The sequence below is a fragment of the Haemaphysalis longicornis genome, unplaced genomic scaffold (genome assembly GCF_048455015.1).
Source record: "Haemaphysalis longicornis isolate Haplotype H1 unplaced genomic scaffold, Haemaphysalis longicornis Haplotype H1 scaffold_8, whole genome shotgun sequence".
Classification (NCBI taxonomy): Eukaryota; Metazoa; Arthropoda; class Arachnida; order Ixodida; family Ixodidae; genus Haemaphysalis; species Haemaphysalis longicornis.
Genome location: NW_027526445.1, coordinates 183,806,911 through 183,868,454, shown reverse-complemented (window position 1 = coordinate 183,868,454; position 61,544 = coordinate 183,806,911). Strand labels below are relative to the sequence as shown.

General features: G+C 49.6%; 1 protein-coding gene across 2 annotated transcripts; it reads right to left on the bottom strand.

The window, feature by feature from the left end:
- Nucleotides 1-1,323: 1,323 nt before the first annotated feature.
- Nucleotides 1,324-40,868, bottom strand: LOC144149192 (protein Skeletor, isoforms B/C-like). 2 transcript variants are annotated; one of them, XM_077680718.1, is made up of 9 exons: nt 40,745-40,868; nt 32,986-33,120; nt 27,362-27,437; nt 25,108-25,210; nt 18,125-18,275; nt 17,198-17,273; nt 11,165-11,365; nt 6,533-6,630; nt 1,324-1,625 (listed from the first exon to the last, which is right to left on the bottom strand). In XM_077680718.1, the coding sequence occupies exons 1-9, from the start codon at nt 40,791-40,793 to the stop codon at nt 1,597-1,599; spliced, it is 918 nt and encodes a 305-aa protein (XP_077536844.1). In that variant the 5' UTR covers nt 40,794-40,868; the 3' UTR covers nt 1,324-1,596. The 2 variants fall into 2 exon arrangements, with proteins under 2 accessions (XP_077536844.1, XP_077536845.1); XM_077680719.1 differs by lacking the exon at nt 11,165-11,365 and having other exon boundaries at nt 6,533-6,634.
- Between the last annotated feature and the right edge of the window lie 20,676 nt (nt 40,869-61,544).

Sequence of the window (61,544 nt, the reverse complement as noted above, 5' to 3'; positions counted from 1 at the left end):
GAGAGCTTTATGTGTACTGTGGCAATCTAAGGACCGCTGATCGCATTCAAAATACAGGCTTTTGATGGGGCTTTCCGAAAAGTACCGGAAGCGAGGCGGAGACGGTGGTGTAACAGCAAGTCCAGCATATTAAAGCGCAGTTGTATCTATCTAATCCCCCAGTTCTCGCGCCCGTGTGGAACGGAAACTCGGGGACTTTTGTTAAGCGTATGGAAAAATGCAAATACGAAAAGGTATTAGGGCCGCCATAATTTGATGTCTTGCATTGCGCCAGAAAAATGTCTTCCCAGCAATTCTGATGTGTTTGGAAGTGAAGCCAGGGAGATCGTTTTAAGCTCGGCCTTTGTAAGCTGGATTTTGCACATTTAGTGTAGCGACGTCAATTACGGTCATCTGAGGAATGAGTGTGGTTACAGTACCACTTTATATTACTCTCCACAACCGCCTCTTTCTCAAGTCGTGTACACTGCTCGCTACGCGAGGCGTATGAGCTCCCCCATCCCAGGTTTATGCGTGTATATGAGGGGATGAGGGGAGGGGAGGATTGCATGCGCCAGGGGGCTTAACGCGTCCAACGTTGACATACCCGTTCTTCTGGTGGAAGACTTCTTCGTGGGCCCCCATGCAATCGGACCACTGTCCTTCGTGGTCGGCTCGTTTAGGTTGGCTTGTTACACAGGCAGTCTACGGCGCTGGAGGTAAGCGGAGAGCCCTATGTTCGTCCACTAGAGTAAAACTGCAGCCCTTGCAAGCTTGATTCCGCTAATTAGCTAGGAAATTGATCTAACATCCTCTGGCTCCTGTTTTATTCACCCAAGTACCTTCCCGCGCTATTTTATGCAAATGTACGTGAACTCTATGTATAAATTTTGCTGTGTTCTGTGTTTGAGTTCAAGGCTCTGGCTCGTTCCTGGCACTGATGGCGGCAAAAGCCGCACATCGGACTGTCATGACTGGTTTGCGTTGAACGGCAGATTAAATGACTTGTGTTTGCTCACACGCTTCACGGTGACATATCCTCTTCAGGGGTTATCGGCAAAAATGACCATCTACTTTTTTTGGCAAACGCCCAGTTGCGGTGACAATTTGCAACAGATATGCGGCGAAGGTTTTGTCCTGTATATTAAACCCAGGTATTTCCACTTTATGCTGGCTTACTAAACTAATTTCAGTGTGCGTTGATAGGTGTGTTTTAGTTCAGAATTTGCCACTTTGTGTCCACAGATAAAGAAAGCACGCGGACGGGAAATGAAATATCGACAGCGCGAGAGCCAAATTCTTTGTAGAGACAGACTCCTAGCAGGATACACTTTGCATGCTTCACCGTATGTTTACATACATGTTGTTAATGTTACAGACGTATCGCGCACCTTATTCCAGGCGCTTTATTTTCACGGGGGAATGATGGCGTCATGGTAAGACACAACAACATATTATTACATAATGATCAAAATTCAGCAAAACAGAAGGTAAGGAGCGCTGCCTTCCTTAGTTACGAAAAAGAAAAAAGGAAACGAAATCCCCCGAAAAAGGTTTTTCAAAGTGCGGATGCGGCACTTCCACGGTTGAACGCATACGGCATCTACGCCGGACCCGTCAGCACTCCTTGGAATGTTGGCGAACGCCTGGAAAAGAAAAAAAGCGTTTGAGTATATACCGTGACCTCAGGGTGAACTATAAATGAATGCGTTGTAAAACTACTCTAAAGGAAAGAAATGACTCGGTATCACCACTTCTAAACTTATAGGTATCACGAGCGAAAGCTAGGACTCTTCACATAGTGTTTCATGAAAGTTTGTCTTTCTGTAGTTTTGTCTATAGCTATATCTAAAGCTAGCCTACAACTATAGCTTTGTTTATAGCTATATCTACAGTTTGTCTATAGCTATATCTACTGGATGATGGAATCCATCCTTTCGCTTGCCCTGAAGGGCATCCCAGACAGCGCGCCATCGACGGCAACACTAAGGGACCAAGCGCAGGCAAAGCAGCCGATGAATCTTCACCTATTCACGTGGTTCGCTTGCTCTAAAGTGCGCGAAAAGACAGAACAGACAGTGGTGAGCGATCAATCGCAGGCAAAGCAGCCTTTTCGATGTTGCCTAGTTACGTAAGCGAGGTAGGCGATAAGAAAGCTTCAGCGTGCGTGCCGGAGGCTGGAGCTCACTTGCAACGCCATGAATCACCTTTAAAGATCTGTTAAATAAAGAGGAAGAAGGGTACCACGAGCGCAGCCAGATGGAGCTCGCTCCACGAGCGGAGCTAACGCGGCAGTCGATTCGCTGGAATCTTTGATAGCTGGACGCCTGGTTTCATCGTTCCATTTCGCCACACAAATTTCTGGTCCCTAAACCTCAAGCCGTCCGGTCCCGCCGACTTGCGCCCCGCTTTGTCGCCGCCGGGGTGTTCTCCGCACCACAGTCACGAAGAGGATGACGGAACTCGACACTGTTCGGCAGAACCCGGTAGCACCGACCCTTGACTTGCAGACGCGTTTGGGCATTATCTTCGACAAGCAGCGAGCCTTGCATGAACTTGAAAATCAGATTCAGGCAAGTCTTACCAACAAGGAATTTGATGCTCACGTTTTGAACGCGATTGAGCACGACTAGCGCATCTGCGCCCTTCGCACGCGCCTGCGAGTACAATTCCAGCATCCACTTGAGCACAACCTTGCCACGCATCTACAAGTTTAAATACTTGCTATCCTACTTGACCGGTTCCGCCAAGGACGCGATCGATGGCATCAGACTGGCCGACAAGAACCATGACTTCGCTTTCAAAGTCATATTACAAACCGTTTCGGGTGTAGGGATCTTCTGGTGGATGAGAATTTAGACAAGTTGCTCGCCGTTCGGCTGACGCCGCCAAATTGCGGGTCCTCTACGACAGAGTCACGTTTCGCATAAACGCGTTGGAGGGCTTGTGGATCTTTCCGAACCAGTACTCAATCGTCCTCCACCGCGTTCTGCTACGCACGTTGCCGCACGATCTCGGCCTTCTGTGCCGGCAAAGGCTGAAGGAGGCGCAGAAGGACGCATCTGAGGTCTCCGAAACTCAGGACTTCCGCCGGGTACAAGGAAATCAAAGTAATCTTGGACCTCCTCCGTGTCCAGGTGGAAATTCGAGAGGAGAGCGCGTCCTATAGTTCTGTTCCGACCCACCGTGGTGGCTCAGTGGCTAAGGGATTGCGCTGCTGAGCACGAGGTCGCGGGTTCGATTCCTGGCCGCGGCGGCCGCTTTTCTGATGGAGGAGAAAAGCAAAAACGCCCGTGTGTACGAGATTTCGGTGCACGTTAAAGATCCCCAGGTGGTCAAAATTCATCAGGAGCCCTCCACTACGGTACGCCTCATCGCCTGCGTTGCGTCGGTGTGTTAAACCCCACAATCAATAGTTCTGTTCCGTCCACGCGCCGCGGCCAGGGCAGACGGCAGTCATCACCTCCAATTTTTTTAACCCCCTTGTCACCTCCACGCATCAATCCGCCATCCGCGATGACTATCGGCACGCAGCCTCCGTCTTCGGGGTTACCCGGGTGTCAACTTTGCAACGCTCGGGACCATGTCATCACCTACTGCACAGCAACAATATCGCCAGAAGAGAAGCGGAAGCTTCTGCAGGCAAGCAAGTGCTGCTTCAGATGTGGCAAGTGCAACCATCGTGCAAGGCAGTGAGGTCAGCGAACAGCCTGGTCTCCGGACTCTGTTCACGTCGGCGCCTCACGACGCTGTGCAACATCCAACGCCCTGCGGGAAGGTTCGAGCCTGTCAGCAGAAGGCCAGATCATAGTCGGTGCGACAGTGTGACACTCGAGACAGCCAACGCAGTGACGTCCACTTCGACCAGCGCTGCAGGACCAAAGCCAGTACTCCTCGGCACGAGGCCTCGGCACGAGCCGCCAGCTACTCCTTCGCTTTTTGGTGGACTTTGGAAGTCAGCGGACCTCCATTCGACGTGATGTATCCCGAACACTCGTTTGTGCCGTCACGGGCGTCGAAGGTCTAACGCTTGCTACGTTCGGAAACACTCGTCCGAGAGCGCTTGGTATACATGAAACAGTCCCCTTGACGCTTAATAGCCAGCATGATGACCAGCACACCACAGTCGAGCCCAACATCGGCACCGTCACAAGCCCGCCAGTCAGGGAATAAATCGTTCTTGCGATGGCTGATCAGGGTCTAGTTGCAGCTGATGCCCGACTTGCCCCTACGTTTCGAGAGAACCAGGTCAGCGCATTGATCGGGCCAGACGGGTATTAGAAAGTGGTAAAAGGGCAAGTTTCGACAATTTCTGCCACTCTCACAGACATGGAGATGGTTCTGGGATGGTCTGTACAAGGTTCTCAACTCGACAGCCCAACGCCTTCGACCTCTCCCTCGAGCGCACTCTTTCATGTCCTTAGGGAATCAGTGCGCTTCGGGAAACTTCGTGTTCAACGAACTCGCTGTATAACAGTTCGAACATGGGATTCGCAGACAAAACGACCGGAATGAAGTGATCCTAAATCAAGAGCCAGAACGCCTCGAACCTTTCTTCCTTGCGACATCATTTCAAGAAAGATACAGTTGCTGCCGAAACGAAAGAAGGTGACCCATGCACCATGAAAGTGCTCGGCACGAAGTGGAAATGCTCATACAGCGCCGTCCTGAGTGCGGAGAATGTCACCACGTTCGCATCTGAACAGCCTGTGATAAAGAGCGGAGCCCTGCCTGCTTGCCCAGCTCGCCTGGTTTCATCGTTCCCTTTCGCCACAAGATGTGGCATAGTAGAGTTCTCGCTTAAAAAAAAAAAACCTACCCAGCCGCTTACAGAATCCTTTCACAATATTAAAGCATGCCATCACAGAATGTTTAGTGTCGTTTTCAGGCACACATTTTTTTAACAGCAGAGCTTTTTAAGCTTTTAGTTCCGCCGTATAGCGCTAAGAAACAAAATACCAAGAAAAAAAGCGTTTATCGGAAGCGTTGCAGAAGTATTTTAAGCAACCCAAGAAAGACTACCTTCTTTAAAATTCCCCCGCATTTCCCCGAGGGGGAGAATGTGAAAGTGCGAATGCACGGTTGTCGGCCCGCTTGCGGCGCTTGCGCTCGGCCCCCGCAGCCCACCGCCTCGCCGCCTTCTCTTCCATCTCTTCCATCGGGTTTGTAGTATCACGTGTACACCACGCAGTTATCAAGCCGCTATAACGCCGCTGAGTCGCCAACGCACGCCGCTGACGACGTAGTTTGAATGCGTTAAAGATATAAGGCGCGTCACTAACACTGATATCAGCGTCGCGTCCGTGGCTTGGTCGGTAGAGCGTCGCGCTGCGGCCGCAAAGTCCTCGGATCGAAACCTGGCGCCGGATGCTGTTTTTTTTTATATATAGAGAGGAGGACTGCGGACGCCGCCGCCGCCGCCGCCGCCGCCGCCGGCGGTGGATGGTTTGGGGTCGCTTATAAAGTGCATTCGCACTTAAAAAAACCGCGCAGACGTGAACTCGCGCCTCGTGAGGAGATCCTGGTACCGGTCTTCTCGACCTTCGGGAACACAATGACCAGCGTTCCTGGCGTGATCTCTCTACAGACGCCGAGTTCGCGCTACAGACACCGAGTTCGCGAAGGCGGTTGCTGCGGGTTCTAGTGCACGCTAACAGGGTGCCCACAGGGAAAGATGTGAAAGCCTACGGACTAAACGATCCGTGCCGGCCAGTCTTGGATTACTTTCAGCGGAAAGTTCGGAAATCCATGAGAGGTGCGAAGCCGAGTTTCCGACTAAGAGAGATAGGCTGCCAGCTCTGCTGTTTCTCCAACCTCGCGCGACTATACCACGCTGCGCCTATCATCTCGAAAACAGGCGTCGAAAGACGTTTTATGTTTTATACTCATTTAATCGTTCTGCAATCAGTACACCAATCATGGACGCTAACATAATAAATTATTAGTACCAGAGTTTTCTTATAGGCTTAGCTTTTCTGGTTAGCTTTTTTGCTGCTGACCCCAAGGACGCGGAATCATTTCCGGCTTCGGTGGATGCTTTTCAGATGGAGGCGAAAAGCGAAAGCGACCGTGTGTTGAGGTTTAGGCGCACGTACAAGAATCCCAGATGGTCAAAATTAACTCCGGATCCCGCCTCTACTGTGTGCCTCATAGCGCAGCGCTAGTTCCGGCGCGTTTGACACCCAGTTTTTAAACAGCTTTTCGTTTAGAAATATACACTCTTATTTGCTACTTTAGTTGCATGTAAACTATCTTCAACGTACTACAAGTATTCAGGCACTGCGGTTGCTGACTTCGACACTATCATGCTCATGCTTTCACTTATTTTCTGACAGCTTACTCGTCCACAACCATGCTCACTCTATATTCCGGAGTCACGTAAATGCAGTCGTTCATCAATCGTATATGTCTTCAAATTGGTTACAATAAAAACTGGTCTACGTCTTGTTCGCTTAAGCACAGTAAAAACGACCCGTCGCCCTCCTTTTAGCGTATCACAATCAAGAGAATCACTTTTGAGAGAAAGGAGGCTGCATACATTTCAGCCGCCTACCTGAGCGCCGCCACACGAATGTAGAAGCTGCCAGGCACGCAATGGCCGCCAGGAGTACAAGCCAGGAGGGGGCGACTCCATGAGGTCCCTCGTTCTTGCTGTCTGCAGCGCCCAGGATATGAAGCTCATGATGACCATAACAATGACGAAGAAGGTCGTTTGCGTTTTAGAGTCAAAGTTTCAGCGTTTTGTGAACGCCAGAAACGGGCCATTGAAACAGCAGCGGCACTGTCCTCTGACCAGGCTACCCCGACTGCTATCAGTCGAGAGTCGAGACGCGGCAGTGCATCTCCACCATGATGAAGTGAGCGATCAACGCTAACCCTACTCTACCACTCTCCGATCAGCCACCCTTTCTTGCTGCCACCGCATACTCAAATATATTCTAATGTTCGTGCGGCACATGCGCGAAGACGCGCGAACTATGTGACGAGAGGCTTAGAACCATGAGCATAATTTCGTTTATGTAAAGTGGAAACTCCAAAGCGCGCTGTGTCCCACGTCGCATGCGTACTTGAGGAAAATAATAGGCCGCGTGTCAGCTCGCTTCGCGGCAAGCGTCGTCGAAAGACGATGTCTTCTGCCGATTTTCCCACGTGAGTGCGTCTCCTCTCACTCACTCACTCACTCACTCACTCACTCACTCACTCACTCACTCACTCACTCACTCACTCACTCACTCACTCACTCACTCACTCACTCACTCACTCACTCACTCACTCACTCACTCACTCACTCACTCACTCACGCACTCACTCACTCACTCACTCACTCACTCACTCACTCACTCACTCACTCACTCACTCACTCACTCACTCACTCACTCACTCACTCACTCACTCACTCACTCACTCACTCACTCACTCACTCACTCACTCTTCCAGCGATAAACACTGTGGACGTTCGCTCAAGCCAATTACATTTTTCAGCGTTTCACAGCTCGCGCGCCATCCATTACAAACCTCTATATTGGATTTGGAATGCCGCCACGAGGTGTATACGTTCCAGTGCTAGCTCCCTTTTGTATTTTGTGGCTAAAATATTGTTTTCGACGCGTGTTTATTTCTGATCGCAAAAACGAGCAGCCTTTTATTTTTATATAAACGAACATTCCAAATACCACTTATGTATTGATGTTTTGCTCAAACACTCCTAATGTTTTGTTTTGCTAAACAATGTCGACGAGTATGAAGCAGTGTACTATATTTAGCGGTTTGCGAATGTTCTGCGTATACAAATACGGACAGTCAGACAGTCAGACAGACGGACAGACGGACAGTCAGTCAGTCCAGAGTTGTTATTTTTCTACTGAAGTACCCTTAGAAAGAGCGTCGTCTTTGAAAATTACACCTGTAACGATGAAGACGGCATATCCACGTAGCCACCTTTCACGCGTAGTAATTGGTGCTGAGAACGATAGGTAGCTGCAAAATGAATAGCGTGCAGCAAAGCTTTTTACTCCAAATGAGTTATCCGCACCGACGAGGCCGTACGTAGAAGAAACGCTGGCTCCACCAACCATTACGAGCGCCACCACAGCCACTCGGAGCGATGCGTTCTTGAGAGGCCAGTGGAGGCTGACCTCTTGTAGGCTACTACTGCAACTTTCCACCGCCAAGCACTGCACGTAAGACGACTACTACAAGGCGCAGTCAACACGGAATGACCGTCAAAGCTGAACTTTAAGAAATTCTTCACGTCGCAAGACAAAGTACACTTTGTTGTTTCGCGGACGAAATGCAAAAAAATGAGCACTGAAAGTTTTGCAGGGCTGCTGAAAGGTATTTAAAAAAAAACAGGAAAGGAGGAACATGCCGGTGTCTATTCTTCGCGAGTTAATATATAGTTGGTGGAAAGTAGCTCGACTAACCAAGGACAAATAGAGAATGCACACAAAAAGACAGAGGAAACCAACCAGGGTTTCTTTTACGGCATGACTGATACTGCTGTGGTACAGAATAAAACGCACATTTTGGGTTTAAATTTCATTTTGGGTGCACTTTCTCCATACATACAAGAGCGAAGTTAGGCAGAATTTTTCTTCAAAGATACAACAAAAATGCCGATTCTGCGGATTACAAGCACACACACACACACACACACACACACACACACACACACACACACACACACATATATATATATATATATATATATATATATATATATATATATATATATACACGCAGGCACGCACACGCGCACATGCACGCACGCACACACGGGCACACCCTCACGTAGACACACACATGCACACGCGCACACGCGCGCGCGCACACACATACACACACGCACGCACACAGGCACGCAGAAAACACAGGGTGTCAGTATATAGCAAGAAAACGTTTTTCTAAAGGATATATTTTGGAAATGTTCTCCTGCTACTGCGCATGACTTGCTTCAATAAAACCTCAAAAATAATATTTTGCTGCACTACTTAGCACATGGGCTTTTTTCCGATCGGTTTCTCCTGGGCGGCGGGGATGAACTGGATAACACTACACTAAGTGTAGCCCAATACATTCGTTAAGATTTTATTAATCCATGGTATGGTTAGCTAAATGTCTGCGATGTTACCCGAACAGCGCGTCGGCTTTCAAAGCCTAATTTTGGTAAGCGGTAAACTTCGTATCAAACTCCTGCCCTCTTTGCCACTCCACCTAAACTCCCCCGGCCGCCCTGTCTATAATGCCACTTGCGCACCCGGAACTCCGCAAATGGTACACTCTTGCCTCCACATGAAACTGACCACAGTGCTGCTCTTGTACCGAAGCTGATTTGCGTAGAGGAGTGCATCTGCGTGTGGCTGCCGCTCGGAGAGATCTGTCCCCCTTTCCTCACAATCAAGGCGCGACGCTACCGGCGGCTCTCACAAATCTGGAAAAGAGCGTTCTGGTGTGTCTGTACTGTGTTCGGTGCGAGTTCAAAGCACTGTCCTGCTTTGGAAAGTGTTTAGTGCTCAGTATAGGGCTTAGGAAAGCTGTTTTACCGTTAGCACCTCGTGTTATAAATGCGCGATTCCTCCCAGCGCAAGATGTATTCGATTGGCCGAATCGAATCATGCTGTTGCCCTGTTCGAGTCATGCTGTAAGCTCCCCCAGAAGGGTGCTGTTCCTGTATCGTCGCTGTCCATTTCTCGCCATACAGTAAAACAGTTCCGCTTTGCCTTCGGCTTTTCTTCTTCAACACCAAGCCGGCTGCTTCTGCTTGCCGCTCGCCCACCGCGCGACCCCTACATGAAGGAGGCGATGGACCCCGGTTCGGGGATGCCTTTGCCAATGCAGCAGCATGTCGCATACCGTGCAGAGGTACGCGCCTTCACTATCATCACCGCCTCCACACAAGCGCGGCCACGAAGAAGCCGATTAAATGCCGTTAAGCCATGACCCCGAAATACGCTTCCTGCCTCCTCCCGACCCAAGATTTTGTGCCGAGAAAACCGGAACGAGACCAGGAACTAGCCGGGAGAGCAGCAAGGATGCCAGTGGCTGCGGCCATGCGGGACGCATCACAATTCGCGGCCCCTTCGCCCTGAGCCAACTGGCATCATGGTGATCGGGACCGAACTTTGATGACCTTCCTCCCAGAGGATCCCGACGCCAACACTAGCTTGCCTACCGTCTTCCTCCAGGGCCGCGTGGTTAACCAGGATGGACCGAAACCCAGCGCGGGCACCCCAGGCGCATCGAGCACAACTCCAACCCTGAAGCAGGCATGAGCCGCATCGTCCGGTGCACGACGCTTTTTGACAAATCTACCTCTCCCGTCTACCGTTTTAAACCGTAGCGACGCAATACTAACGTCACACCTCCCGATGTCGGCCTGAAACTTGTAAGCGTCAGCTCTGACGTTTACAAGCATTGTATGATTCGTTAGATTCTTCTGATTGTCGAAAACATGCCAACAGACGCGGGAGTGCGGCTTCGGCTATAATGTTCCCGTGCCGTCACTCTTGCGAAACAGAAGGCCCAAAGCTTCCGGTCACAAGAAAATTATATGGAGTCTAACAACGTTTCCGCGATCACTAAGTGATCAAACTTATGCATACGTTCTTGTCTTTCTGAACCAACCGTATTTAGGCGTCCCACTGTCCATGATAGTGTGCAGGCCGTTGTGATGGAAAGCGGTAAAAATGAGTAGACCTTGAAGCTTCTGAGGAGTTTCCGTAGCTGTTAGAGCATCGTACATCACAACGCGCTTATCTAGATGTCGTAGCACCGGAGATATCAAAGTGGAAACACAAACATCTCAAAGAAGCAAACTCCACAAAAACCAACGACAGGCTGCGCACTCCGTTGTTTCATTCTAATTAGTTATTAGTATGAAGCTATATGGCGCACTCCATTAATCCGGCCCGCTCTAGTAACGAAAGGATCGCCGAAGGGCGGCGCCACCCGTCCGGCTTCCCCTTTCCTCCGTGGGCTATGCCCTACATAGTGTTCGATGCTATTCTATAGGTATGGTCAACAAATGCTTTCTGCGTATTCGTTAGGTGTACTAGGATAGCAGGCGGCGTTCGCATTTACGCGTTTGCGGGAGCGTTCAGGAAATCTCGGCTGGCAATATTCCCCCATTGGAAGCCCTCTATCCCGTTCCGCAATGGCAGAGCTTCGCAGTACTGTTGGCGTTGACTTGCTTGGTTTTTTGACGTTGGACTTGGGGTTGTGCACGGGCAGCTTCTCGGCTGTGGCTAGGGGTATATCCACTTCTGCCACGGATCCACCGAAGCCGGAAAAGTTGTACAACACGAACCACTCGAACTCGTTCCAGTGGTGACCGTCTGGCAGATTTAGCTTGATATCCTTCTGGTTATAGGATCCGACCTTCGCGTCCCTGCACGCGCCAACAGTTATGGTGAGAATATTGCGTACTTATACGAAACACGTGAACGTCGGGCGGTTCCGCCGCCAGCGACCGAACCCCGCCGCGCGAAGTTCGCACTACGGGAGCTGACCAGTGGCCAGATGAGCTGCATCATGTCATCGGCGACAGCAAAATTCAGTGGACCGTTCGCCTTCCTCCACCTCACCGCAAAACCCACTCGCGAATAAATATTCGCCAATATTTACTAGGCGAATATCGAGTGGGCGGACATTAGCGAGTGGGCGAAATATTGACACACACTTCGAAACTGCGGGCCGGCCGTTTCCTTCATGCAGGATTTAACAATCACCTTACCAGTGCTCATTCCACCAGCCATTTGAACACAGGGGGTGGAGGGGGCCGATGTCACGGGCTCAGCCTAACGGAAATGATTCTTTTTATGCCGAAAGAAACGCGCATCTACTTCAAGCCGCTGCGCCCATGATGACCAGGCCATTTGATATACCCTTGTAGATTTTGTAGAAGGCACCCCCTTAATATAGGGCGTTCGTTCAAATTTTTTTCTTTGGTTTTCCCTTTATGTTATACCTCCCCCACTAAATTATATTCTGATTAGCCAACGTAGTTTCAATAGCGTGGACGGCAATAAAGTGGATAACTTGGTAAAACCATTGGAGGAAATGCCCAAAGGCACACTGGAGGCTGGCGAACTCAGTTTTAACTTTAAGATCATTCCTTTCGTACATCCCTCAGCTTTAGTTCGACGCCCAGCGAAGCCTCGTTTAACGAGATTCAAAAATAAAAGCTGGCATTTCGCTTTCCCGCTTCCCCTACATGTTTATTTGATGTTAGAAGCCCACGCTTCACGACGCCCAGATCAAACCAGAAACCTATTTCACTCGACTGCCGCCATCTTCCCGAGTGCCTGTTCTCATCCATGGAGTTTCATAGTAATATATACTAGAGGGAAATCTGTCGCTGGTGTCGCGGGCCGCCGTGGACGGTGCCATTGCCGCTATCGACGTTCCTCGCCTACCTGGCTTAGCTAGCCATATGGCTTCTTTTTTGTCTCGAAGCCAAAATCAACAAAAAAGGGTAACATTTTTTTTCTTGTTCATCGTACATAAAGCTTCTAAATGATCAAGGACACATTAACCTTATTCGTGGTTCAATTTTATAATAAAAAAGCAAATTTAATGAACCTTCTATAGTAATATTGTTGCTTTTTAGCGAGAGCCAACTTTTCAGCCTCTTTATGAGCCATGCCAAGGACAAGTGGAACGTGCCTGCCCGTACATGGCGGAACGTTCGCTGATTGATTGAAGACACGTTTATTCCATTTTATTGCGCTTGCGCGCTGCTATGGATCGATGGGTCGGTAGGGGATTGGTAGGGAAGGGGAAAGTGGGAAAGGATAATGCCGCCATTCACTGCGTCAGCGGCCTGGACGCAACACTATGGTCGCCTGGAGTCATAGCCACCGTACTGTCCTGCGCGTCACCACGAAGCCGGTCGCCAACGACTGGTGCTGCGGGGTCCAACAGAAAAAGCAGCAGGGCGCGCCACAAGCTAGTAGCGTACCCAGCAGGAGCTTTTGGTGGCGGACAGGACAGGACCAGGACTGGAGAGACGTGGGCCAGGGTCCAAGTCGCATGTTGGTGAGGGCACGGTACCGAGGAATACTGTAGCGGGGGCAGTCCCACACTAGATGTTGTAGGTCTTCTCTGGTATGGCAAGTGCTGCAGGTGCTGGGGACACTGGGAGCGGCCCCACGGCGATGAAAACGGTGGAGCAAAAACGGTCTGAGCAGTGTTCCCGTCTGAATCCGTCGGATGATCACAGTTTCCCGCCGGGAGAACTCACGGGCAGGAACTGCAGGGATCTGGAGGGGGTTGGCCATAGCTACGAGGTAAGCTGTCCGGCGCGTTTGACTAAGCTGCCGTTCAGCCGTGGGATGGGCTTCTTGAGGGATGGGCAAGGACCTCGTAGCCACGAGAGGGGAGGGGCTCCGAGCTGGCATGGAGAGTAAATGTGCGCGTGCTAGTCGGTGCACTTTCTCATTTCCAGGGATGCCGCAGTGTGCTGGAACCCAGTGGCGCGGCTTTCCTAGACAGTGGCGCCAGATTTCCCTCTAGTATATATTAGTATGAAACTATGTTATCATCTTCTTTCACTTTCGCCGGGGAGATTGGAAGACGACCATGAGGCGTATTAACAGCGTAGCTGTTTGAGTTAGAGTCCCATTCGTGCCTGGCGTCGCTCAAAACTCGGCGGCGCAAAGTGGAGAGGAGGAAAATACAAGGCCAAGAAGTGAGGGAAAGTGGCGGGGAGGAAAGAAGCAGACGAGCAGCTGTGGGGAGTGCGCGCCTCAAGAAAAAATTGGCCGCGTATCTAGTGGAAAAACGCCGGTTTATCCGCGCCAGGCTCCGTCGTATGAAAGGGACCGCGTGCACCGAGCGTCATTTTATCGGTGTTTTTAATGCATTGTTTCTATGGGGAGTTTATCGGGACCGCGGTGAGCCGTCGTAAGAAGCGGGTCGTCGGAAGTCCGGGGGACGTATCAGCGGGGTTCCACTGAACCTCCTCCAGCTTGGCTTGCGCAACACACTGACCGAACTAATTGAAGTCCACACCAACCGACAGGATCAAAGACTTCGACTAACTGCTACAGGGCAACATGTGCAAAGCACTCGTGGCTACTCCCTTCCGCCAACAATCGACACCCTGCAGCGCATGACAGCGATCCAACGAGCTGCCATACGGGGCTCCCAGTTCCAATGCACACGCAGCCGACTTACAATGTTGGCCGCAGGCGACACCGCGCACGGCTTTATGCCACAGACGCCGAAGCATGCCACACGGGCGCCGCGAGCCACCTGTGCGGCTGCAGTAGTTAGGGCGAATGGCAGCACACTGGCAACAGCAACATTTCTTACCAGCTCTACAAGTACAGCTGAAAAGCGGACATCGCCTTAGCTGTGGTGCACGCCCCGGCCACCAACGTTACCGCGCTCACCGACTCACAGACAACCTGTCGACGGTTCGCAACGGGGAACATCAGCGGCCTCGCAGCTACCATCCCCCATCAAGGGCCAGAACTGTCACAGACCCGCATTGCATGTATTCCAGCCCACACGTCACTAACTGGAAGTGAGGTGGCGCATGCCACTGAGCGCGATCTTACGAACTGTGCAGTCCCAGAAGGGGAAAAAGACGAACCACTTATGGGCCTCCGGTCCTGCGCTCACTCTCATAAAACTACTCCGACACTCTTAATTGAAGGGGCACGAAAGGGCGGAAACAAGCTGTCCTGTATCGACGGATTAAGGTACCGAGAATCCAAATGCACCATTTCTCGAACCTCGCCGTTGTTCACCGAGGCAGAAAACGCCAGAAGCGTGAAAACAGGTCCCGTAGCCGCGCACGCTTTCGGGTACTCGGTTTGTGACGTCACAACATTTGTGCAGGGCGAGAGCTCATTGGAGAAGCTTTTATAAATGATTTTGCACCAAAGTACACCATTCATAAGTGGCTGAGCACGTGAAAGAAATGTAAATCAAAGCTTTCTCGGAGCTGACGTTATTTACAAACGCAGACTGCAGGTTTAACAAACTCTGCTTCCCTCACGCCTGTCAGCTATCATGCTTTCAGTCTCGGTTTGGAAACGCGTTGGTGCGCTTTTAGCGAAGTCAATAACCAACCACGGTGAGCGCCGAGATTCTGCAAGCAACATCTCCGCCTAGAAGCGGCAAAAGAAACTAGATGCACTGCAAACGTTTAAGCGACCCGCCTGAGCTTCTAACGCGTTCCCCGCGCGTGGATTTTGCTATCGGTGAGGCGTGCCCCCGCCAGGTTCGAACCTTATCGCCCGTGAAAGGTTAGGGTTCTTACTACAGGAGTTATCCGACCGATCCGAACTTGTGCTCTTCGTTCGCTGCGAGCCGCTGTTATAATCCGTAAATCGTGAGCGCATAGATCTACCCTTGTTACGTGTGGGTCGGCCACGAGGACTCTCGAGACGGTGGCGGGAAGCGAGTGTGTATTTTACGCCAGGTTGGCGCATCGCGTGACAGAAGAGAATATGAGATGGAGATTATCGCCAGACGAGTTGAGATAAAACCTCCCGCTTGAGCGACGCCTAGCGGGGCAGCCGCTCTTGCACGATATTTGAAACGGCGCTTGACGCTTCTTCGTTCGCGACAGGCGCGGTGAATTCTGAGTGTCCGGTGTAGGTGGGCACATCTGCCGCGGGAGCTGAGAAAAGCATTTCTCTCTGAAAAATAAAAGTGCAAGCCAGCCTCCCCGGCCAGAGAAAAGTTGCCGTCGTCGGCCATGTCGGCTATGGCTCGGAGACGTAAAAGCTACCACTGCTAGCGTTTACGCTTTAGACCGCACCGGCGCTGCTGCCGGTGCTTCGCTCCTAGTTTTTGACGCAATGGCTGCGTTACGAAAAAAAAAAAATGGCAGGGAAGCGGGTGATAGAAATGGCAGCTTTGTTTGCTTATTTCTCAGCAAACAACGCATCGTTGCTCGTCGAACAAACGCCGAGAGAGCTACTAAACGTAAGATCGTTCGGTTAAAACAAAATGTCATTCAGCCTTTGGAGTCCCTCTAATCACTACCGAGCGTCCCTCAGTGCCCTACCGTTCCCACATCTATCCCTAGGTGCAGCCCATGCACACATTTGGCGAGGAACTCCGGACCGATACGTACCACAACCACACCGTCTTCCATTAAATTTACCCTACTGCATACCCCCCCCCCCCCCCCCCTCCGTGCTGCCTCGCGCGGGCACCCCAAATACAACTCATTTGGTTTGGATGTGCCTTGCCAACCCCAAACCCCGTAACCACACACCCTTGAGCAGTAGGAGAGCTTCCTGCGCCGTGGCCACCTCGCGGATGAGGAGTTTCTTGTGGCGCGCGCCGCCTACGGTAGCACTCAATCAGATAATAAAAACAGTTTTCAAACCCAATACGCCACTGCTACCAGTATTCCAGTCGAACCAGCTCCACATCTCCAGTGCTGTTGAATGCCTCACTGTCATGTTATTGTTTGGCCTACGAATAGTCCGTATGCGACATCTTGATTACACCTGGTAGAAACGATTGCCGTTACGCTGACCCCGTAATTGCCCGCCTTTTTTGCCCCTGTGAACAACGGAGCCACCACAGCCAGCGCTCGCGCGGAATGTTTGCTGAGCGCGGGTGACGGCGGGGTGGAAGCTACTACACCCTGTAACTACCGCAACTAATCAAGCAACCAAAGTGTGAATCCCACAACATTCAGATCCTACAAGCAATGTTGCTCTCATCTCAGCAGTGCGAGCAGCCAGTGACCTTTACCTGCCACTTTAGGGGGAATTACCGTGTGCTGGAACGCAGCAGAGCTAAGTTAACGAAGCTTCGAAGTAGTGTCACAGTTTTGAGCTACCTTCAGCAAACTATCCTGCATTTTTTTCCCTAAATGGGTCAGCTAACCTTGGCATGTCCAGGAGATTTGAGAATTTTGCCAACATTAGGCAACAGCCGTCTACCGTCTTCAATTTAGGAAGGCAGAGCCTAGCCCGAGGCGAAAACGGTGATTTTTCTCATTCCCTGCGAGGTCGACCGGCAGTATAGCCTCACAGTTACAGTTAATTGCTTCCTCATACGACGCACGTGGTAGACGTATATTGCAATAAGTAATAAGCAACGCATCGCGGCTTTTGGTTGGCGGAAATGTGAGATGATGTGACTGTATATAGAATTGTTTTTGTCCCAGTTGCGGCACGGAACTGAAAATGGCGCCGTTATCAAGCAGGTCGTGACGGTGTCACGTGTCGCGTGCGCGGTCACTTACTTGCCGCTTTCGTCCTTCAGCTTCATTAAAGTGTCCTTCGCGGCGTTCCTCTTTTTGCCCGCCGCGAAAAACAAATCTGAAAAAAAAAAACACGAAGGGGGAGCGCAGCCATTTTATCATTAATAAATTGAGGCCACAAATGAAAATTACAAAATTCTGGCAGTTGATTAAAGTACCCAACAGGTGGCTCGGCCTTCGCGTCTACCAAGGCATTTTCATTTCAAAGCACAGAAGCCTCAGAATCTATAAATAGCCATAGTTGAAATGAGAACGACAGAATGGAGTAACATTTGATATATTAAAGGTATTTCTGGCAGTGAACAATTTTAGGCAATGCAATTCAAAGTGCAGATCTCTTGAACACCCACAAGTGCAGGTATTAAACAGTTCACTTATATTCATAGATAACAAACGTCAGCTTTAAATTTATTGCAAATTCTAGTGATGTTCCTCTCAAGTAGGAACTGCTCTGCAGCAAGTTTTGAAATTTAACACAAGAAGATAACAATCCTCCACAGTCCGATGACAATGTACCGACAACAGCACCACACGGTGTCGCAATATAGCAACCTTACCCTTCTAAAAAAAATTTGTGACCTTTGTAAAACCACGCCGTGGTAGATGCAGAGTGGTAGATCCACGCGAACAAGTCCTAAAACACCGATTGAGTATTGGGAGAGAATATATGGTGGAGGGAGGTGGAAGGAGCAGCAGAGAAGGAGGAGGAGGAAGGGGAGGAGAGGGAGGGGCGGCTGGCGAAGACTCTCCCCCCCGCCCAAATAAAACCCTGGCTACGCCATTGCGGGGGGGGGAGCCTTGAGCGTCAGAGATTACTTCCCTCACATCGGACAGGGATACGTGTCATGTCAACGACAAAGGACGCTGAGAGAGAGAGAGAGAGAGAGAGAGAGAGAAATACGGGCTTACCGCCTGCGCCCGCAGTGTAGGTGAAGCTTTTTATTTCGATTGTGGCACTGTCCTTCAGCGTCATGTCGCCGGTATTAGTCAGCTTGGTCATCCGCTGTTCCGCCGGGAACTCGAAATTTGATTGTGGAATCTGGACGTGGCCAAAGTTTGCCTGCACCAACCGAACCGCAGACAAGGATTCAGTGCCCGTCCACTCTGTGAAGAAGGGTGACCAGCGAAGGTCCGGGGCCGAGCCTCAAGGTGAGCGACAACAATTGCGCAAACCACGCCTTCTTTGTTCTTGTGTTGCCGCCAGCGGGTGGCCGCGCCCGGCTGCCCTATTTAAGTTAGAAGTAAAGCGTGCGTTTCCCTCTGTTGTTTTTGTATGTCCTCGTATTTGATAGGAACAGCGTATCACGCAGTCGTCACTCGAACACAATGTTAGTCTTCGATAACCGAGGTTCTAGATCTGATTCAATGGTTCTCGACGCATTGACGCCGAAAGATAAATGCTCCCAAGGCAAGCATTGCGGTATTCGTTTCGCCGACACTAATCTATGCTCGTCAGGTTGGTCACTGCTTCCTCGACATTCGTGTTTTCTTTAACGGGACCCCGCAACACTTTTTTTATCTTTTTTTGAACTGTTAAATGCTTGCAGACCGTAGTCACCCAACACTCCCAGTACTTAGATTAGGGGGTCGCAAAGTACCTCAGCCAAAAATTACTGCTCTAGGCCCATCAGATAACTTGTAAACTTGCTCAAAAGAGTTTGCTCTCTTCCCTGGTCTTGACATTGTTCGACGGCTCCAATTACGTCACTAACGCCATGTAGCGGCTGTTGGCCGGTTTTCCTTAAGTTGCAGCAATGAACGCTTTTCGATGGCAACTTTAAAAATAAAGCCACGAAACAAAGCAGAAATGGAAGGCGTATCTGGTGCGACGAGCCAACCACGCAGTGCAGCTCTGTGCTGGCAAAAACTATTGGCGGTGAGCGCGAACACAGGCGGCGCTGCGAAGCGCGCCTCCGTGACGTCAGCTTAGGGATTCTCGCATTTGTCGTCTGCTTCACTCAGGATCGCTCTCCCTGCTGTTTCTTTGCGCTCGGTCAACGTCTGATGCTTGTCCGCACCAGAATTGGCGTGTGGGTAACTTTTTATCATAATAATAGGCTTAAAATCGCATACCCTAGCTCATGGTGTCAATTAAAGTATAGCTTTGGATACCGCTACGGGAGAAACATTGCTGGCGCCACCCCATTCCTTGCGAAGCCGGTCCTGTGCGGAGCGCGAAGAGTCGGAGCTAGGCGTCAGCTTCTCATGTAACCGACAAAGTAGACCAAAACAAATTCTAGGCCTTCAGGGCTGTCGGCTTTGGCAGAAGGCATCACGATTCCCGGTAATCATGTAAGGTAAAACAGTTTTTTGCAACCTTGCCGAACGCTCAAACGCGTTTTGTCACATCGCTTTACGTTGTCAAGGCATGAAAGTTTGCCGACATGCACTATAGACTGCAAAAACTGTAGGTTGAGTTCGAAATAACCCAGTGGGTATATACGCGCGTGCTGATTCTATACCAGGCATCTAACCAGTATGGAGGTTTATTGAGCAAAACGAGTCACGTCTTCGTTAAATTTATAGTAACACATATATGTTTGTTAAGACCTGGAGAGATATTTCGGAACATTTTGCACAGCCATATCTTCCCGATATTCGGATATGCGTTATAGGAAAACTGCATTCAAGAGGCGGAGGAGGAGAAAGGGGAGGAGGGGAAAACTTTGTTTAACAATTAAATCGATCTGGTTAGTGGGCCGGGTCCTCAGTCCAGGGCAAGAGAGTAAAAGTAATTTTCTTGAAATCATAGAACGCCATCCCGAGTAGAATATGATTTGTTCTTCGCGCCTGGAAGGGTTGAAAAGCAATAAAGAGCTACTTGGAATTCTTCTTCGGTTTCGAGTCTTGTAATATATGCAGGTATACTATTTATTACGTTAGTTAGCGAGTATATCATGCCTTCAACACCGTAATCATGTCATCATTGTTCGAGTTGAGAGTCAGTTCGTTATGATAACGATATAATTACGATAGAAATTCGGAGCACAAAAGCCGCCTTCCAGTACTGTGGACCACGTTGTTTAGGGCGCGATCGCGGTGGCGTAGCACAAACCTTCTCATTGTATTTGCATGTGAATAAACAAAGCACGCTGCGGATATGCACCTTCTTCACGCAGCCATGTAATGAAAGCCAATTTGTGAAGGAGGGAATGTATGCCATACAAAATGAAGGAAATATCCACACGACCTTTGTGAGGCTCCTAAACATCCCGAAACCTTCTAATAAGAAGTTGGTGACGGCGCAGAAAAATTAATGCGTTGGGCAGAAAAAAAAAAGCAAGAAACATTAATCCGATACAACGAAAGAAACAGAAGAAAGCCGCTTTATTTCCTGCTGTGCGATGAGCGTGTAGAGGCCGCTGCTTGGTACGTAGTATTAGACTGTTGAGTCTTCATAGGAGCATCTCAAAAATACTGCAGGGAAGCCTACGCAATTTGAATACTTATCGAGAAGCTCTGATCGCTGATCCTCGCGAATAAGCAAGAAAGGACGAGTTACACACGATCTTCTGACCGATACTCTGAAGGAAGTTGTTCTCTATCTCTTCGTGTGTTGCAAACTTGCGGGGGATACAGCTTCAAATTATTCAGGTGCGTCAGACGCTGTCAAAATAACTGAGTCGCTAGAAATACGCTTTTTAACGCACTACAGCAACGAAGCGGGCGATTTCTAGCCCAGGCACATTGCCCCTCACAAGCGGAGTGTAGCAGACGACAACGGCGCGAATCCCTAAGCCGACGTCAGAGCCAGGGGGCGCCACTCAAAGATCTCACCGCCAATAGCTTTCGCAGCGGTTCCAGACGCGAAGGAAAGAGTGAAAGCGCTTATCGCAAGTTTCGCAGGGTCCCTTTAAGTTCATTGAGGAGCACGAGCTCGCTCCAGTGCAATTTTTGTCGCCAACCACTGGCGTCGTCCAGTCGGGAATTCCACAATATTTACAACCTCACAGTGAACTAAAGAAAAATATTTTTTCACGGGAAATATAAGCCGTGTTATATTAAAAAAAATATAGCCCTGGGATGTGATGTTTTTTTTTTTTCGTTTTTCACGAGTTTGTTCGTACACTGAAGGTGTGGCGCACAGATTTACGATCCCGGGAATTTGAGTGGGCGCCGCAAGGTGGCGCTACGTTCGCATGCAATTTAAGGGAAAGCGAAACGCAGCTATAATGAAGCATAGAGCTCGGTGGGGGTATAACAAATATGAAGTAGTAAGAGGAATGTGGAAAGGAGTAATGGTTCCGGGTCTCACGTTTGCGAATGCTGTACTCTGCTTAAAATCCGACGTTCTATTGGGCCTTGAAGTAAACCAGAGAACGGTAGGACGTTTCGCCTTAGGCGCACATGGAAAAACTAACGAAGCAGTTCAGGGAGATATGGGCTGGGCGTCGTTTGAAGTTAGAGAAGCTCAGAGTAAAATATGCTTTGAGATGATGTTGAGGGCAATGGATCAACGAAGGTGGGCAGCTAAGGTTTTTAGGTACCTATAGTTGAAAAGCGTGGACACGCAAGTGGTTAGGAAAGACTAGAAGGCTAACGATGAAATACGGAAAGAACAGTGAAGAATCTAAAACAGCCAAGGTAACAAAAAAAGAGGCAAGGCAGATCGAAACAAATAAATAGAGGGAAAAAATGGAAGCTAAAATGTCGTTAGAGATGTACAGGGCTGAGAAGGTGAACATCAGAAAGGAAAATTTCTACGATAATTCCCAGGGCAGTGCTTTGCTTTTTGAGGCTAGAGCAGGTTGCCTGCGAACTAAGAGTTTTGTGGGGAAGTATTCACAAAATGATGGGGTATGCGTGGTCTGCGGAAAAGAAACAGAATCTATGCAGCACATCGTGCTAGAATGTGAGGGTATCCATCCAAATCTACATGAAGGGAATATTAGGCTTCCAGAAGCCCTAGGATTTAAGGGCATCACAGAGGAAGTTAACTTCCAGGCTGTCGAGGGGACGAAAAGAAGATTAGAATGCTGGTGGACGAATAGCCGAGAGGGGAATATTGCCTAGGACAGTTACCACCTGTAACAGGGAAAAAAAAGTATTTCGTGCCATAAGCTTTAGTGCCTGCCCTAAGCAGCGCTAGTATTAAACCAAGAGTGTAAAACATGGTTATATTAGTACTTTTTGGTAAGATGACATGTCATCACCCGCTTCAAAGGGGAAACCAATAGCAATCATCATCATCATCATAATCATTCTTTTCCACATGGCTGTGTAGCCAGTTGCACGTTCACATAAATGAAAAATTTGGCCTTGTTAATGCCTCGAGAACAACGGGGAACCATCACCGGCCATTCAGATGTAATCAGCACGGTATTGCGGGTGGTTGGCATGTAGGGGATGACGTTACACTTAACTGATCACTGAAGGCTGCTATCTTAAATGTTCAAGAGGGGTAGCGAAGAGCCATGCGGCAGTAATTGCGCGGACGCACGTAACCCGTGGGCGCGCAAGCGGACCTCGAGGTGATTTACATTCAGTGCGACTCCGGTAACTGATTTCCATTCACGAGCTCCATTCACTCCGTTCATTTAGAAACAGCGCGCCAAGCTTGGCAGAAGAGAACGCTGTTAGCGGCTCGCTGCATGCTTACCGCTCCCCGATGGGCACTTGGAGTGCCTTGTGAATAAAAAAATCCTCCGCTCAGCTGTTACGCCCGTAGCAACAATATGCTTGAGGGTGCTACGAAGTATCCAGTTGTTAAAGAGCGTGGAGTGAAGAATGCTGAGACTATGCGACGAAGACGTTCAGCCGTGACAAACACGCAATGGCGACATCCTTTGGTGACGTCTTTGCACAGAGATTTGTTTCACACCCGTAGTTCGGCCCGGATTGTTAGGCAGTAAAATTCACGCTTTAGGCACCAGAAACTGGCAGGCAAAACAACGTGCTAGGCTTCCAACGTCCCCAATATAGGCACCATAAACGTTTACACAAATGCGAATAATTGCAAACGAAAATGTGGGCGACCTGCACATGGGACAGGAAAACCAAAAATGTGGTTGTTTATGATGGCACAAAGGCGCCAATAGTTGAAAATTGCCGTTTAATGTTCCCATAAAACTGCTGGACTAATGAAGATCCGTTGATCTGATTCAACAAGGACACTGTTATCGTTCACGCGGCCACTGTCGCTTGCTCGAGCGTCGCAGGTAGTGAAAAAGGCACGAAAAAGAATACTTGAGGGTTGTGGATACTGATTTCAATTAAAATAGCGCTGGTTTATGTCTGCCTCACGCAATTCAATTGCGACACAACAGAAAAATACGCAAGTAACAAACGCAGGAGTCACTACAATTTACCAAGAAATTAATACGCTCTTACCTAAGAACTGTTAGGTACGGTAGTTCACGCGCCTAGCTGGAAGATAGCATTCGAAGTTAGCACAGAATATCTAACAAAATATGCTAAAGACTGTTCAAACGAATCGGAAAGACTTAAGTTCACACTTAAACGTGAGATGCGCAGCAGTTGCGAATAAATTACCTAATGGCAACGCAGGGAGACATGATAAGGGAGTTAAGCGTTATTTTGGCTAAGACGGTGTCTCACATACAATCATTTCCGAATGGAACAATCAAGGCATCCCAGCACTGCCAAATAAACTTTCACATATTCGACGAGCGTTTTGGTGTTTAGCAGCCGAACAGAGTTTTGACCAAAAAGCGCACTTGAGCCCATCGGCGCTGTTATTGTTAAGGCGTACAAAAGCGCAGCTCCGCAGTAATGTTTCGCCGTTGGCAGTTTAATGTGGGATTGAGCTGATAACAAAAGCGTGTTCGATATGCAACCGTTGCTTTGAAAAAAAAACAGTTGTATTTGAGTATGTTTCTAGAAGCGAGGAGGCGACAGCGCGTGTTCGAAGAAATCTGCTTGGAGAGCACGCGGAACGTAGTCCCAGAATCACTGTGAAAATTGTAGAAATATTAGCAAACCAGCCCCATTTCCAAATTTTCTCATTCAAAATTGCGCCTCTTGTCACTGAGAATGAGTGTCCCACTCTACTGCTGCTAGCAGTTGTCTTGTTTGGGGTGGTCGAACTAGAGGACTAGGTTAAACCGCATGGAGTTCTGCACAGTCGGCGCTGGCCGGTAACGCGAATAACAATCTCAAACTGCACCCGAAAGCGACACTCGAGCTCAATGGTGTTCATACAGGGGCCGACATTGAAAATAGGCATCTATAGGCATTCACAGGCATTTAGGCGCACCTCCAAAAAAGGTATTTTTTTGGAGGTTGCGCCTAAAGGTCTTTTTTGGAGGTTGCGGTTGGAGATTGGAGGTTGCACCTTACTGCCTTTCTTGACCTCTAATTCATGGTCATATATCGAAATGGCGCGATAGGAGCGCAAGGAACAGAATAGGCGTCGGCCTAAAAGTATATGTCCAGTGATCAGTGTCTGTCTGATCATTCCGCGGGAACGTCGTTGCCATGAATCTTATTCATCCGCTTCCCAGTACTCTTTTTCTTTCACATGAGTGACTTATAATGCTGACTCATCAATAGCTATTGATTGATTGTAGGGTTTAACGCGCCGACGCAGCGCAGGCGATGAGGCGCGCCGTAGTGGAGGGCTCCGGATTAATTTTGACCACCTGGGGATCTTTAACGTGCGCCGAAATCTCGTACACACGGGCGTTTTTGCTTTTCGCCTCCATTAGAAAAGCGGCCGCCGCGGCCGGGAATCGAACCCGCGACCTCGTGCTCAGCAGGCTCATCAATAGCGCCGAGGGAGAGCGATAAGGGCTGCATATGTCTGTGCGTGGGCTACGGGTCACCTTGGAGTGGTCATTGTCGGGTGCGGGGATTGGCAGCTCATAAGGCGGTGTTATTCGGTCCGTGAATGCACACGCGATAGGGAATCTTCAGAAGGGGGAAGCGCTCACGTTGGCCTCGGTGCACAAGATGCCGAAGTACTCGTAGTCTTTGACGTCTTTCGGAAGCGTGAGGAGCACGTCGGAAGGCTCGTACTTCTGCAGCACGTCTTCACTGAAAGGGGAGAGAAAGAAGAGGTGAAAAAGCTCCCGACGGCCTCTTGTGCCCTGTTGCATCGCACACTGTTTTGCAAGCTTTGACGTGGCCCTATAGATACGACACCTCCCAACCGACCGCAAGCCATCCAATGGTTGGGGCAGTACCAAACCCGTCTTCAAACTTTTGCGCCTTTCTGACCGCGTTCGTGCATGTGCGCAAACATTTAGGACAAATGTGTTAATAAAGGACCTTGTTTCAAAAGTGGGCCGCATTACGCAGATAAAAAAATAAGCAAATAAGGGCACCCCGGTGACGCACGCCCCACGGCTCCCCGAGCGGACTTCCGGCGATGCAATTTCCAGATTAAAGGGAAATTTCTCATTTTTCCCCATCCGAAGGATGAAATTTCGTATAGAATGACACCCAATTGCAAAGAGGCAGTCGCGGCGGAGGCGTCATGGTTTGAAAGTGAAAGTTAAGCAAGACAAAGTAAGCACCCCGCGGCGGCTCAGTGGCTAAGATTACGTTGTGCAGCTGAGCCAGCCAAAGCTCTCCAGTTCGATCGATGCGGCGTCGCTGCTTTTCACATCGAGGCGAAAAAAAAAAAACATCCATTATACGTTAAGCATCTTCCGGTGGTCAAAATTAAATTGGAGCCCCCGCTACAGCGTGTCTTATAGCCCAGGTGTAGATTCGGCGTGTGAAACCCCAGAAATTTGTAACATTGCTGGTAGGTCCAAATGTAGAAATATACAATATTTCTACATCTCACTATAGATGAAACGTTGGAGAAGTCTCGCGCGCCCCCCTCCAACTCCCCCCCCCCTCCCCCCAAAAAGAAAAAGATGTTGGCATCGGTTACATGTTTTCCTCGGCGCTTGTTTGACTTCTTTCGGTAAGCTCCCGCTGTATACGAAAACGAATTAATTTTGCAACATCAAGCACTATACCTATGGATCGCAGCGATATCCGGATACTGCTCACGCTTAGGACCGGAGTGATGGAGAATGCTTGTGTGTAAATCAGGATCGTCTGGGTACATGCAGAACCTGGCCTTCAACATGCAAGAGCGAACAGCGCCAAAAACGATCGCTCCTTTAGTAGAAATAGCGAAGGGTTCTTGCACAGCAGATGCCTTGGTTCATTCCGTGTTACCGCGCGAGTTTGAATTCAGCAGAACGGTATCACTGAATATAACAATTGTAATTTTTTTTTCACACCTTAAATTTAGTTTGTGATCTGCGATGCGAGAGGAGACTGTCAATATGTTGCGGCATGTGACTGATGTTTCAACCGCAGTCAACCAAATGTACCAGTAGAGCTCTGCCCACCATTTCTTTTAGATGCAGAGCATCTGATTCACTCGCCTTGTCCCTCCGGCGACGTCGTCGTCGTCGGCGTTGTCCACCCCTCCCCCATTCTCCTCGCCGCGCCAGCTGCGCTCTCCGCCACTCACCCCCTCTCCTCTCCGATAGCGAACACTCTCTCGCGAGGGGCATTGGATTGGATTCGATTGGCTTGGCTTGGCTTGGATTGGATTTGGATTGGATTGGATTGGATTGTGTTGGATTGTGTTGAATTGTGTTGCGTCATAGCCGCGGCACGTTGCGTCATAGCCGCGGCAGACGCGCTGGGGCCGGCGCATGTGCAGTACTCTCTCTTCCGCGGTTTCCTCTCCTTCGGGCGCGCTGCGCATATAACCGGTGTGCCGTTCTCCGGCGAGAAAGTACGCCAACGTCATCATCGACTGGGACCGGCTTACGCAGTCCCCTCAACGTTATGCGCTCTATAAAACGCGGTCCCTTCGCCGCTCCGCCTATGCGTCGCATCTACACAGGGGTTCCCGCGAGGGGAGGTGGGAGTTTTTATGCACTCCTATTCTTTGAGTATTTCCGAGATGGCGAGGTCGCCGGTTCGATTCCCGGCCGCGGCGGCCGCTTTTATGATGGAGGCGAAAAGCAAAAACGCACGTCTGTACGAGATTTCGGCGCACGTTAAAGATCCCTATGTGGTCAAAATTAATCGGGAGCCCTCCACTACAGCGCGCCTCATCGCCTGCGTTGCGTCGGCGCGTTAAACCCTACAATCAATCTTTTCCGAGATGGGCCAACTCAACTCCGCTAATACCCTAGCGCATGCTCAACGTTACAAAGGTAGGAGCCTTACCTTCCGTCCTCGTCCTTTATTTTTTCGCCGCCCGTTTTTTGCGGGTATTGGCCCGAGCCAGCCCAAAACTGCGCCGCTGCGAAGGCATAGATCGAATACGTCAGTGTCGGCAAGACGCGTTCAAGGGTTGCACACAATGGTTTCGGCTTCGTTGAAACGAGAATAAGTTGCACGAAAGAACTCCTCAAATTAATGCCACGATTATGCTGCAAGTTCCCCTGACATCATTTCATTGTATTTATTGAGCTTCAGGGCTCGAGGACTTAACATAAAGGATCGGATTTTGGCAACAAAATGCGCAAACAATAGATTTAAACACTTCTTGGTGGGTGATGGATTGAAGTTATTCATGTCCGTGATAGAGACTATGGCGGCGGGAAGGTGGCTCCAGTCTCTGCTTTTTCGGTGAGTGAAAAAATTATGATAAAGATAAGTTCGACTAGCTGGCGCAACAGATTTGCTGTTCTTTTAGAATGGGTTGTGGTGAAAGATTTTTTGAAAAAGTGAAAGCCGCGAACCTGTACGTCGGGACTACCGATGAAGAAATGTGCCTTCTTCGTAGACGTTACACTAGAATGGCAGTTACATGACAGTTACTTTTACAATGTCAGTTACACTGGAATAAGCTCTCCGGTTCTTAGGATTCGGTGATGTGACGAGCTGGATCGGGCCACGGCAATTGTTAGTGCTTTGTTCCCACTGTCTCTACAATCGCAATCTGATGGCCTCGAGGAAATGATTTGCAATACGGCTACATTCAACGCGTACCAAGGGGTTTGATTGCTCGTTTGTTTGTTTGCTTTAGCAGCAGATCTGTTTAAGGTATCAGTTCCGCCATTGAGCGTTACTAGAAAACTCAGCCAAGCCGAGCGCTCATGAGCGTGCTCCTCGTGAGTAGTACCCGGCGTCGTCCAGGCTTGCGCATGGGCTTGGGCCACGCGAGGACCTCGCAAAAAATGCCAAGAAAAAATACCGAGCACACGTGAGCCTGCGGCTCTTGAAGAGCACCCGGCGTCGGCCAGCTCGACCTTCGAGAACAGTCTGCCCAGCGTTCGTGGCGTGATCTCTCGCGTGCTGTTCCCCTCGCCAGTTCACGTGCGTTTGCGGCGGAAGAGGGGAGCACAGACGCTGAAGAGTTGAAACTTGACCTGGTTGGTACATATCTTTGAGGGTAAGGGGAGCGCAGCAACGGTACGGAATGAAGACGAGAAAAACGCTCGCGCTTATAAACAACCAAATGATTTTATTGCATCGGGGTGCCAGCTTTATACATGCAGGCCGAACACGAACACAACGGAAAAAAGAAGAAGGGGTGGGGGTGGAGGAACAAGGAAAAACGGCAAGAAATTATTCCTAAAAACGCACAGCAGTGGTGACGGGACACACGTGTCAAGTTGTCAAATGACAATTCTATCTCTCCATGAGTGGACACTCGAAGCCTTAACACAATCTTCACCGCACATCCGAGACATCAAAAATTTCTTCCGTGTTTTTTTTCTTTTAGTGCTGGTTTCGTCGGTGATTAAAAACAAGAAAATCTTCAAAGTATCTAAAGAATTTCTCACGTCTCGTTTCGGCAAAATGTGCCACAAGGCTTCTGTCAAATCTAGCTAATAATTGTTATCTTTTTATTCAAAAGGAGGAGATCTGTGTCGGCTCTTCCGTGGCGCCACTCTTAAGCCATTTGTTGTTCGCTAGATATGCGAGAAGCCATGTGGCGCAGCTTGACGAAACGAGATGCAAGGATGCTTTTACATGCGTTGACGATTTCCTTGTTTCTTTATCAACTGGACAAAACCAACTCTCAACAGAACATGGAAGAAATCTTGATGTCTTGCAGGTTGAGTCGAAGCCCTTACAGCTGACGTCGGAAACTCCTGCAGATTGCAAAAATAAGATTTTTAGATCTAGAATTACATTCAATAACACGCATGTGTTGGACATAGGCTTCTCGCTCTCAAAAACCCTCCTGTCCCACTCCTCATGTCCCTCGAAACTTGTGAAGAGAAGCACAGCAAAGGCTTGCCTGGGGGCGTCCATTGGATGGTCTTGCGAGCATTCAGTGGAGGCAAGTTCTACTTCGCAGGTTTGTAGGTCAGCTGACGCGGGCTTCCCAGGCCAAATTTTGAAAATTGTAGTGGAATAACTACTCTGTGAGATCAGAACTGCCAACAAAGCGAGTCGGGAACCTTCTGAGTGACCTTGTGTACATAAAGTTTCTCACAATATTAGCAAAAAACAAAACCTTTCGCTTTTTGCTACCACCCCTCGTGCGGTTTTCCTCCCCGTCTCGTTCCTCTCTTGATGAACCGAACAGATATGTGTTCATTGCAGTTCCGTTTTCCCGCCTTCGCTGTGATCGCTCGCCTTCTCCTGCGACAGCTCGCATCCTTTTATCTTTTTTTTTTGTTCTGTCTGGCACACCCGAGTGACAGTTCTGCTCTTTTTCAAAAGACGATAGTCTTTCTTGGGCGACTTAAACCCAGAAATTTTGGTCTGTCTGTATGTCTGTTTGTCTGTCTGTGACTCGCTTCAGCCACCCGGCCAAAGTAAAACAGACATTGAGCAATAGTCTTATACTCACAGCCAAAGGTAAACGTCTAAGCCCGGTTTATACGTTCATACTTGTCATTTTTGTAGAACAAGAACAACACATTACGCAAATATAAGGCAGGAAATTAGTACACAAGGGAGATTTACAGTGTTCCTTTATTAAAACATTGATGGATGCTTGTTTTTTTTAAAGCAGATGATATCCTACATCTACTGCAGAAAATTAACCGCCGCCTGCTGTTGCCCGCGCCACCTCCAGGCGGCATATGAAAAATCACACGGCAACAGCAACGAAAGGTTCCACTAGCTAGGTTCCACGTTCTGCTCGGAACGCACGTGGAGCACTGCCACGCGGTTCTATAAACCTTCAAGTCGGCCGCTTCGATTCACGCGCGTCTCCGCCGTACTGCAGCGCTATCATCGAGGAACCCGGCCTGTAGCAGTGGAACGCGGTAAATTCAAATCGCCTTGCGCAAACCTTTAGTGTGTTTACCTTGGGATGAGCGCGACGGTACAGGAACAGCACGAAAGGTGAGCGGGAAAGCAAAGCGGGGCATTTCCTAGGCAAATGTATACAAAAAATATCGTCTTTTGACGACATTTGCAACGAAAGGAGCAGCTAAGCGGCCAATTCTTGTGCTTGCTTTCATCTCGCACGTGCTAAAGCCTTCCTGCGCAAATTTCGAACATGTCGTTTTTTCGCTTCCACGACTATATTTTTCGCTTATTAGCGTACCAAAAATCAACCGAACGAGCTTTCCTAACTAAATGAGCGCAGGGACTGCCGGTTAAGTACATATATTCTGCCTCAAATACACATGTAGTTTTGTTTGCACTAAATGATGGGGACATGTACGACCAGTGGCAGTGGTTCCAAGAGTTCTCTGAACGTTTCTGCTGATATAAAATTCTTGTTCAAGTATCCTTTTAACAATTGGCTGGAAGTCTGAATTGAGGAACAAGCGGGCATCTCTTCGAAGCCTCTGCTCGGCTGCATGACGCCCCGTGAGCGCGGTTGCTAGATACCGTGACTGCGGACGAGCTACGACAAGCTGGGCCCCTAAAGTGCTCCGCACTTCAAAATGAAGTCGCGCAACTTGCACTAGTGCTACAACGGTAGAGAAACAGCAGAGCCGGAGGTCGACCCAGCTTCGCCCCACTCTGACAGCGGATGAACAGTGTGCTGCGGGGCGAGTTGGTAGTTCATTTTAAAATTAGCTACAGCGCGAAAAAGAACCAGGACACTAAAAGACGACGGGACGAGCGCTTCTGTGTCCTGGTTCCTTTTCGCACTGTAGCTAATTTTAAAATGACAGCGGACTCCAGGAGAGAGGGAGCAGCCGGACCCCCCAGCAGTGCAGCGAGTTAAAGACCGTTAAAGTATGTACATACAGTGTTTTAGTCAGTAGCAGTCGTCATCATCCCTTTAGTTGTCGTCTTCCCGCGGCCCAGCCAGCCGCGTAGGGCAAATCCTCTTGTAGCGCGTTCTCGCCTCGGTAGACCTCCACTTCTTCGTCAGATGGTCCGGTCGCCGTCTCCGCGTGTGGATTGTGAAGGTATGGCTTGACAGATTAGTCGACATCGTCTTCAGCGCAGCGGATCGGTGGCGCGGCGGTCGCTACACGACGACGAAGGCGGGAGCTCCTCATGCAGCGAAAGCCCGCGTGCAAGCCTGGATGACTCCGGGCGGTCGCCGCGAGGTACTCTCTCACGTGCGCTCGCTGTTTTCTGTCTACGCCGGACGGATCTTTGCGAGCCAAACAGCTCTGCTGCTTTAAGTAGTGGAAAAAGCCGACACTCGCGTCGTATTCACGGCCCCGAACAAACGTTCACGCTTGTGCAGGAAATTTAATGCGAAGCACAGCGCAGACCTACGAATAGAAGCACTCTCGGCCATTCGATGAGTGCAAACATCAAGTTGTTTACAGCGTCCCGCTGAAATGCCAAAAGTCTTACATAGGCCACACGGGTCGTTGCATCCACAACCGTTTGCGCGAACAGGCCAATGCGCTTTAATGGGTCTGTCGGCGGTCACGCAATGCAAAAGCGGCGACTGCACGCCATTGCTCGAAGAATGCGCGTCTTGGGCCGACATCGGGAGCAGAAGGCACGCGAGATTTTCGAGGCGCTTTGCATTGTACAGTCCCCTGAAGATTGTGTTGGTGGCCCGAGTGTATCGCTCACCGAGGAAGAGATTCCTTATCTGACAACTTGACACATGTGTCCCGTCACGATTCCTGCGTGTTTCTGGGATCGAATTGTTGCGGTTTTTCCTTGTTCCTCCTCCCCATATTGTGCGTGTTGTCTTGGCGTTCGACCACCATGCACAAAGCTGGCGCCCCGATGCGACAAAATGATTTAGTTGTAAGTAAGCGCAAGTGTCCGTCTCGTCTCCGTTCCGTCCGGTTTGTTACTTGCGCTGCCCTCACCACTGTTCCCGCCGGTTTTAGCGCTTGCTAACGCTGTCCACTTTGAAAGAGATGCGAAAGACTGCACGCGGACAAAACGATCCGGGCCTGCCAGCCAGACAGAAGTTTCGGCGGCAAGTTCAGAAATACATGTGGGGTGCAACAGCCGGGTCTCCGACGAAGGCAGAGGCTTTTTCTCCAGCCTTACACAACTACAAGCTGCGCCATTTTTTGTCTATCTGTCTGTCTGTCTGTTACACTACGTCATTGCTTATACTATTCTTCCTATACTACGTCACTGTAGCGCGAAATTTAAGTTTGCAATATCTTTTGCGTAAAACGGAGGAGTGAGCGACTTGACACATCATTAAAAGAATAACCACCGTGAAACGTACCCTATGTTTGGGTGTTTTGCTCCGGTTATAATTTTAATACCTTGCGTTTTTTGGGGTGTTAATAAGAAACATCTCACGTGGCTGGAATAAATGGGAGCGCGATACCAAAGGCTAGCTCTTTCAAACTCAACAATGTTGTATTTTCTCTTCATGGCCCCTTAACGGTGGGCCGTTGAAATTACAATGCACCTGCATCATGCCATTGTAGATGGGCACAGGGCACCACTGCGACATGCTACGTCAAGAGAACAATGAAAATAATACGTACCGGGACCTTGGCCGTCGTACGTCATGTTTACGATGAAAAGTTGCTTTTCGCTGGCGACGTACACCATGCCCTTGAAGTCGTGTTCTTTAGTGTCGATGGGGCCGATCTTCACCCCGTAGTACGCTCCCAGGGTGCCTGCGTGCAGAGCAAAACAGAAGGCGATGACCATCTCTTTTTTTCTTTCGAAATCACTTTACACCAGCTGGTGTCCTCCCTGTATGGCTACAACTGGGCAGCCTAGAAGAAGAAGAAGAAGAAGAAGAAGAAGAAGAAGAAGAAGAAGAAAGGGACTGTTGCTGGTTTAAATCTACATAAAGGGAATATTGGGCTTTCAGAAGCCCTAGGGTTTAAGGGTATCAGAGAGGAAGTTAACTTCAAGGCTGTCGAGGGGACGAAAAGAAGATTAGAATGCTGGTGGACGAAAAGCAGAGAGGGGAATATTGCCTAGGACAGTTACCACCTGTAACAGGGAAAAGAAAGTATTTCGGGCCTAATAAGCGTTAGTGCCTGCCCTAAGCAGCGCTAGTATTAAACCAAGAGTGTAAAACATGGTTATACAGTTGAACACGGATATATCGAACACGGATATATCGAATTATTGTCTATATCGAACAGTGCAAACATCCCCTTGAAAATCCCATGCAAAAGTATAGGACTGTTGTGCGCGTGTATCGAACTTCTGATCACGGGCAAATTCGATATATCGAATTCCGCGCCGAAGGTGCCCCTGAAAGTTTGTTTCCTCTGATGGGGTGGAGTTGGTGATAATGTTGACTCATCGCAGGAGCTGCTTGGCTTGGTGAGACAGAGGCGGCGTCCGCGGCATTATGTCGCTTCGATGGCCTTCAACAACTGTTTTTACGCTAGCACGAGGGGCAGCTCCATGATAGCTAAAACGCGGATAGTGGTTGGGGCGAAAGGACATAAAGGAACAAAAGAAATTGACCGGAGGCACTCTTTTTTTGTGATTGAGCTGTTTGGTGGCTCGTGCAGGGGGAACAATGCGGCGTTGTATGTTTGTTTTGTCCAAGGCATTCATTTCGGAGCAACGAAGGCGGGAATTCGTCGGGCGCAGGCTGCTGAAAAGATGTTGGTTGAAAAGGCGTTCGGAATTCCTCGAAGTAGTTTTGAGGGCGATGCACGCATCAACGTTGACGTAAAGGCGAATGCAGCACAACCCGCCCCGGCTATTCAGGAGCGTGTCGGGTGCAAAACGACTTTGTTGCACGCCTCCAGATGGGGGAGGTGTTCGGTTCGGATACTGAAGATAACGGCACTCAGTGCCTGACAACGTTCCCAACCGCCTACTGCAGCCGATGTTCCGTCAGCGTTATTCGCCTCTGTTGTGGCGCAGTGTACAGCGTTGACTTTATCATTTGTGCGTGTTTGTAATCTTGAAGACAATTTGGCAACCTTTACGACGCAGAAGAAAAAACAAGCGAACCTCAAAGACATTTCAGTGATAAATAAAGTGCGGTGGTCATCATGCTGCGGTTCGGAGTTTCCGTGATTTGAGGGTTAAAACTGTAAACTACCGTTTTCCACGACTTCAGAAAACTCTCAGTGATGTGCGGATTTGTCAGATAATCTTCAGATAGGCGTACTTTATATATCGAATTATCGATATATCGAATTTTTTCCCGATCCCCTTGGAGTTCGATATAACCGTGTTCGACTGTATTAGTCCTTTTTGGTAAGATGACATGTCATCACCCCGCTTCAAAGGGGAAACCAATAGGAATCATCATCGGGAATGAGGAGACGACATTTATTCGAAAGGTATAGGTATATAGTGTCACTAGATACGGTATCACAGTACCGTCGCTGAGGTAGCTGAGGCACGCAAGCATGGAGGAAAGAAAACCATGCACGCAAGTCAGCAAAGGCGGCCATTTTGGTGTTTATCAGGGTTGCCAGATTGCCACTTCTACGGCCTCCCCGCTAACTTCGACCGGGACGTTTGTTAACCACCTGCCGAAGATGCAGCAAAACAGAATATTCGGACCCAATTCTGCTGCTCAAATGCTGCTACTCGCGTTATCTTTGATTCGCGTTGGGAACGACGTCGGTTACGCGCTGCCGCAGAGCAGAGGGGACAAGCTAAGCTTACCGCAGTTGTCCTAAACTAAAACTCATAAACAACAAAATGGCGGCGCCCATGAACCATCGCAGTGTAAACAAATGTCACGTGATGCGAACTGTCCAATGATCATGGCAGCGGCACTGAACAATAGCACAAAAGAGTGCCGACGCTCTGTAACATTAGCTATGGTGGTATTCATTGAGAAGTTTTGCTGTCAATTTCTTCGCTTGGCAACACTGGAAACGGCCACAGACATGGCCGATGCGCCGGAGATGGCGCGGCTTGTGGCGCCCGCACACCGAAGAGAGAGAGAAAAAAAAAACACCGGCTTGCGTCGTCTGCTCCGTTTCAAACAGATTCTCAACGGTGTCGCCAACAGAGATGTTAGTAATCGCACTCACATTGGCTTCGAGGAATTACTTTGCGTTTGGTGAAATAGAGTAAGGAGCGCCCATTCACCCAATACAGTTGTGCTCTTAGCACGGACAAGTACCGCCATCCCGCGGAGCCCGACGTAACCAGTGACGGCGCACTCACATGGTTGCCTGCATGCGCGCCTTGCCAGTGAATACAAGCAAGACATTTCGGATAAATGTCAAATTGCGTGCATCGTCACGGTTCATTCTGGAAATGTATAGTTGCAAGTAAACGTGAACAGGGGCAAAGAGCAGTTGCGTAACCTTCTCCAAGTTGCGGGGACACAATCCCGGCAGTTAGCCGATACGGCGCCCGGTCGGATAGCTGCCGGCGCATATATCGCACCGTGCCGACACCAACGGTCGGTCAACGAACGGTCTGTGGTGATGCACGCACGCGGCCAGCCGACTCGCCCGTGCAGCAATCGAGATTGCGGCACGAAATCACGCAAAGTTCCAGAATCTGGTGCAGAGGAGAGTTTCAAGGTGGTCATCACCTGTCTTTTGTTTTGCCAGCACCGTTTTACACATAGAAAAGGGTGGTGAAATAACGAACACCATTCTTAGAGGGTGTTGAAAGCGCATGGAGGAGGTGTTTCTTAGGTAATGAAATTCCAAGATTTATTGGACGTAATAACTACAGCGCTTTCCCTCCTCCGCATTGCGATAAACAAACGTTTTTGCAAATCTGCATGCTAATTTGTATGACCCTAAAATTCCTTATTTTAAAATCAGCGCTAAAATATCTGATTTTTCCCGAGACGCCCACCGACTCAAGCAAATGACTTCCCTATGCTGGCTATAACAGCAAGGAGAGCAGACGTATTTATGAGGTAAAGTACATAAGTATGCACTCACCCTTCCCGTGCATCCTGTTAATTTTTGATCAATTCATTTTTGGCTCAAGTGTGACTTCTACGTGTTGAATGTCCATCCCAACTGCCACGTGTAGCTGCGTTGCCCACACACTTATTTTAGGGTGCCACAAGCCCACCTTTTTTCACTGCCACGGAGTATATCTCTAAGCCGCCCAGTTTTACTCCCAGTGAAGCCGCTATACTCGGAGCCGCTGCGGCGCTCTCCTCGCCACCGCTAACCCCTCTTTCACCACTGACCGCCACGGAAAAAAAAAAAAAAAAATCATTGCCGGCGTGCCCATTCCTTGCGAAGCCGGTCCTGTGCGCAACGCGGAGTCGGAGTTTGGTGTCAGTATTTGTATCCAGGAATCTTTCGAACAGAGGTGATAGCCAGATGCTAATAACCGACAACAGCGAAAATGCAAGACGAAAACTAATTCCAGGCATTCGGGGCTGTCGGCTTTGGGAGACGGCATTACGACTCCCGGTAATCGTATGTAAGGTAACCTAGCAACCTTGCCGAACGTTCGGAAGTATTGTATTACATCACTTTATGTTGCCGTGGCATGAAAGTATGCCGGCATGCACTATGGGCCCGGAAAAATGTAGGTTGAGTTTCAAAATAACCTAATGTGTGTTTAAGCGTGTGCTGGGTTATACCAGGATTCTAAACAGTAAGGAGGCTTACTGAGCAAAACGAGACACGTGTACGGTAAAAATACAGTAACACTATGTTTGTTCAGGCCCGGAGGGATATTTCAATGCATTTCCCACAGCCATATCTTCCCAATATTCAGATATGCGTTATAATAAACCTGAACTCCAGGAGCAGAAGTATATATAGCAGGAGGAGAAAACTTTATTTAACAGTAAAATCGAGCTGATTAGTGGGCGGGGTCTTCAGTCCAGGACAAGAGAGTAAGAGAAATTTTCTTCAATTCATAAAATGTCATCCTGAGTATGCCGGGATTTGTTTTATTTACGCCTGAAAGGGCTGAAAATAATTAAGCGCTGCTTGGACGTATTCATCGGTTTCTATTCGTGTTATGCTCGAAATCGGCACGTATACTATTTATTGCGTTAGTTACTGAGTATATCAAGCCTTGAACACCGTAATGTCATAACTTTTCGGGTTGAGAGTCAGTTCGTTATAATAACGATGGTTACGGTACAAATTCGGCGCACAAAAGCCGCCTTCGAGTACTCTGGACAAAGTTGTCTGCGCCGTTTCGCGGTGGCGGAGCAAAAACGTTCTCATTTCATTTGCATGGAAATAAACAACGCACGCTGCGGATATGTACCTTCTAGCACGCAGCCATAGCGATAGCCAATTTGTGAAGAAGGTACTCTATGCCTTAGAGGCTGAAGAAAATATCCACACGAACTTTGTGAGCCTTCCGAACATCCTCAAACCTCCTAATAAGACGTTTGTATCGGTGCAGAGAAATAATTCGTTGGTTGCAGAAAAAAAAATTCACCTGATAAGATACCTTAAGGATTGGTTTCCAGGGCGAGAAAAGTGATAGAGAATACATGCAGACGTCTGGCCGCTGGAGAAACGCTAGAGAAACGCATTGCTTGCCACGAATGGGATTCCGTTTTCTAAATTGGTGAATACTAATTCGGTTGTGTTTTAACAGGTATTACAAAGGCAAACGGAGCAACTGGTTCTGAAAAGTAATGATTATAAAAGTTCCCTCAGCTTTCTCGCAATTTCCAAACTTACGAAACTAACTAGTTTATTCGGTATAAATTGGAATCACTAAGCTCACACGCCGAAATGTTTCGGTGTCTGCGCTTGTGTCGCGCAGTGGTGTAGCCCCGAGCAGGCGCATCAGGATGGATAGGTTCCTCTTCCTCACCCATCGAAAGGCGCTCCTCTCCGTTTTCGACTTTTCTTTCTCCCAACTCACGGCCGGGCTACAGCGGCGCCGTCCGCCGCTCTAGACCGACGCTGCTGCTGCGTTTGGGACGCCGCCCCCGCGAATTCCAGGTAACGGCTGGCAGAATGTCTGGTTTCACTCTTTGTAGAGCCACGTGTGTGAACTCAAGTGACGTCGCATGAGCCATTGTTGTGGGTGTCGTTTAAAGGTTTGCTTTCCAGCCACCTTCGCAGCATGGATTGGAGCCAATTTTTTTGTCTACCGGACAATAAACATTGCTCTCTCTTGCGAAACAGGGACATAGGTTGGCTTCAAGCAGGGAGGTTAGTATTTTTCGGACGATGTGGCTCACTGGCGACGTGAGATGGCGGTGGCTGGCAAGTAGCGAACAACCCAAAGCACGAATCGAAGCGCTTCATGGCCCGTACCCACACAGGGGGTTGCGTGCTTCATTGTCACAGCCTTTGCGGACTTATGTCCTGGAGGCAGTGGCGTAACCAGAAATATATTTCGGAGGTGTTAAACGCCACCATGAAGATAAAAGGAAGAAATGAGTGCCCTTCCACTGTGTGGCGAAGGGTGGCCTGCGAAGTTGGACGCAATCAAGGGAAAGCCCGAAACAAACCACATTTGTTTGTAATTTCCGATCGAGCATACTGCCTAGCCGTTTAGCTGCATGGAACTTGGAAGCACTCGAGCTTTATTCTAGCGAACAAACATGGGACTGTCTGTCTCCCTTCCGCGTCGTAGACATCTTATTGTCTTTGTAACACTCAACCCAATCCGCGCGACCCGTGAAGACATCGGACAGTTCGCATTCGTCTGTATGGAGTCCACGTGTAAGCCTCCCGGCAGCACAACGGACATGTCATCACTGAGGGCGTCGCGTGCACTCACCTCCCTCCACTCCCCGTATGCATGCATAAACCGGCCACCGCTTATGTGCGCGTGCTTGAACGTGAAGCACAGCGGCAAATGACGGTTGCGAAAGAGGGGTCGGCGGTGGCACAATGGAACGCCGAAGCAGCGCCGACTGCAGCGGCTTCACCAGAATGAGAACTAAGGGGGAGGGGGGTTAGACTCATACTTCTCCGCAGTAATAAGGAAAAAATTGGCTTCAATTCACGCTGTGAAGGTGCTTGGAAAGCAAAGCTTTAAACGACACACACAACTGCCCATACGACGTCATTTGAATTCAAACTCCTGGCTCTACAAAGAGTGAAACACAGACATTCTGCCAGCCGTTACCTGGAATTCGCGGGGGTGGCGTCCCGAACGCAGCAGCAGCGTCGGCCACGGTCGGGCTAGAGCGGTGGTCGCCGCCGCTGTGGCCCGGCCGTGAGTCGGGAGAAGGAAAACAGAAAGGAGCATCTTTCGAAGGGTGAGACAGCGGAACCTAGCCATCCTGACGTGCTAGCTCGAGGTACACCACCGCGCGACACAAACGCAGACACCGAAATCCTTCGGCATGTAAGCTTAGTGATCTTCATTTATACCGATTTAAACTATTTAGTAAGTTCGAGAATTGCGAGAAAGCTGAGGGAACTTTTATAATCGCTATTTATCAGAACCATTTGCTCCTTTCGCCTTTGTAATACCTGCTAAAACAACCGAAATTGTATTCAATTTAGAAAACGGAGTCCCTTTCGTGGGAAGGAGTGCGTTTCTCTAGCGTTTCCCTAGCGCCCAGATGTCTGTATGTGGTCTCTACATTTTGTTTTCCCGTCCTGGAAACCAATCCTTAACTTATCTTTGCCGTACGACCACTTAATTACATCGGGTCTGGGTTACCCAGGATGGGCTGTCAAACAAGTTAATCAAGCTGTGCGAAGGAAGTGCGCAATGGACGCGAAGTTGCACCAAAATAGGCCCAAAACAACCGCCGCTAAAGCAGAGTACAAAGCCGACGGAATCTACCCGCCGACACGGCCGCCGAGGTGAGCAGTTCCGGCGCGCGTGGAACGCAGGGTAAATTTGCTGCGCCATGTACAGTGCACTCCGTGAGTAAAACCCTCCCTCCTCCCCCCGCACGCCACGACAGAACCGCTGGGTGGTAGAGGTAGAAAGCTTTGCTTTAAAAAACAATCTCATTCTTTTCATGCATTAACCTCGGCGGGCGAACTGACACCGAAACAACCCCCCACCCCAACAAACACACACACACCGCTGGCTGGCCTTCATTCCATCCAGCCTCGGAGCACGCGCCCCACGGGCGCGAGCTCTCGCGCGCCCATGCAGTCGTTCCAGAGTGGCGAACGGCCTCTACACTATAAGTTGATCTGTGGTTGAAAGCAATTTTTGTCATTCGAAGACAATGCTTAATAACGGCGCTCGTTCCCAAAAGGAAGTGCGCCCCGTGCACTGGTCTCGAGTATAACTGGCATTCCAGCGAGAACATGAAGTGGAAGCTGCGCTTACCGGCCGTGCCGCAGCGCGCCTTGCACGACCGAGCTCGCAGCCTCGCCTCCCGTCACACTCCCGCTCCCCGAAAAGGCTCTGCAAGAGCAAGGCTGTTCTTACCTTGCGGGAAGACGGCGGCGAGCACGAGCAGGCTGCAGGGCATGATCATGCTGAATCACTCGACACTGCAACAGCCATGGTCCAAGCAACCGAATGAGCCAACCTTGGCCGGCAGATCATACTGTCACGAGTAAACAGAATTGAATGGGTTAAAATGGCGAACCTGAATACTGGCGGGGGGCACAGCTGACAGCGAGGCACCAAGCAGGACCAGACCAGAACGCCAACCTCACTCGTCGACGTCTTCTTCTTCACTGCCGCGATCGTGTGGCCGCGTGCAACGTACGCCTTTGGTGTTCCACGTTCAAGCTCATGTGAAATTGTAGAACTAGGTGGCGCCACTAGGGAAGTTTTTTGCGCCACCCGAAGCAGCGCTAGTATTAAGCCAAGAGTATAAAACATAGATACATTAGTCCTTTTTGGTAAGAGGACACGTCATCACCCCGCTACAAAGGGGAAACCAACAGCAATCATCAGTCATCATCATCATCATCACCATCATCAAGGCGCTCTTCCGCAAAAAAATGGGTAAGCGCGTTGGACAAAGAAGTTCGGTTGGGAGTGCACTGGTCTCCTTTGCTGTGCCTGCAGGGTCGGGAGGGCGTGGTGGGTACAATAATAACTGAGTGCGCAGATGTGGCAACGAAACAACAGTTCCTAGGAACACTCAAGTCGGCTCATACTAGCTATGAAGGCGAAAGCCTGGCGCCACTTATTCGCGGTGAGATTTTAGGGGCCTTAGGTGAGAAGTTTGAGTGGCGCCTCCTGGCTTTGACGTCGGCTTAGGGACTCGCGCTGCTGTCGTCTGCTAAACTCCGCTTGTGAGGGGCCACAGTGCCTAGCTGTGCTAGATATCGCCCGCTGTGATGCTCTAGTGCATTAAAAAAGTGTATTTCAAGTAATTCAGTTGTTTTACAGCTTCTGACACCTCTGAATAAGTTCAAGCTGTATCCCACACAAGTGTGCAACACACGAGTAGAGAGAGAACACCTTTCTTCAGACCATAACTCGTCCTTTCTAGCTTCTTCGCGAGGTTCAGTGCTCAGAGCTCCTCGATAAGTATTCAAAATGCGTAGTCTTCCCTACACTATTTTTGAGCTGGTCTTACGGAAACTCAACAGACTAATGCAGTAAATAAAACGGCTGTCTTCTATTTCTTTCGTTAATGTGGAATTGTGCTGGACTTCAGCCCAACTTATTAATTCTTCTGCCCGGTTACGAACGTCTTACTGGTAGGTTTGGGGAGGTTTGGAAGGTTCACAAGGTTCGTGTGGATATTTTCTTCAGGCTGTATGGCATACATTCCCTTCACAAATTGGCTTTCGTTATGGCTGCGTGCAAGAAGGTCAAACAAAAAAAGAAGGTGCATATCCGCAGTGTGCGTTGTTTATTAAGATTCAAATACAATGAGCAGGTTTGTGCGAAGCCACCGGGATCGCGCCTCAGACAACGTCGTCCAAAGTACTCGGAGGCGGCTTTTGTGCGCCGAATTTCTATCATAACCATCGTTATCATAACAAAGTGACTCTGAACCCGAACAATTCACTGCTCCAACCCAACAGGAATGAATTTCACCGCTAAGGGGTCTTATTTATACCGAAAGTGGTAACGGTCAAACAAGCGTTCCCTCTAGTTTTTGCACACGCCGCAACATGGTACAGACACGCACAACGCTCTTTCCAGAGTTCGTGAGGGGTGGGTAGTAGTGGCCCACAGTGAGTCCGAGAGAGGGGGTGAGAGGGTTTCTCCGCTGCGGCTTTTGCGTCCTCCGGACGTGTCTCTACACGTCGCGTACGCCGACGCCAAAGTTTGAATCACGCAGACAGCGAGGTGCCAGCGATCCGGCCTTTCTCAGGCATGCAGCGGCTTCTTGGGATTTGTTGGTTGTCACCGCAAGCCTGAGTCACCCACTCAGACACCCACACAAAAGGCGCACTTAGTGGAGGCTTCACCACAACGCATCAGAGCGCTGCTCGAAGCTCGAAGCACAGTGGTGTGCACAGCGGCGTCAAGGCTGTCGTGACGACGAAAAAATTCCCCGCATTTCCCCGAGGGGAAGAATGTGAAAGTGCGAATGCACGAGTTGAATTTGCGCGGTTCGGTAATGTTCGCGAAAGAGAGATCACACACACACACACAACTTCAAAGAAAGAAAGATGCATTTATTCACAGACACCTATTTGTGTTGTCGTTGTACTTGATTGCTAGAGCGGATCTCAGCTTTGAAATTTCGTGTCAGTACTCCTTTAAGCAGGTGCATTAGCCCTTCTCACGCCCGATTCTTGGCCGATCCCCCACGTGGGTATGTGCCATGTCAGCAGCCAGGCAGCGCGCGCCCATCTCCCCCCGTTGCCAAGGAAAACGAGGAGATTCCTGGCCAATCCCCCACGTGGGTATGTGCTATGTCAGCGGCGAGGCTGCGCGCGCCCATCTCCACGTGCGCGGACATCGCCGGTGGACGCAGGTTCAGGGTCGCTTAAGAAGTGCATTGCACTTAAAAAGATTAGAATGCTGGTGGACGAAAAGCAGAGAGGGGAATATTGCCTAGGACAGCTACCACATAGAACAGGAAAAAAAGTATTTTGTGCCTAATAAGATTTTTGTGCTTACCCTAAGCAGCGCTGGTATTAAACCAAGAGTATAAAACGTAGGTATATTAGTCCTTTTTCGTAAGATGACACGTCATCACCCCGCCACAAAGAGTAAACCAATAGCAATCATCATCATCATCATAATCATCATCATTATTATTACCTTATTCGTAACAGAACCGTGCTTCAGCTTGCAGCTTTGGTACAGTTGACGTTGCGGCCATACGACGCACTGTTGGAACCGAAATGGGTTCGAGGTATTAAAAGTTGTTTCGAGTATGTGACCACCCTGTCATCGATGGTAATTCCAATGGTAAAACCAATTAGCACAAGGGTAATTCACTGTTGTGGATCCGGGTCCGGGAGTCAATTTTGGTAGCGTGACTGGTGTCTGGAGGCATTGATCAGACCGATGCGTGCTGATGAAGGAGAAAACTTTATACAAGTACAGTAGAACCCCGATTACACGACTTTATCGGGAGCGTTAAAAAGCTTCGTGGAATGCGTGTCTCGTAAAATCCGAACAATTACACCCGTAAATGCAGTTTCGCGAGACGGATTAGCAAGGAATTTCAATGTAAACTACGACCTAATGCTTTTCAGGGCTCGGAAAGCTAAATGACCAAAAAAACTAAATTTGAGAATTATAATGCATTGCAGGGGCTAATCACGCTGAATTAAAACAAACCTTGTACCGCAGTCCACTGCCGCGGTTCCCACCAGCCAGTGCGAATCATGGCTCGAGCGACGACAACAAACACACGTGAAAGCCTAAACTTTCAGCTTACTTTAGTTGGCGATTCACTGCTGAGTGGGAGAAATGAACGCCGGCACACTGCCCAACCAACACCTGCACAGCAAGAGGAGACGCCAGCGAGGAGAGGGGGAAAGCGATTGTGCAGGGGAGCGGACGGCTGTTCCAGGGGAGAGCAGTGAAGGGTGAGATGGAGAAGAAAGCTATGCCGGAGGGAACCGATTTTGCGGGCTTGATGTTTGCATCACTTTCATTTCGTCCGTCGGTCGGTCGCGCGCTTCGTAAGGTCGTCGAATAACGCGGGTCAGTCATGAAATCGCGTTGGATAACCGACGTTTCTAATGCATTGTTTCGACGGGGACTTCGCCGGGGCTCGAGTAGTTCGCCCTTAAACCCGGGTTGTCGTAAAATACGGGGACATATAAGGGGGGTTCCACTGTATTTACATGATGAGCACAAGTGTTGGTGTTGTGTCTGAAACGAATCACACGGCGTGCACCATTTGGCGGCCCAAAACACCGCCTTTTTTGTTCACAGCAAAAGTCATTAGAGTTCCCCTAGGGAATTCAACTCCAAAAGTCTGGTACAATCACGGACCCACACCCTGAAACTCATAAACCCCAGCCACGCCCGAAGCCATCCTGGTTGCTTGCCCACGTGAGGGGCACGTGCTCGGACGTGACGGGTTCGGACGTGGCTCGCTCGGCTCCTGCTTTTTTGCCAACTTTCCGGAGATTTTTCGATAGTGTTCCCCTGAACTTTCTGCATTTTTGGATTCGTGAAGTCAAGAGGAACACGCCGCTACCTGACTTTTATGGTTGGGTGGACTTTTGTGACTTTTATGGCCGCTTTTCTAGCGACCAAGGCCTGACTCTGTGCAAACGCTAACCGCGCTCGTGCGGCGCGGCATCGCTCGCCTACCGTTTCTCGGCGGGAGCTTTTTCACGGACTTTGTGATGGAGTGCGAAGTGGAAGGGGAGCCCTTAGCCCCCGAGAACTTTACTAAAGACTTTGGGTTGCAGCGCGTTGCCTCCCGACGTTCTTCAGTGAGGAACGCGGTCATCAACCAGATTGGCGGCAATGTGATCGACCTTAAGCCTAACGCCGCTTAACTCGCCCTGGGCCGCGCCGACAACGCCTACCTTGAAAGCAAGATCATTCGAGGGGGAATTGGGTGCCTCCGCTGCCCAAAGAAGGAGCGAGGATCGTCGTGCGGCCCCGGGGAGGCCTGTGTATCAGCAAGGTTGGACCTCGCCGTTGCCGACGCGGGACACCGACAAGATCTGTCCCAACTTTCAACAAATTATCATGGTGATAAGCACACCCAACATGGACAACGCTGCTTTCTACGTCGGCATCGAGGGCATCTCCGTCACCGGTCAACGCTTCGAGGTGAGCGCTTACGAGGCAGCACCCCACTCAACGTGCAAGGGCGTCATTAGAGGTGTTGCTCTCAGTGACGGACCCGCGGAGATCGAAAAAAAGCTTGTCAATTCAAGAAACCCCGCGGTGCTCGGCGCCAAAAGAATCAAGAAAACTGGCACCGTAGTGGTCCTGTTCGACGGATACAGGGTGCCCAATTTCGTGTCCTACGGCGGCGCTATGATGAGGTGCACTTTATTTCGCAAGCAAATGGACGTGTGCTACAGCTGCGGCCGCCTCGGGCACCGCTCCGATGTCTTCCCTTCGCCTAACCGTGCCACCTCAAGGGGATGCGGAGAAGCAAACCCCTACGGTCAGCACAGATGCGACCCCAAATGCAAGCTGTGCGGAGGCGGTCACCTTACGGCCGCCAAGGAGTGCAAGCGAAGATTCCAGACGCCGTACCTCGTAAGGCGCAGACGGGGGGAACGCTCTCGCGCCGCGGAGTTCGCGACAGACCGACGCCTTCAACGACGATGATTTTCCGTCCATGAAGCCCTCGAATCACTCCCAGAAGTCACCTTCTCAACGCCGATCCGTCCGCAGCCACTCCCGGTCCAAGGGGAGATCCAGATCTTGTAGCCACTCCCGGGGCCGGACCAGAAGCCGTTCTATCTCCAGGACCCGGTACAGGTTGAGATCCCGTGTCCGACCCAGTCCGAGGTCCACAGCCGGTTCCAGGGGCTGTTCGGTTTCCAAAACCAAGCCAGCATCCGTACATCATCCCGCCTCTACACGTGGCGGGAGGCAACCGTTCCTCGTTTGGGCCGATTTGGTGCATCCGAATCCCAGCGCCAATACTGGGGCCGCTCCGGACGCTCGTAACCAGCTCCCAGAGCAAGCTAGGGACGCGGAAATCATTCGCTTACGCAAAGAGAACGACTACCTTAAGAAAGTGATCAACAGGCTGGTTAACGAAACGGCAGAAATAAAAAAACTCGTTTCGAATACGTCGGGTAACGGTGAGGCAGTCAGGGCCACCGAGACTCCAGTCCCGGCTCCGGTAGACGGTACTGCAACCTCCTACAAGAGCAGGGCAGTGGTCGATCACACATGTGAGTCGGGAGTGTTGCCCGCAGAAGTCAGCGAGACCAAGCAAACGGTCACTGCGCTTCCACCGTCGTACATCATCTAACCGTTCCCACCATACTGAGGGCAGCTACGCTTAAGTATACCACCAACGCGGTGACAGAATGTTCCATTCTTAGCGCAACCTTAACTGCCCCGCTAGGTGGTAGTCAGTTCGGTCAGCCCCATAATGGATAGGTCCAACGAAAGTTTTCGCATCTGGCAATGGAACTGCAGGGGGCATTCTACCAAGAAAGCCCATCTGCAGCAGTTTTTCAGGTCTTTGTGAGTTAAACCTCACGTCGATGTACTCCAAGAAATATTAGTCCCCGCCGCATCGGTTCAAGGCTACAGAGCCGTATCGGGAAAGCCTGGGGGCCGTGGTATTTGTACTTTGATCGATAAAAGGTTTACTCATCTCACCCACGACCTCAAGCTGGTGAGCGGTAGACTCGAATACGTCATGGTTGAGGTACTGCTGGACGCGCCACAGCGGAATCAGCGCAAACATAGCGTCTTCGTCCTCAATATCTATGGTAACCCTAAAGACTCGCGCCAACAGTTCAAGACCATCACCAAGAATGCGACTGACCTGGCCGGCCCTCGTCCCTTGGTTGTCGTAAGTGATTTCAACGCCCCGTACGGCATCTGGGGTTATGTATATGACACTACCAAGGGGCGCAACTTGTGGCAATACGCCGACGAGATGGACCTCACTCTGGTAACCTACAAGGCTTTCCCCACGCGCATCGGCAACTCCGCAACCCGAAACTTTACACCCGACCTCGCCTTCGTCAAGAACGCGGAGGACGTGGGAGGAACACTGCCATGAAGTTCGGCAGCGACCACTACATTCTCGAGACGCGTTTCAAGGTCACTCGGAGTAGGTTCAGGGAATTCACGTTCGTCGATTGGGACCATTTTCGCAAGATTCGTGAAGAACCAGGGAGAGCGTGTACACCTGCCAGCCTCGAGGAATGGTGTGAAGGTATCCGCAACGTCGCTTCCGCGGCCACGAAGAAAGTGGTAAGCGATTTCGACGTCGAGAAAATAGATAGCAGGCTCGCCCACCTGATCGAGGCCAAAAACGCCCTGCTCTGCCGATGGAAAGGTCAAAGACAATTCAAGACTTAGAAAGAAGATTTCGGAGCTCGACAAGGTTATTGATGACCACTGCAAAGTGCTGTGCAAGCAGCAGTGGGACGAGCTCTGCGAATCCATCGACTGACAGATACGTAACGGAAAGTCCTGGGGCATACTGAAGCACCTTCGCGACGTAAGCGACCCCAAGTCAAATCATAAGCACACCTTGGCCCGGGCCCTTCGCGAGGCCAAACGGACTCGCACGGTCAACGAACTTGTCTCCAAACTCCTTCAGAAGTACCTAACCGTCCGACACGGCGGGGATCTGGTGATGCAACTCCCGGACTACCGAGACCCTCCTCGCCTCGTAGTGGACGAAGACTTCTCCGTCGCCGAGGTCAGACAGGCCATCTTTGCGCTCAATCGCAAGTGTGCGCCGGGTCCCGATGGGGTCACTAAAAGAATCCTGCGAAACCTTGACGCCCCATCGATTGCCTTGCTGACCGACAAGATCAACGAGGTCTGGAAGAATGGCGTTGTTCCTGCAGAGTGGACGAAAAGCAGAGAGGGGAATATTGCCTAGGACAGTTACCACCTGTAACAGAAAAAAAAAGTATTTTGTGCCTAATAAGCTTTTTGTGCCTGCCCTAAGCAGCGCTAGTATTGAACCAAAAGTGTTAAACATAGATATATTAGTCTGTTTTGGTAAGATGACATGTCATCACCCCGATACAAAGGGGAAACCAATAGAAATCATCATCATGGAATATAGCCTGCACGCTGCTCATCCCCAAACCCGGCAAGGCCCCGAACATCGAGTACCTCAGGCCGATTTCTCTAACGTCTGGCGTCGGGAAGGTAATAGAGCACGTCGTACACAATAGGATTAACAAGTGCCTCGAAGACAACGAGGTTTACCCGTTCAACATGATTGGTTTCCGAGTCGGACTCTCGGCGCAGGATGCCATGAAACTAATCAAGCATCAGATCGTGGACGGTCGTTCCAGGGACGTAAAGGGTCTGGTCGGCCTGGACCTCGAGAAGGCTTTCGATAACGTGCTCCACACTTTCATCGTCAAAAAAATTTCGGACCTGGGGCTCGGCTCCAGATTCTACAGCTACGTTATCTCTTTTCTAACGGACCGGAAGGCCAAGCTTCGCATTGGAGACTTCCGCTCCGACGATGTGACCCTCGGAGGACGGGGCACTCCTCAGGGCGCCGCAATCTCCCCCATGCTGTTTAATATCTGTATGATTGGCCTTTCGGAGAGGTCGGCACGAGTCGAGGGCTTCAATCATACCATTTACGCCGACGACATCACCTTCTGATGCTCCGGCGGCTGTGAGGGAAGAGTTGAAGAAGGTACGCAGGAGGCGATCGATATGACCGAGCCGTACCTCCGCCTCACCGGACTTCGGTGCTCCCCCGCAAAGTTGGAGCTCCTGCTTTACAGAAAAGAGGAGGCAGGCAGACCGAAATACTGGAAGCCAGTCTCCGAAAGCAACATCATTCTTCGCACCACTGACGGGGGGCTGATACCCAGGGTCGACGTCATTCGGGTCCTGGGCATGTTTGTCGAATTCAATGGCGGGAATGTAACGGCTCTCCGCAAAATCATTGCAAAGACGGAAAATTCTTTCTACCTCGTTCGCAGAATTGCAAACTGACACCGAGGCATAAAGGAGGACAATCTCGTCAGGCTGATCAATGCATTCGTACTGTGCCACTTCACGTACACGATTTCTATGCACAACTGGCTCAGAGCGGAACGACACAAGCTCAACGCTCTCATACGTAAAGTAGTCAAAATGACTCTTGGATTACCCATCAGGAACCATACAGAGGATGTTCTCAAGCTGGGGTACACTATTCCGCCGAGGAGATCACCGAAGCCCAAGAACGCGCGCAACTCGCTTTTCTGAACGACACAGCAGCAGGCAAACGTATCCTCGAAGAGCTAGGTTACCCTTCAGCAGGATCCTCGAGGAGCAGTACCCCGATCCCTAGGTGCATTCGGGAGAAATTCCTAGTGCCCCCCGTGCCCGAAACGTACATCCTGTCAACAACAAGGGCAGACGCAAGGCGACAGCAGTAGCGATCCTAAAACACATCAAGCAAAATAACATTAGAGCGAGCTTCGTTGACGCCGTGGAGTACAGCACTTTGCCGTCGTTGTGGTCGACTCCAGCGGCAAGATTTTTAACAGCGCTTCCATTCGCACTTCGGACCCCCAAGGCGCCGAGCAAGTCGCCATCACCCTCGCCCTGCTAGACGGTCGTGGGTCTGAGATCTACAGTGATTCCAAAACGGCCGTCAAAGCTTTTCAGAATGGCCGCATAGCTGAGCAAGCTGCTCGCCTTCTTAGCGTTTGGAGTCCAGATGCTCTCACGCATCGTTCAATTCACTGGTTTCCCGCTCATGTAGGATCTGTCGCGGGTGCTCCCCTGAACCTCAATGAGTCTGCTCACGAGGCTGCGGGCGACCTCACTGACCGCGCTTCCTCTGTCCGGAGAGCTGACTCCTCTCCCTCTTACGGCCACAGGGACGCTCCCGCTACTTATAACGAGGTCACAAAATTCTTCTACATGTCTAGAAGGGTCTTTCCACCCCCTCACCCCAAGTTGAATAGGGCTCAAGTCGTTTCCCTTACACTATTACAGACCGGCACAAATCCTTGTCTGGCAGTTCTACACAAAGTTTACCCCGACGTATATCGCGACGACGCCTGCCCGTCCTGCGGACAGACTTCTACTCTAGCTCACATGCTCTGGGAGTGCGGGTCCGCACACCCCAAGTTTAGCCAGGAAGAATGGGGCTCTCTTCTGCGTAGCCCCGCTTTCGACGAGAAAATGCTGGCAGTCTGGCGTGCCCGCGACCGGGCCGGTGGGCTAGACCTGCCGGCCCCGACGTGGGACTAGCCGGGTGCGCGACGAGCTCGCGTCATCAGCGGACCCCAATAAAGTTCTTTCACTCACTCACCCACGTGACCACGAGAGCGAGCAGACGCCGGCACAAGGGAAGACTTTTTGTCCGCACACGGGACTCACCTGAGCACTTCAGTAACATAGCTCGCCGATTGCCGATTCTACGGTCCGCGCTGGGGAATGTGCTTCCCTTGCCATGCGGCCGTCGTCTTTCATTCAGAGAGTTGCAGGTGCGGGGCTGACGCAGGGTTGGCGAAGATTCTTAATTACGCGTCTTCTCTCCCCAAGGAGAAGTCACACACGGCACGGGCCGATTAGGGCGCTGGCGACGGAAATGCGCTAATTAGCGTCGACGTCCCAGCTTAGGAATGTCGGGTCAGCAACAGTCCCTTTAGGGCCCCTGCGACCACTTAACCGGCCGATCAAAGTCAACGCCGCTATGCGGTGCGCAAGAAGCTCTCTTTTTGCGTTGCGGCTTGTTTCATGACCATACAAGTACAGTAGAATCTCGTTTATTCGGCCCCCGTTAATTCGGAAATTCGGATAATTCATCATTCCGACATCCTCCGTTCAAAAATGTACATTGCCCTGTGGCAACAGATATTCGCTAATTCTACGTAACATTGCACGCGCACCGGTTGATCCGGCGTGGAGGCAAGTAAAGGACGGCGAAACTGAAACGAGTTTTCGGAGTACGCATCGTTACCGTCTCAACCACCTTCACGCGATCTTAGAGTGACATCGACCAGCGACCGGTTTTGCCGTCGTGGATCAATATAATTAGCATTACGCTTTTGTGTGCGATGCATGTTTTGACGCTCGTATGGTCAAATACGCCGGCACAAGTTGTGGCAATCTGTTTTCGCCGGAGTGAATTTGTGCGGGCCGAGGCTTCTGAAAGGCCGGAACGCAGCCCGGAGCCCGCAGCGCCAGAAGAGGAGGACGATGTGGCATTCGTTAGCCTGCTTGCCTCCGGGGAGCAGCTTGCCGACTACGTTGCAATTGATGACAGCGTTGTCGTCGCAGGCCAGTTGACAGATGTCGAGATCATCAGCGCTGCCCTCGGTGTGGCGGAGAAGCGTTCGAAGAAAAAATGAGCAGTGGCTTAGCTCGGCTATTCCACGATGTACGTAGCGTGAGTTAAGGTTCAGCTGGATATTCTTAGCTTTCCTGGTTGCCTAGGGATTAGCTTGATTAGCATGCTTACTGCTGCTTCAATGATTCAACGCATTATGTTTCATTATGCTTTAACGCATTATGCGACACATCTATACTTATCAAGCGCCTCCGGCGCAGCTTCACCAATCACCGCAGAGCTAAGCTGGTTCCACAGCCGCACGCCGGTGGTGCTGCGACGCACGAGCCACCGGTTCCACACCCGGCCACCCCTAGCATGACCACCAAGTGGGCCGGGCCACCACGTGCGGAACGGTGGTCGACGAAGACGCTGGGCGCGTGGGTTGTGTGAGAGACGCCGGGCAGCGAGCAACGTTCTGTGCGCCGTGTGACGTCACTGCTCCTCGCGTATGCGCAGCACGGCTCTCCAGGAGCCACGCGAAACTGCTCAACCTTGGCCAGTGTAGCTCACGCTACAAAAGAATCCGCGGATGCTCTCGTCATCCTAGGGGAGTTTTGCTACGATGTTCTAGGCAATACGCTTGCGCTAGATAGATTGTCGCATGCCCACAAACTCGTCCTTTCCGCTCGGCTGTCTGCGAAAAACAACAACAAGCAAGCATCACGGACTTCTTCTTAAAGTAAGTAAAGGTATAGAATAAAAGAATTGAAAATGCGCGCTGTTTGCTATTCATTCGATAATCCGACATTCGGATAATTCGGACATTTTAGGGGCGAAGCACTTTAAGGCCGGGGCTTGTCCGGCGTCCGGCGTCCGTGCTCACGGCACAGCACCATGTAAATCGAAATATCTGTGAACAAAAGGTTCACAAAAGGTTAACAAGAACGAAATAAAATGTTCACAAAAAGTCAGAGAGAGAGAGAGAGAGAGAGAGAGAGAGAGAGAGAGAGAGAGAGAGAGAGAGAGAGAGAGAGAGAGAGAGAGAGAGAGAGAGAGAGAGAGAGAAAAGCACAGCACCGTGTAGATCGAAACATCTGTGAACAAAGGTTCACAAAAAGTTGACAGGAACAAAATAAAAGGTTCACAAAAGGTTAGAGAGAAAGAGAGAGCCGTGCTCTGCATTGGCGAGACGCATTGGATTGAATTGGGTTGGATTGAAATGAACTGGATTGGATTGGATTGGATTAAATTGAATTGTATTGGATTAGATTGGAAATCGTTGTAGCAGCAGTAAGCACTCTAACGCGGTGATTTACGGCAAGAACGACCCCCAGTGCTTCGCCCACTCGTCATCATTCAGTTCTTGGAGATGCGCGAATTTTTTTTTCACTTCCTTGATATCCAAATTAACGAGGCTTTATTGTATCGAAGAAATTCTGGTACTGTTGAGGAACAGGCTAGACCTCGAGCGGTAGCTTTGTACAGAGAGAATATATATGCTTTAATGTGCGAAGAAATTGGTCAAATTTAACACTTGTCAACCAAGTTATCACAAGCGACACGTCTGGTTGGCTTGCGGGACATGGCGTAGTAGGCCTTTCGCTCTAAAAAAAAAAAAATCTACGTGACGGAATTTCTCACCTCAGCATCCAGTTGGAGCTCGAAGCTTTCTCCGCCATAGAACGCCATAGAATCGGCCACATACAAACCGCAGTGCCAACGCTACAATTCTCGGGCAATCATCCAGCCCTTTGCGCGCTAATGTAATGTGAGATGTGTTCCACTGAAAGAAAAGATCACCCAATAAAACAGTCGTTACACCCTCCTGCACCGTACACTATTTTTGCAGGGCACTGTGCATGTTTGTCCCGCGAAGCAAAATTATGTACTGCGGGAAAACCGGTTTTATCACCAATGCTCAGCAGAAAACGGCTGTAACTCTTGTTGTATCAAAAATGTCCCTGTAGAGTTGTATGAAAATTGGCCACTAAGACAACTCGATGAAGCCCCGAGTTTCATTTAGTTGGCGTAATTATTGAACTTGCAAACCTTACACAATTCCCGTGTGCTGTCGACACGCGGGCATCTCGCGAGGAGTATGTTTACAGAAAATGGCTGCAGATCTTGTTTTCTCAAAACTTTCCCAACAGAAATCATAAGACAGTTGGCCGCTAAACCAAAAATGTCACTGCATCGAATTCCATTTAGTCGCCGTAATTATTTATTTCATAACAAATGAGTTCGTATTTTTGTTCAAAAGGTACGTATCTTGCATCGTATGCTGAACAGCTTCCCATGACCATCCACATTCCCAGAGTGGAATCGCTGAAGATTTTCTTTTTCAACAGCGGAGCTATTTTAGCTTCTAGTTCCGTCGTCGAGCGCTGCTAGAAAACTCAGCACAGCCGAACACAGGTAACCGTGCGCCTCCTGAGGAGCTCCCGGCGTAGTCCAGGCTTGCGCGTGGGCTTTCTTACCGTGAGGAGCGCTAAAAAATACCTAAAAAAATACCCAGCGCACGTGAGTGCGCGCCTCGTGACGACGGCCCGGCGTCGGCCAACTCGACCTCCGGGAACACTCTTCCCAGCGTTCGTGGCGTGATCTCTCGCGTGCTCTTCTACTCGCCAGTTCACGTGCGTTCGCGTTTGAAGTAGGGAGCACAGATGCTGAGTTCGCGCTGCAGACGCCGAGTTTGAGAAGCCGGTTTCTGCGGGTTCTGGTGCGGGCTTAAGCGGTCCACTTTGGGAGAAATGTGAAAGCCTGAGGACAAAACGATCCGGGCCCGGCAGTCATGGAGAACATTCAGCGGAAAGCTCGGAAATCCATGCGAGGTACAACAGCCGGGTCTCCAACGAGGGGAAAGAGACCGTCAGCTCTGCTGTTTCGCCACCTTTGCACCACTAATCTGCGCCAATTTTTTTTTCGGACCATCCGACGTTTTCTCAACAAACAGTTCCCAATTACCTTGCGGAAATTGACTTTCTGAAATACTTACCATACCTTTCCCAATCGCAGTTTGCGTAACTATATGTTACAAAACCAGAACCGTATCGTAAGCGTTTTGGACCATACGTAACTTGATTTGATTGTTTTGATTTGATTGTGGGGGTTAACGCGCCGACGCAACGCAGGCGATGAGGCGCGCCTTAGTGGAGGGCTCCGGATTAATTTTTACCACCTGGGGATCTTTAACGTCCGCGGAAATTTGGCAATTGACACGGGCGTTTTTGCTTTTCGCCTCCATCAGAAAAGCGGCTGCCGCGGCCGGGAATCGAACCCGCGACCTAGTGCTCAACAGCGCAACGCCTTAGCCACAGAGCCACCGCGGCTGGTACCATACGTAACTTGTTCAATTATGTTTTAATTTTGGCCCTATATACCAACTTAGAATAAACCAGTGGATGTCATCGCAGGTGCACTTCAGAAAGATGTAGCATCATCGTCATGGCTCTCCTTGTCCGTGCGCGCCTTGTGTCATAAAACCCTGAATCATTCTAATACTACTCATGGAAGATCTCCCAAGGGTCCTAGATGTACGGCTTTTCTTAGGTGCTTTTTTTCCTCAACACCCAAATACATTCATGACATACACAATGCAATGTCAATTGTGCCTCCAACAGAAGGCTCTGACATTTCTACTGTGCATTGTAAACACCGCTGTAAACATCAAAGAGTAAACAATGTGTCCGCGATGTTCATAAAATCTTTTATTTCCACATCGGTGAAACCACTTCATTGCAGCATAAAAAAACATAATATGTGTTAGCACACATAATTTGATGAGTTTCAATGGTGTCAACATGATTGTTGTGGTCCAGGCCATCCGCTATGGCCTGTTGCGGGATACGACACATTTGCGGAAATCGAGCAAGCTGGCACCAAAACTGACTTGTTCCCTAACGTTGCAGCTCACTTTCCTTCCCGGTGGAAGGTTATCTCAGCGCACGCGATCTTTTTGTAAGTGCACTTTAAGTAAGATACAGGGAGGCAAACATTTTGTGGGCAGTCGGTAATTACGGCACACAAAAACAAAAACAAAAGGTTCAGCGGTTCAGTGTCCTGGGATTAGGCGTTATCTGCCGATACGAAGAGGAAGACGTGTACTGCACAATGGTCTTCTCATCTCCTCAGCGCTGCGCACTCCAGGGTAAACGTGTGCTTCCACTTGGCGTTCGAGAACTGTTATTCCAGCAACTGTCGGAAACCGCGGTTTTGCGTTTCATCGTGTGTGATAGCTATCTTTTGCGCAGATACTTCTTGAACACAATGCGTATGTCCAAGCGCCCAGAGAATCGATGCCATGGAAATAGATAGCACCTAGAAAAGTGAGGTTTCCGGGTAGTTGATAATCCGTAATGCCCACAGTGCAAAAAAAAAAAAAAAACGGACTGAGCAAAAGTCCCAACCATCCCTGGTTTGTGCCGCTTTACTTTGTCCATTGTCTGTTTTGTGCACTGTGAACATCATATCATAATAGACAGCACGTTCAGCTCAGAAAAAAACAGCGACGCAAAGGTTAGAACACTAATTTCAGACAGTAATCATGCATCAAAAAATGATTGAAACTAAGGTAGCCCAGCACCCATGTTGCCACGGCAGCATACCGTGTACAACCAGGGTAACTAAGGGTTGATAGTTACGTGAGCGCTGCCGTGTTAAGCCGCAGTGGCTGCCATGACATGCGGAAGTTGTCTGTGCACAATGTTTTTAAAGGCGGCTTATAAAGGCGGCATCTTGTTACCTCATCAGTAAATACGACAGACGCGACAATGTGTTCTGTGTATAAGTCGTTGCTGTTCAGAGCTTTCGAAAATATTTTCGAGACGCGACATTCCCATGGCGTAGTAAAAAACAGCGCTTTCTGATTTTCGCTAGTCAATTCGCGGTGCTTCCGTGGCCTAGACCTGCTTACAGTGATGTTCTAGCTCCTCCTACTGGCAAAAAAAATATAGCTTAAGAATGTAAAAAAAAAAACAAAAAAAAACAGGGCAATGCGTTACTGAAGTGGATTAGGACTAGGAGCAATAACTCCTGCGTGTCTTAGATCGTCTCTTATTTGCCATTAAATACGCCTGCACACGGCACTGATTCGTTAATACAAGACTAAAAGTGTCTCGTAGCTAATCGTCACACTCCCTCCAGCGGCTGCCAAAAGATAACATTGATGTGACGTCCGCAGTAAAGTCCTTCGCACGGAGAGTTTTCTGCATCGACGCTGAAACAAGCACAAAGAAGTGCAGGCAAAAATAAATACTAACTCAGATGCCAAAAAGAAACACGCGCGACACCCCCAAGCGCGCACAAAATTGTGTTCTGTAGCCGTCACACTGCAGAATGAGATTATTGTTGTTTTAATTTTCATAAACTCGACACACCACGGGATCGTCATGTGGTTCCTCCTCGCACATTATTTGAGGTGCTAGCGTTAAGCGCGTCTATTCGTGTTACGAGAGTTGTAGTGAACACAGATGGAGTTCTTTCTCTCGAGGGTTCCGTTCGAAGTAAGCGCCGTTATGGTGATCTAAAGCAGAACACAGGTGGTTCGACGACGATTTCACTAGGGGATTACCTGGGGCCCTTCTGTAGCTTGTACTGAACGTCGTTGGCTACGGGGCTTCGTCTAAAGACAGAGGCGGCGCTTCGTGAGGGTTGTGGGTCTCGTTCCCGTGCGGTATACGTCTACGACATCGAAAGCGTGTCTCGACCTCTAGAAATGGGCGAAAATGGCTCTCTCACCATTGGTTGAACGTTTTCGTGAAACTGGAATGACGTAAAAGAATCACGCGTCTCCACGAAGTGAGTCATGACGAGTGGGCGAAGCACTGGGGATCGTTCTTACCATAAATCACCCGTGAGAGTGCTTACTTCAACTAAAACCATTTCCAATCCAATCTAATCCAATACAATTCAATTTAATCTAATCCAGTCCAATCCATTTCAACCAATTCCAATTCAATCCAAATTCAAATCCAATTCAATCTAATCTAATCCAATGCTCCTCGCGCATGCGCGGCACGGCTCTCTAGAAGCACTCTCTCTCTTTCTCTCTCTCTCTAACCTTTTGTGAGCCTTTTATTTTGTTCTTGTAAACCTTTTGCGAACCTTTTGTTCACTCATGTTTCGATTTACACGGTGCTGTGCCGTGAGCACGGAAGCCGGACGCCGGACAAGCCTCGGCCTTAAGATGCTTCGCTCCTAATAAGGGACGGTTTCCCGCTGGAGGTGGGGTTGAAACCACAGATTATCGCGTCGTAAGTTTAGCTGAGCTCGCCCGCTTTTAACAGCGGCAATGCCCGTACTCAGGTGTCAGTTCGCCACGCGGTCAAGACAAGACAACGAAGCAAGGCAGCCTTGTCTGCCTTCTCCGAGGCCTGTACCGGCGTTATATTAAACGCGTTATTAATATTACACTGGCCATTTATGCGGATACAAGTTGCCTTTAAGCCGGCACCTGGGTTTTCCACAATCCTTTCCAACGACTGTAGCCAAAATTAATTCTCTGTACTTAATTCCGATCAGGTGAATCCGGGAGCTTAAACGCGGCATGAATTTTAGTTAGTAGCGGCAAACTAACTTAGATTGTTTTTTCTTAATACACTCAAAAGCTACTTAAACTCAAGGGTGCCGTACGCCCGCGCATGCGTAGTCGCTAATGTGTTTCCGCTGCTAGTGCATATGTTGCAGTTATCAGGGGTTCGACCGACGCAAGTACCTCGCTTTTATTGCTCCGCCTAATCTCCTACTTGCAAGCACGGCTGAGAGCGAGAAATGACCATCCCTCTTCTTTTCCGCGACGCACAACACATTTTAAAAGGGCGGTACGGGAAACATTGTCCCAATAACCGCTTTGCGAATCGCCCGACACGACAACGACCTAGTCGATGCAGGCTGGGGAGGGCATATACCGCCGGCCGTGCGGAGGCTGCATTTCCGACGGAAGCCAAATCAAGGCTCCTATGTTCGAGATTTGGTCCACATGCGGTAGGAACTTAAAGCACACGAGTCTTTGACCGGAAAGCCTTTATTTTTACAGTTATCATGATGAAAATTGGGGTGCATATGACTTTCTTCCTTCCGATTGTATGATTGCAGGTAAAAATTTTGTTTTTGTGTATAACGACTGCATTGAAATTTATTCCGATACTTATATTTGATTTTGCGACAGAAAAGTGTAAAACAATTGCTAGAAGGATGCAGCTGAACAAGGTACCAGTAAGCTGTGCACAAATCACGGAGTGCAATAAGACTACCATCATCATTCTATCTGGTCTTTAGCAGAAGTTACGACCGTTTGAAGTTTGGGCCTCGATATAAAAACCGGTTTTTCCGGTTTCCCTGTCAAAACAAAAACAGGGGGCAAATCTCCACTACCGCCCCTAGGATATCAAAACCGGTTTTCTGGTTCCTACTTTTCAAGCCCAAACTTCAGACGGTCGTAACTTCTGCTAAAGACCAGATAGAATGATGATGGTAGTCTTATTGCACTCCTTGATTTGTGCACAGTTCACTGGTACCTCGTTCAGCTGCATCCCTCCACTAATTGGTTTACAAAAGCTGTCACAAAATTAAATATAGATATCTTAATAAAGTTTAAAAAAGTCATTTTACGCAAAGACAAATTTTATTTCTACAATCAGAATGAAAAACTTCATACGCCCCCCCCCCCCCCTTCCCATATTATCATGATAACTGTAAAAATAAAGTTTTTCTGGTTTAAGACCAGTGTACCGCCGTAACGTGGCCAAAACAAATGAGTCAAACTTTAGCACGCGCGCCCCACAGTGGAAGCAGTTTGAGACTACGCTGTGATTCGTTTGGTGGTGCGTTTCGCCGTCTCAACCTTTACATGTGACCTTGCTGCGCCTATTTCGAGCCGGCGGGAATGGGGGGGGGGGGGGGGGGAGGTGGCAGATACGAGCAACAGGCTTTCGCGCATCGGAACTATAGTGAACGTGCATAGGCGACTGGGGTGTTGGTTTAGTTCAAGGTGCGACGTGCAGAGTGCATTCGTTTCGACACAGGTGTGCGTCCAGCGGCTGAGCCTCAAAGGGCCGCAGACACAGCACACCGGTGCGTGGTCCCTGACCGCAGACAGCTAGAAGACAAGAACAAATTTCAGCCATCGTGGCCCCTGGTACTCAGAGAAAACCCGAGAGAACGACATCAAGTGGGGCCGCCGTGTCGTTAGCCCCGATATTTGCGTGCGCGATAATGCATTTACACGTGTCAATTAACGAGTCTGTCCAGCGCTCATTAGCCGTATCGTTCATCTGATCTCTGCAGGACCTTCCATCATCCTCATAACTGACATTCATGAGGAGTGGGAAGCTTGACTAGTTTTTGTGTGTGTTTCTGCTTTATCACCGTGTTTTATCAATGAGCAAGATCTCGCAACCACGCGGTGCAGGCAAAACTTTTAATATATAGTTGGGGGCAATGCAGTACGCGAAGATAAAGCTATAACTTGCTTCGTTTGCCTGCACAGATGGATGTAATTAAACATTTCGTTCCATTTGGAGATGTTCTGTCTGTGCGAGCATTCTGCCGCACTGCATTGCTCCAAGTTGATGCCGCTGTGGTTTAACCATATCGCATGTTGACGACGAGAAGGCATTTAATTTTAACAGCGGAGTTGGTTAAAGGGACCCTTCAACACGTTTTCCAACTTTGTTTTGAAATCCTAAATGCTTGCAGAACGTAGTCACCCAGAGCACCCAGTACTTAGATTAGGGGTCGCAAAGTACCTCAGCCAAAAATTACTCCTCTATGCTCATCAGATTACTTGTAAACTCGCTCAAAAGATTTGCTCTCTTTCCTGGTTTTGACGTTCTTCGACGGCTCGAATTGCGTCATTAAGGACATGTAGCGGCTGTTGGCTGGTTTTCCTTCAGTTGCAGCAATAAACGCTTTTCGATAGCAACTTAAAAAAAAGCCACAAAAACAAAGCAGAAATGGAAGGCGTATCTGGTGCGACGAGCAAATCACGCAGTGCCGCTACGTGCTGAGGATAACTATAACTTTCGCAGTGCTTCCAGACGCGAAGGAAAAAGTGAGAGCACTTATCGAAAGTGTTGCAGGGTCCCTTTCAGCTTGAGTTCCATCCGTGCCTGGCATCGCTCAACACTGGGCGCAGCAAAGTGGGGAGAGGGCAAAATGCTAGCCAAGAAGTGTGAGGGGAAGTTGCAAGGAGGCAAGGGGACGACGAGCAGGTATGACGAGAGCGCGTAGCGGCGCAGATGTTCGGGTAGGGAGAAGCGCGTGGGGGATTGGCTGTGCCTGGTCATGACGTAAGCTCAGACGTGCAAGTGTTAGCCTAGTTGAGAGAGGCGGCCTACGCTAGGCGGCGTCAGTGTCCGATCTACCGATAAGATAAGAACTCTTAAAGGGCCCCTGCAATACTCTTTTCAACTTTTTGTTTTGAAAATCTTAATTGCTTTCAGAACGTAGTCAAAAAACCCATCCGCTACTTAAAATAGGGGGTCACAAAGTACCTCAGCCCAAAATTACTGTTCTATGCCCATCACATAACTTAGAAACTTGCTCAAAAGATTTCTTCTCTCTTTTCCGGTCTTGGCGTTCTTAGCAGGCTCAAGTGACATCTTACAGCGATGAAAGCGGCCGGCTTCTTCTCAGTTGAAGCAATAAAAGCGTTCGATAGACACCTTAAAAAAATCGCCATAACACCAAAGCAAAACGGAAGGCGGAGCAAATCACGCAGTGCCGCTCCACACTTTCGATAACAACAGCTTTCACAATGCTTCCAGGCGTGAAGGAAAAAGCGAAAGCTTTATCAGAAGTGTTGCAGAGCCCTTTGAAGAAAAGCCAAGTTAAAGCAAGTTAAACCTCCAGCCCCGCTTTTTTTCTCAGTGTTAGCATCTCCATTGCAAAGGTGGCCGAATTTTTTTGTAACATCCAAAATTAGGAACCGACAATGTTACG

What these genes read in the sequence shown, in the direction of transcription:
- LOC144149192 (XM_077680718.1), bottom strand. Translation starts at nt 40,793, where the DNA reads ATGATCATGCCCTGCAGCCTGCTCGTGCTCGCCGCCGTCTTCCCGCAA. An exon ending in CGCCGCCGTCTTCCCGCAAG is followed by an intron (nt 33,121 to 40,744) that starts GTAAGAACAGCC and finishes CTCTGCACGCAG; the next exon opens with GCACCCTGGGAGCGTACTAC. An exon ending in TCTTGTGCACCGAGGCCAAC is followed by an intron (nt 18,276 to 25,107) that starts GTGAGCGCTTCC and finishes CGGTTGGTGCAG; the next exon opens with GCAAACTTTGGCCACGTCCA.